Consider the following 72,089-nt stretch of genomic DNA (forward strand, 5'->3'; position numbering starts at 1 on the left):
ATTTAAAAGAACAGTGCCATGTTAGTGATAACATAAACAGAACTCCAAAATCAGACCAGGCAGTAGCATTTGGAATGCTTCACACCTGTGGATATCTTATTTCCAGTGATGATATTCTGACTTGGCTACTTATAAAAGAAAGATAAGTCAGTTTTTAAAAGCTGTCTTAAAGCACACTCCATGTATCTCCACCATATAATACTGGAAAAAAAAAACTAACTGAAATCTGTAAAATATATCTTTTTACTGTGAGACAGTTTATACATGTTCTAGATTAATGCTCTGCAGTGAAACGGAAAGCACATGTAAAGGGAACTACAATTTGTTTCTTATAACAAGGAATTAGGAGCAAGGAATAATCTTTCTGTTTCCTTGCCTGATGGCAACAGGCTATAAACCAAGATATTCAGAAAACGGGACAAAAATAAATCTGAGCACCAGGATGTAGAACTCATAGCAATGAACACTGCTGATGCTGTGAAAGGCAGCAGTTTGGACATGTGTTTGGTTTGCTTTATTTTTCTAAATGATCTTGTCTTTTGAAGGTGGTTCCAAAGGAGCTGATCACAGTTCATGTCCCTTGCTGTTTAGCAGCAATACAAATTCACAGCCTAAGCAAAACTCCCTGCTAACTTTTAAAGCTAGATGTACAGTAAGCTGTTCTTGTAAGTGAAAATGACGCACTATATTACTAGACTACTAGGTATCAAGCTTCTCCTATTAATTTATTCTCACTCAAAAGAAGAATTCTTTTCTGGTTGAGTTGAGCTGATATATCTCCAGTTAAAATGCACATAATTTGCAAAGTAAGTATCCTTTGCATTCAGCATATATTGATAGTTTTGAGACCAGAACAGCCTGTGGTGCTGTCTACGTTTGCACAGTATCATTGTGGTTAGCAGAACCACTCTATAAATAAGCTTTGGGTTCTATGTTCTCAGCTTTTTCAGCCCCAGGAGGCTGAAAATTAAAGCCTGCAAATCACAGGGAAGTGCACTAGTCAGCCAGCATGGGGAAGAAGTAGGATATTGTGGTTTTTACTGGCACACAATACAATACTCTAACTGTTCCCACCTCACTGAAAAATTTAAAAAGACCTGTTTTTATCAAAAGTATATAAAACCAAAAAATGGCTCAGCCAAAAAAAAAAAGTACCCAGAGTATTCATTGAATCAACACCCAAGAAGCCTATGAGTACAGCACTTTATCACACCTCACATAAACCAAACTTCAGGTGCGGACAGCGTCACACAACCACATGAAAAAAATTACAAACATTTTTACATTCCACAAAATGAAACTGCAACCCCACCACTAACAATAAGGGTTCCCTTTACACAGTGCAGAGGAACCAGAAACCACGACAGCCACCCCTAAGGCTGACACTTTGTTCTCCTGGCAGGGGCTGAGCCTTTCTGTTAAGTCCCTGGAGTTAACAATGATTAATAACCATGCTGCAGGTCAGTACTTGGCCAGTCCCATGAAACAAGATTTACTTCTCTCTTATCTGGTCATACCCAAAACAATTACCTGCATGTCATAAAAGCGTGTGGTTCATTGCTAGAGGCATAAAAGAGCTTCTATTATGTTTTTAAGTTTGTGCTGGTAGATGGAGTTGGTAGACAGAGAGGCTGCCTCTCCTGAATGAATGGACTGAGTCCTCAATCTGTAATTCTGATCTGGTGAATAGAATGAAAATGCTTAACCAACCACCCAGACAGATGTGAGCATAGTTGTTATCAAACCTGGCCTGCTCCCAGAGCTCTTCAAAAAAACACCAGTATCCCTTAGTGGTGAGAACTGTGACTACCAAGGGAATTACACTTTGATAGATCACTAATTTCAAAGTTCATCGGCCAGACTATTAACATCAGTGAGCACGCTCAAGCACATTTTAATGCAAAAACACCTAATATTATTTTTCCTTTCTTTTACTATCCAAAATCAGAATTCAGGGATTGGTGTTTCTCTTGGAACACCAGACCCCACTGCTGCCTTATGCCCAGCAAGCAACAGGGCTCCAGTTTCTGCCTTAGTTACCATACATGTGCCCCCGGTTCTCCTCGGTTCAGACTGCAGAGGTGCTGTGCAGGAACAGTGATGCTAACTGATGCGCTGGCAGAGCTGACACCCTGCACTGAAAGTTATTGTGAATATATGAAACTTTATGCAATTATTTTAACAGCTTATTTTCACTATCAACTCTTTAACCATCAATAGAGAAAAAAATACTGTTTCAGTAGTTAACCTCAATTACTGCATTATACAACCAATAAACCTCAAACTTCTTCTTTCATGGGGTGTTTTTACCTTACAGATTTCTACTTCAGTACCTTTCAAATCCCTCTCACAGAGAAATCAGACCAAATAAGTCTGACTCACATAGCAAAACATAGGGGTAGGTGCTCTCAGGATTTTCAACTTCTCCATTCTTCAAAAGACAGAACCACCCTGATTTCCACCTGCAAAAGGGCAGCCCCAGAATGTAAACAATTTGTGTGTGCTAAATCTCTTACTGCTTTCCCTGAACTTGAGTTGACATGAAGTATTTGGCCAAGCAGACTCCAAAGGCCAAGCCCCCTTCTCTCTGCCAGGCATGCTGAGATAAAAACTCAGATAACATTCGTTGTTCCTGTAACTTCTGCACCTGGGAAACATAAAACCTGTGCAGCACTCAGATTCTTTTGGACCCTCTGAGTAAAAGCCATCAGACCCAGAGCACATGAGAAGTAAAATTCTTCTCCATCCAGACTGTGTTCTATAAATTCATGCTACAGAGGTTATTACTGGAGATCTGTATAATGTCCAAAGGGAAAAGACAATACTGCTTTAATACAAGGCTTTTTGCCCTCCCTACCTTTCATTTTTACCTATTCTCTACCACTTCAGCTTGAGTTGTGCTTCTTACATGCTTTTGTCACTGCATCTGCTTTATTGCAGCTGTCAGGACATGGATGCCCAAAGCACAAACACTGCCAGGGCAGATAAGAGAGAGCAAGTTTATCAGTGGGAAGGGTGGCGTAGCCATTACTGTACCCTTCTGATTCTTCATTTGTTAGTCATAGTTTGCAGATATTACAGGAAAAATAACCTTGCAACATCTTCAAACATTGCACACAGCTGAGGCATGTGGCACTTCTCTGCAAATGCAGGAATGTTTGGCCAGTTTTCCCCACTCCCCAACTGACTTGTACAGAGCACTTAACTAGCAGCAAAAGATTCCAGCTGTTGAGAATACACTAATCACAAAACCATGCTTCTGTTCATCAGGTCCTGTTCTTGAATTTTCTATAGATTTTTGCTCTCTGCCTAATCCTTGGTAAACTCTGGGTAAATGCTCACATTGCCTATTGCTGATCTTCCTTGCTTACATGATGATAGCTGGGGTTTGATCAGTGCCTGAACAAAACCAACTTTTCTGGATGGGTCATGAGATAGGGTGGAATTTATGAGGCATCTCTCTCCAGATTATATTGCCTTCAGCTATGTTCTGCCAGAGACACCCTGTAATACTCATGCCCTTTCATGTCCCTGGATAGAACAAAACAGAAAGAAAAGACATTTTCTCACAGGCCTGTCTTAAAATGGTATCTTTAAAAATATCAGAATAATCTGTATCTTACGTGCGACAGGCAAAGGTGAGACTTTTGTTCTCCTGACACCTATTAGAGGGATAGTTAGACTACACAGCCTTTGTGTTGCGACTGCATTCTCTTTTCTTTTGAAAGATCCTTGCCAGACAGCCTGTCACAGGAGGCCTTCCCAGGCAGATCGAGCACTTGCAGTAAAATACATCCTGGCCAATCTGCAGAATGCCTGTCCCTAAAGGTTGCACTGCTATTTCTACTCATAACAGTTCTTGTCAGGCTTGTGCTTCAGCCTATGCACTCACTGTGGGTAGCAATGGACTCTTCTGTACCTCTTTACACCTCAGCTGTCCCCCCCAGTATTAAAAAAGATCATCACAGGCAACAATACAATGGTGAAACCAGTCATCTGCTTCCTAACAATGGAATGTGCAGGCTGTGAGCTAGGAAAAGAGTGGTGGTTTTTATGATCCTACCCATACCACTCACCTGATCTATGGCAAATCAAGGACTGGGAAAAATACATCTCCACTGAAGAAAGAGAAGAAACAGTAAACAAGCTGATATTTTGTTCTTTCATCAGATATTGTGTTTATCCTAGGGTTGAGTCCTTACCTGTGTTTTCCACCCCACCATAAAGATACAGCCTGCATCCATCTTATCATACACAACAGGCAGAGTCTATTTAAAAGAGTTTTCACATTCCTAATAGCTTTCCCTACCAAACATGCCGAACAGTACTTTTCCTTAGTACAAATTAGTCCAAGAAGCAAAGGCTATACCTTTGGTAATTAGATGACTAAAAAGATTTAACACACTGTTTCTGAGAACTTGGGTACTCATACAATGTTACCAGGATGTGGGCTATAAAGTTAATATGAGAGAAAAGGAGAGCTTGCCAGAAAGTTTTGATTTTGCATGATACAGCTGGGAGTTACGTATACAGCATTGTGCAGCACACACTAACAGGTTTTTAATGACACACTGGTCACGTATAAAGACAAATGTGTTCCCTGATATGCTTCACAGTATTAATAAACATGAGCCTGACAAAAATGCATTTGATTCCCACACAATGAAATGGTAATGAGTCACACAGATAAAGACAATGTAACAAAAAAAAAGCACAGATGTTTTGCCAGACATTATATATAGAGTAAAACAAACCCCTGGTTTGTCTGCTCTCAGTGTTCAGATGATCATACTGGTACTTTCATATTCATGTCAGAAGGTCCTCAAGCTGACTTCTCCTGTTTTTGCTTCTCTTTCACTAACAACTTTGAAGTAAACTAGAAAGCCTACAATGAAATGGGTTAAACAAACCTAAAGTACTTGGTTAAGGCACCAAAATAAATCTGGGGCTGTTGAAATGGAAAACAGAATGAGTCATAATCCAAGAAATGCCTTAGGCTTGCCACTCTCTCAGTATAATATATAAATATTATCTGTTAAACCTGATATTCAGAGGTTCAGAGTGCCCAGCATATGTCTTAATCACCAACATGAAAACAAAGTGTAGATACATATGCCCTTTTACTTTGGGGATAGAGAGATGCTTTCTGGGTACTTCCTTAGAAGGCCCCCAGGAATCTTCACAGAACGTCACCCAGCCCAGAATAAGCAGGATTTTTAAGGAACCAGAGCTCAGGTCGAGGGAAAACTGCCTCAAAGGGCAAGACAGGGCTAAGTCTCAGGAATGGCCCAGAATTCAGAGTACTGACTGGGTTGTTTTACCATATATAGCCTGGATACAGCCATTGAGTACTTTGATATTCATATGTCTGATTCTGCCCTTATTCCCAAAGGTTCAGCTCAAAAAGTTAGAGCTCTGACTTATGTCAGCTGTAGGACTAACTGGTTTCTTGATGGACAATGGAGGTCTTTACATAGAATTCTTTGTCAAAGAGGAAAAGAAGAAAGCCATAGAAGAAAAAAGTGATAAATAGCACAAATGAAGGAACATGTTCATACACACACACATTAAAAAAATAAAGAGAACTCAGCTACAAATTGAAGCAGCCTATAGAAAACAAAAGGGGCAGACCTTCAGTTGGTATAAACAGAAGCAGTGGTGGCCAAGCATTTATTCTGATTAATCTTAAAGCTATAACACCTGAAAGAGCCCATATAAAAAAAAACTAAATGCACTGTTTGCAGTACAAGGGAAAAAAAAAAAAGGAAAAAAAGGAAATTTTAGGCTGTTTTCACAAATACATGACAAAAAGAAGGGAAGTGAAAATCTATCTGTAAATTACCTTACTCACTGTGTGCCTGCCAGGAATTTTATATGCAATTATAGACATCTAACTATCAGAAAGACTGAGGGAGAAAATGGAAAGAGTCCAGAAAACAGCAAAAATGATCAGAGAGCTGGAGAGACTGGTACGTAGTGAATGACTAAAATAGAACTGGATTTTTATGACCTTGGCTCTATGACAATTAAAGAGATACAGCAATCTACAGTTTGAAAGGCATGAGTAAAAAAAAAAAAACGGGGGGGGGACTTTTACAGCAAAAGAGGAAGGGCAACTAAATGAAAAAAGACAAATGGATTCTGGATTTCAAAAATACACTGAGTAGTCTCCCAAGCATGGAATGTGTAAAAGATCTGCTAGCCTGGGACTAACAATGTTTTTTTCTCCTAGACCTGTCTACAGATGGCCTCTTAAAAATTTCAAAGTCCTGTTCTTATTAGCTCATCTTTGCAATTCAACATTCCTTGTACTAAGATAGCACAGCTAGCATTTTATTCAAGGATCATCTACTTCTGGTCAAAACAGTTGTGGAGAACAAACTGATCCCCAACCTTATCACTGGTCTCTGCCATATCTCCTACCACCACTGCCCCACAAGCACGAACACTGAAGGAAATTTTAAGATGCAAGCATCACACACCTATAATTTCTTTCTTCATTTGTTGAACTCTCTGGGTGCTGCTGACTCATTTAGGCAAGAGCTTCCTTATACCATCTGGATTTAACAGAAAGCTATGTGACATACAGAAAGAGCACACAGCCTTGGGAAAAAGAAGGCTGGAAGGAAAAAACCCAAGAAGTAGCCAAGAGAAGGTTAAACACAGCTTGCTAGACTTTGACTGTGGATTTTGTACATCCTGGCTGGAAAGTAAGTTTGCATTCTATCTGCTCCTATCTCCTTTACTTGAATAAGCTGGATAGAGCGGAACACTGTAATAGATATACATTTGTACATATAATGTACATATATGTATATCTATTATATACACGTGTGTCATAATACATGGACTAGTTGCATGGTCACCGCAGGGGCAGGTCAACTCATACTAGAGGAATGTTACATGAAGGAGTAATGTAATCCAAGTGCACCTTCAAGAGTGGGAACAACTACAGTTATTTACCTCAAAATAGCTAGCAAAAAATATTAATTGCTCACATGGGCATTTGTCTTCCATTCTCTCCTCAAATCTCTTCTCAGTGGGGTTTTCAAAGTACATATTTTTAAACGGTATGCCCTTTGAAAAAGTATTCTCCAAACTCTGCTTTTTGCAAAGCAGCATCCATTTTCATAAAGGAATGTTTTTACTGAAAAATTACTTAATATGTTTGGAGAAGCCAAAATTCAACCAAGTTATCAGACTATAATAAAATAAATAAAGTATAATAAAAAGAAAAAACCCAAACAATAGTGTTTGTGAAGCTCTCCTTACACAAGTAAAAGTCAGAGCTTTGTGAACCCTAAGTGTAGAAATAGGCAACGCCTTGGAAAGGAAAACTTATCACTCTGTACTCAGCTGACCTATGTATATTTCTGGCTTTCCAATAAGCCACTCTAAAACTATACGATAAACAAGAACTGAAAATATTGTTTTTATATTTTAGCAAAAAAAAAAAATTTGTTGTTTCTCCATGGTTTGAGTAATTTATTGTTGAGAATGTCCTAAATTCCTTGGAGAATTTCTGGCTCATCAACATATTGCAAACAGTCCAAAAATGCAGTGCACTCTTAGGATAAGTAGTTTATCAGATCTTAAGAATTTCTGTAAAAGAACTGCACAACAGAATGACCTAATTTAAGCATAGCATGCTCAGTCTTCCCCTTCCATATCTAAAGCATGAAAAGTGTCAAAACCTGGGAGAAGATCAAAGAGATTTCAACACAGAAAGCTGTTACATAGCAAATTGCAGAAATCATCTGGAAAGCTTAGTGGTAGTAAACCCCTGAAGTGTGGTTTTGAAATGCAAACTAAACCACGCTATTCTAAATCAAATGACTGTCACATTTAAAATCAAGATTCCAGATGGATGGCTTTTATAAACAGATCTGAGATCTATTTGGTCCAGCTGCTGAATGGATAGGAATGTGCACCTTCAGAAAAAATTACCAGGGTTTTTTTATAAATTGTGGCAGCTTGTGGCAGCTACTGAAGAGTTCAAGGCTTTGATTTTCGTTGTTCTTTTAGTCATTTACCAATGACAGCACTCTGCTTCATACCGCCATTCGTCACCTGCTTCCCACTGGACATTAGCACCCTGTGAAGCAACACTCCATCAATTGAAGTATGAAACACCATTAGCAGAATCCTAATGAAACCAGAGAATTTATCAATCTCCAGAGAATATGGTGTGATCCAAGATAAAGAGCAGGACCCTCCACCACTGACAGCTATGTCAATCAGAGAATGTTTGCAACAGAGAGTGGCCAAGCACAGTTACTGTTTTTATAATGATTTTCCACAAGAATCTGGTTTAACCATTGGATGTTTATGGAGAAATCATCTGGTCCCTCCTGCAGATCCCACCAGCATCACAGCTATTTTCATATCTCCTCCACTATTTCCCTTTTCCTTTTCCATGCCAGTGGGTGAACAGCGTAAGATCTGAAACTCTGATCCACATTCAGGTTCTGCTTTCACACTACACCAAACTTTAATGCCTTACTTTGCTCTGCTTATATAAATCATAGAATCATAGAATGATTAGGATAACCTAGTTCCACCCCCTCTGCCATGGGCAGGGATGCCTCACACTAGATCATGTTGCCCAAGGCTCTGTCCAACCTGCCCTTGAACACTGACAGGGATATAGAGCATTTATTACTTTGGGCAACCTGCTACCAGTGCCTCACCACCCTCACAGTAAAGAACTTCCTAATATCTCACCCAAACTTCCCCTGTTTAAGTCATAAACACTTGGGTTACCACATTTTAACAAGCTACCAGTCAACTCAACAGTAGCAGCTGGCTGATTGACCACTGTGCTCCAAGATCAAAGCAGATGATTTTCCTCTCTCCACAGCTCTGGAAGGCCCAGAGCACAAACAGGCTCCTGAGTTGCCACCCGGTGCTGAGCAGCATTCTCTACCCTAAATCCCTTTCCCAACCTTCCCCAATGTGCAGCTGGCCCACTTAGCAGGAACCTGTCTTAAATACTTTCTCAAGTCTCATTACAGTTCTTTATAATCTTTAACAACCTCTAACATCACAGAAAGCATTGATTATAACAGTCCCTGTGCTGCTGTAAACATTGAAGTACTTATCACATGTGCCCCCACGTCCTACCCTGGGACCTTTTTCACTCAATCATTACTTACTTCAGCATTCAAATCCAAGTCCAACTGAGTCATTGTGAGTTTTACCCTCTAACATACACTGACATATTAATAAAAGCTCTGTTGATACATCCCATAAACTGCAGTGAGAAGCAAAAACTGAAAAAAAATGGAACCAGACAAGAATGAATTATGAAAACACACTGAGGACATTTTCAGACTTCTACTGATGAGAGAACAGAAAAAAAGAAATATCTAAAAATGTCTGAGCCCAGCCCCTTTGCTATTCCCCATGCTTTCCATCTGCTCACAAGGAATTGTATTCCCATTGCTAGTATTAAACAGCAAATTCTCTCACTCCCTCACTGGAGACCATTGGAGCACTAACTGGTAAATCATCAAAACAGTAACTCAGGAGTCCTCATGGGAGGACTTTCTTTCCTCCTTCCTCACATTAGAAATCAGAGACTATGCTGAAAGCTATTATAAATACCTCTATCACCACTAACCTGGCTTAGCTAAAAGAGATACAGACTATTTTTGCAACAAGTTTTTGATAGAATCATAGAATAGTTAGGGTTGGAAAGGACCTTAAGATCATCTAGTCACATTTATCATGTTATCTCTACTCTGACTCTCAAAGCAGCCTTCACCCTGACACATACGACACATACAAAACCAGTTTCCTAGAAGCTTTTGGCTTAAGCTCAGCAGTTGGATACAACTGGGCAAAATAAATATAAATGTTCAGCTACGGCTTACATTTATTTACATTGACTGATCACTGAAAACTGTGAATTTTACACTCCACAGGGCAGAAAAACAACTACAAGAAAAGCAACTGAGAGCAAGGGAGTTTCCCTACACAGAGACAGGATCTAATCATCCTGCTGCATAGAACAAGAGTCACTGCATCAGTGGTGATAAACTAGGACACATATGGTATGATGCGCCCACTTTTTCCAAAAGCTTCCCATCAGGTTTTCTTATCCACACTTTTCAAACAAGTAATTTTTTTTTTTCTTGTACAGATACGGCTACATAAGGAGAACATGTTGGAGTTTGCACTTTATACCTTTCTATATGTGTCAAATCTGAATATTCGACCTGCCACTGTGAAAACAAGAAAAATCAGAATTCTAAACCATATCTTTAATCTGCAAGATCGTTCAGGTTTTCACAGAATCATTATGGTTGGAAAGGACCTGGAGTTCATCTAATCCAACCCCCCTTCCAAGGCAGGGCCACCTAGAGCAGGTTACACAGGAACACATCCTGGTGGGTTTTGAATGTTGTCAGAGAGGGAGACTCTACAACCCCCTGGGCTGCCTGTTCCAGTGTTCTGCCACCCTCAATGTAAAGAGGTTCTTCATTGTGTCGAGGTGAAACTTTTACTTCATTTTAACTCATCCTGCATATCCCCAACCTCAGTTCATTACATCTGCTTCCTTCATATGGACTTACATGCATTTATCAGGAGGAAAATTGGGAAAAGGGGTTGTAACCTCTCCACTAACGCTGCCTGGGTCACTTCTTGAGATCTCAGCTGCAGAGCTGCCTCTTACTTCCACCCTCCCCTGCGTGCCCAGGTGAAGTCTGCAGCCACCATTTTTACACCTCACTCCTAATGTACACAAATACTTAAAGCCCACCTGATCTTCTGGTATCCCACAGTCTACCTGTGAAATGGTAGGAACAAAAATTCCCCAGATATGTCATAGAGATATAAGGATAAAATAAAATTCTGTGACTTCATTAAGATTTTCAATACTGATCTTGAAAAGAAAATAACATTTGAAGTACAGATCTGTTAAAACTCCAATGAAATTAGCAGAGAAATGAATAGGATTCCTTGTCCTTTACATCTTTGAAAATGTAAAGTGCTATTTATATGATAATCATTAAATGATACTTTCAGATAAAGTTGCAATTATTTTTTAAAAGGGAAAGGGGGGGGAGAAGGGAGAGAGAGCTGAATTCATCCCAGGTGAAGTAAGATAGATAAGGCCCAACTGGCAATTATCTATGGCCTTGTTGCAAAGACTAGGGAGCTTTCTCAAATGGAAAGTATAGTTGTGAAAGCTTTTGCCAAAAGAATATAGCTGAGATCCCTGCCTTAGTTGTGAAAGACAGTTTCTACCTGCATTTAAAGCACTCCAACATGTTCAAAGATTAAACAGGAACATCCTTACATCCTTATAAAACAAATTTTGAATTGGCTCCACATTACTTAATAAACGTGCACATTGTTTAGAGTCTAAATGCAACACATTTAACCCATTATTCACCATGGACAAATGAAAACTTCTTTTGCTGAGAACTTCCCTCTCCAAAAATCTGTGTGTTTCCTGGGATATCTCATCTATTTGTCCACCTCTATCATTCATCCCTGGGCCTACATTTTTGATTACATGGTTTTTGAGAGACTACTTGTTCAGTGTTTGTACACTCTGTACCACATTAAGTTTTGAGAGACTATTTTAATGCAAGCAAGTTGTGATAATAAACAATTCACCCTTCCACTTACTAAAATACAGCAGCAACATGTTTAATGCTTAGAAAATGAAGATAGATTATAGCTCTTCAATAGCTGATGGTACTTTCAAGCACAAGTTTAGCACCATAAAGAACTACACCTGAGTCAAAGTGTGGAAACATGCGTGCATTTCATGTCACATGATGTAAGTCTTTGGCTGTTACCTATACAGAGATTTAAGAAAAATAAATAAATAAAATCTGTCCTAGAATCCTAGAATGGTTTGGATCGGAAGCAACCTTAAAGACCATCCAGTTCCAACCCCTCTGCCATGGGCAGGGACACCTTCCGATAGACCAGGCTGCTCAAAGCCCCATCCAACCTGGCCTTAAACACTGCCAGGACTGGAGCAGCAACAGATTCTCTGGGCAACCTGTTCCAGTGTCTCAAACGGATGTTACAGAACATGATATAAGATTGGAGAATATTTCCACGCTATTTGTTATCATTGCTTTCTACTCTCACTTCTGTCCTTCAAACTGTTCTGTCCAGCCATGCTGGCAGAAAGCTGAGCCTTGCAGTCTTGGGCAGGGAAACTGGAAAAATCCCACTTACTCAATATTGTATATGCCCACTTGCTTTCTGTACAGTTGCCAGAAAATTAAGGGATAAGAGCTTGACACTGCTCAGGCTTTGCCATCAACCTCATTTAATAATTCATACATAAATAATTTCCAAAATAACTACCAGAATTATTGAAAACAGAATATTTTGGGGGGTTCTTAATAAATAACATCCCAAGTCATACACAGCCTTGAGCTTTTATTGCTTTGAAGCAGGCTTTTCATTAAAAATATTATTTTTTCAGGACCAATTGCAGCACCACTTTATTTCAAATCCTCAGAGATTACAAAGGAAAACTTAATTCTCCATGGTGCTGCCTTGATAGGCATTGACATTTATCAGCTATTGCAATAGTGGATTTCAAAAGACAGATGGACATGAACAAAAAAAGTGCTGTTTCTGACACTGTCAGGCCACTCTCCAGTGGCAGACAGTGATTTGGGTGATCTTGCAAGAAGAACCACCCATTAGCTTCTAGCAAAGCTGGAGCTGAGCAAGTGGAGCTGTGACTTGCTGCTCCAGCTGTTTGGTAGACTAAGATGCAGCAGGAGTGGTTGGGAAATCATAGAATACCAGGTTGGAAGGGACCTCAAGGATAACGTGGTCCAATCCTTCTGAGCAAAACATGACCTAGACTGGATGTCCCAGCACCCTGTCCAGCCAGATTATAAGTGTCCAGTGTTGGGAAAGAGCTTTTCAAAAGCAGCTCCCTGGTTGTACACATGCACCCTGATCCATGCCTCTAGTGAGGGGGAAGGTAGAAAGCAGTTGATATAAACCAGCATGGTCAGAGTTCAGTAGCCAAGGGGCTAGTTTGGGATTCTCTGCTGGTTGTTCCTACCTTGCTTTTCAGCAGAACCAAACCCAAATTTCTGTGTCTGACTCAAGTAACTACCAGAAGTTGTCTGATTGCCTTTAGGCTTCACTCAGCTCCCCATATGGATAGACTGAAAAACAAGAGTTGCTGAACAGAAGCACCCTGAAAGCTGAGTCGGGACCTCAGGTCTGTCAATGGGCCTTTTTATTCCTCCCACTCATGGGACAAAGAGGAATTGGTGGGGGGGAAGGTGGAAGGGAGAGCAGAAATGCAGCTCGTTAAGTATGCCTTGAGTCATCAAGCTGTTTCTTTGCTTGCATTTGAACCTATTGTAAACTTGTATTTGCAGCCTTTTAATGAGCCACAGCTACAGTGCTGGATCCAAACCATTTACGTGACACCAGTACCACTAAACTCATCAGCATGGGAGAAAAAGGCATCAACACGAGTTACACATAGATGAAAAGCTTTTTTGCAGAAGTTATCCGGTCAAGAACAATGCAGTGCGGTCCAGAGCATTGTATTAAGTGATTTCCTACGCAAACCTTGTGTACTTATTTTTATATCACTTTCCTGTGAGCTTCTCAAAGTTTAAAGCTATCCTTAATTTAATGCAGTGATGAAAACGAAAGTTATCAGTAGTAGCTTCCTTCAAATTAAACAATGGATCATTGATTAGTAATACCACTTCTCTGAGTGACAGATGATCATGGCATTGAATGCGGCATGAATTTACTCCTGACAGCTCATGAGCTCATGGTGTATATCGATATTATCAAATACTTTCAGCAGTCACTACAGCAATTTGCTCACTTTTATATAGATCACTCTTAGGTTTAAGACACGTTCTTAAATGAAAAAAGGAAATAATTTGAAGCTAAAACCCAAGGAGGGCATGACAATACCTTGTAATGACGGATGCAATGTTTTATCACGGCAGCGATTAAGCAGCTTAGGGAGGGAGCATGGTACAAGTAATGTTGGAGGGTACAGGCTGGTAGGGCTGGATGTGGTAACTTTGATGGGCAGCGGCAGCACACCTTTCCTCCCCCTTTTTTTTCATTTATCCCTTACAACTGCAGAGAAGGCAGCAGACATGACCCCATACGGCCTAATGCACATTCGCCTCTACTTTTTTCCCTATCTGCCTGTAGTCGCAACGCCACAAACGCTTGCTCCTACAAATTTCAGTCATGCGTGAGGCCGCGGCGAGGGCAGCGCAGGGCCTGCTGGCCGCGGCGAGGGCAGCGCAGGGCCTGCTGGCCGCGGATCTGAGCTGAACGGGGAAGCCGAGCAGGTCTGGCGGCTCCCAACGGGCGGAGGTGCCGATCCATAGAGCGGCCACCGAGCCGAGGGGCGGCTGTGCTGCAGGCCGGCGCTGCGGGCGGAGGACCCCTCACTGCCCGCTCCTGGGGATCTTCTCCTTCTTGCTCCCGGCCCCGGCACGGCCCGTCACGCGGGGCGTGTCCCGGGCAGCCCCGCTCCGCCCCAGCCCGGCGGAGCGGCGGGTGCCGCGGCAACGGCCGGGGCAGGGCAGGGCCGGGCCGGGAGCCACGGAGCGGCGGGCAGCGCCATGGGGCTGGAGACGGAGAAGGTGGACACCCGCATCTTCATGGACGACGACAACTTCCCGCGAAGCGGCGGCCCCGCGCTGTCGGAGGCGGAGAAGGGCGCGGAGGACGAGCTGGACCGCGACCCCCATGGGATGAACTCCCACCTCCAGGTGTGCGGGCGCGGGGACCCAGCCCGGGGCGGCGGGGCGGGACGGGCCGCGACGCGACGGGCCGGGGCGGTGGGCGGAGTGCCCCCAGTCTCCCCTAGCCCCAGCTCCGCGTAACGGCCTGGCTGCTGTCGTTCCAGCTGGGCTTCGAGGACGTGATCGCGGAGCCAGAGCTAACGCACTCCTTCGACAAAGTCTGGATCTGCAGCCACGCTCTCTTTGAGCTCAGCAAGTACGTGATCTACAAGCTCCTGACCCTGGTCCTTGCCATACCCCTGGCCCTGGTTGTGGGGATCGTCTTTGCGGCGCTCAGCTGCCTGCACATCTGGTAAGTGCGTTCTGTTGCTCGTGGTGGGTGGGCTCTGCAGACGGCCCAGCAGCATTACTCCTAGCTGTTGATCACCGCCTTTACAGCCAGTAGTCAGATCTGCTTACGTTGTCTGCTTTGGTTTTAAAGGGAGAGAAATGACAACAGTGTTTTCACTGTGATTCAGTTCCCTGCTGTGCTTTTGGTCTGTCATGTCTGTGGAAGCTCCTTCGAGCAGAGAGCCTTCTTTACTTCGAATAGCATCTACACAATGCATTCCAGACTCAGCTGGCTTCTGGACTAGTAATAGCGATTGCTTGTTCTTTTCAAACTGGAGTACAGAAGTTGTTAAAACGTGTTTATTTGAAATGAAAGTCTTGGGCAGAAGCGTTACTGCCACCTTCTCAGTATGGTTACCTCTTCCATTTTTTCCTCACAGACTAAAGTAAGCTTTTGAGAGCCCAACTCACTCTTTCTTCGCTATTACCACAAAATCTACTGTCACTGCCTTGCATCTAATACATGGCCATCTCTAGGTGCAGTGCCCCAAAGCACTTCCACATAAGCAAAGCCCTGCTAAGCACAGGAAAGCGGCCATGGCCCAGCTTCATAGGCAAATATACTGGTACTCCAAGTCACAAAAAACCTTATATGTTTGAAACAGAATATACTGGCAAAATATTAGGGAAGAATACCTGGAGACAAGAAAGGCAGATGATCATGGAAAAGGAAGAAAGGCAGGGAAAATAATGATGTTAAGGAAAGAACTGCAAATCCAGCAGGCTGCAGAGGAAGGGATGAATGCATATTATCAAAGCCATTCCTGCAAACCAGGATTTTCCATATACATGGGTTTTGGCCAAAGTCTCATTTGACTTGGAATCATCAAGAAGTTTTTAAGGAAAACAAAATACAATCCAGGAACTAGGAAAAAAATCTCAAGTCAATAGGAATACATTGGTTATCTGAGCTGTTGGTTGCAATCTCAAAGGTGCAGATTTCTGTTTTCAAAAGTGGAATGGAAGTTCGGGTTGATGACATTGCCATGAGCCACTTCAAAACCCAATTAACTCAAATTTAGAAACATTGAGTAGGCATCTCACCCAGAAGAGTTGCAATGAAGTTTAGAGCTGCTTACATGCTACTTCTCTGGTCCCTAAATTATGAACACTGTATAGCATGCCTAGACTTTCAAGTCTGGAGCTGTCACTGCGCTGTGAGTACTGTGTGACTGCAAAAAGGTACGATGACCATATCGACTTCCAGTAGTGAGATATCTGTGGAAGAATTAATCAATGCCAGATTTATTAAGACTGTAATAAGTTTTTGTGCTTCGGTATGATCTGGTATATGGATTTTACAGTGTGGATGTGTGGACATGAGTTTCACTGAGCCAGGACTCTGGGGTCAGTTTCTATTTATGCAAGTTGTCCCTAGTGACTCTCTCAAGAACAGTGGGTTCTCAGTATATCTGAAATAGGACTGTCCGCATGTGGCACTTCATTTGAAAAGTTTCCTTTGACTTTCTGTGAACACACTTGCTTCCCCAGCAACTACTTTTCTTTCCCTATGTTCGCTGTCGCTACAGATCTTTCATTTTGATCTTCCTTATGCCTGGGATGAGTGTGAAAGCATCACATAAATTGGTAGCATTACCTGCCCCCCTTGGAGCTCATCCAGGGCTACCATCCAGAGCCAGCACTGCCTCATTTTCCCACAGCCACAAATCAGATTTGTTCCAACACAAAGGTGGAAAACACTGAGACTAAGTCATCTTCTCTGCAGCTTTCCATGTTCCAGACTTCTTGGTGTAAGGAGTTCAAAGTTTCTGCATTTGAGAGGGTAGCATATGAGCAGTGCAGGTGTAGAGACCCAAAACACATGGTACTGACTCCCATGTAGCCCCACTGGGTCTGAAAAAAATAGTAACTCCTTGTTTTGTGGGTGAGAGGAAGGGATTTCCATTATAACTCTTGTCTTCAGCTGTTGAAATGTCATGGGAAAACCCTGGGCACACCCTCCCACATGGTTGCCTGTAGGAGGTCTCATCAGAGTCACCGTGCCTCATTTTCAGCATCCAAACCAATGAGATGATGATATCTATCTTCGTTAGGGGAGCCTTTCCTGAGGCTAAATTCAAACATGTTGCAGCAACTTTTGGAACTGCTCAGGCACAAAGCCCTGTTGATTGTCACACATGTCATTGTGGTTTTGTCAGGATGCTAAAAATCCATTCCTCATGCATCAAGGGCACCTCATGAATTGCCCCTCTCAGACCTGATAGTAAGTGTTGCCTTCCACCAGCAAAAAGGTGGCTGAAGAAGGAAGCAAATGTGTGAGACTTTACGGAAAGCAGAAAGAAAGCTGAGTGAGAAATATGTAATAATTCACTTTAACTTACATTTTTATCTATAAAGATGGGACATATCCTTTTCCTGTTCTCAAACTGTCTGCTTGAGACAGAATCGAGCATTGTACTAGCTGATAAAAGATAATAATGGGCTGAAACTGTGCCAGCTAGCAAGTTGGTGACCTATATACAAGCCTGTTCAAGGAAGGGTACTTCTCCACATTTCTTCTCCTTTACTGATGACTGTCATTCTCACCACAGACTATAAATGGCAGAATTTGTCACACTGAGTTTTAACATCTTTCTGTGAATATTAGCAAGCTTTTAAAGATTTCCTTAGGTTGAGGCTGTTACTGATTTTTGATCATGAGCAGAACACTAGTGGTTTTCCAGGCAACACATGCAAACTCATTATATTTATTATAGATCAGAGACTTATCCTTGATGTTCCAAGCCACATGTTTGCCACCTCTTGGAAATTAACACTTGAATATCATATATGCTTTTTTGTAGTCCTGTCTGAATAGTCTTCTGGTATGTTGCATATGTGTGCTAAGAATGGTTCATTTGTGGATCCTTAACTCAAGTCTTGGATCTGAGATGGGGTCTAAAGCACAAGGAGTCGAGCAGGATTATGCTCTTGTCATCAGCTGGAGCAGCAGGTGCTCGGAGCTCCTGTTGGCTTGAGCTTCCATTCCCAGCGCTCAGATGCAGCCAGGGACTTACATGCAAAGTAAATATGGACTTGTATCATCCCTCACTTCTTTCTCCACAACTCTGTTTATATAACTTATTGTTATCATACTCAACCCCAAAACCATCTCCCTGATGGCTGTCTGAAATCAAAAGAAATGACAATATAGCTATGCCATGAAGACCCACCCTATGATCTGGTGTTGCCTTGAAGCCTCTTCTTTCATGTCCGGTATATATCCCTTGGAGATTAGCAGCAAAAAAGTAATGTGAGCAAAAGTGAAAAAGGTTGATGGGTATAATTTTGTAGATGTCATGTCTTGAGCAGAAAGAAAATAGGATAGATGGAAAAACTGGGGTAATTTGCACTTTTCAGTTCAACAGTTCCCAAAAGAAGGGATTCCTTCTACTCAGTGAAAGGATGTGTATTTTATGATATTTATACATAGCAAGATTCAATGAGAGGTCATATAGCTAGTTGAAATATCTTGTCTGTGCTTCAGCTTAGATGCCATATTCAACAGAGCTTTAATTTTCTTCCCAATGCTGCATTGTGTGATGACATTACTAGTGTAAATATTGCAGTCAGTGTTGATATCCTTGGGATATGCCAACTTCCACTGTTAGACATCACTTAAGCAAGCTGTTAGTATCTCTGTGAATACAAGTGCAGATTGGGGTAAACTCACAGCATTCTGCGTAAAGAATGTATATGTTAATGTTTACTTGACAGGTCACAAAAACAATACATAGCTTTTAGTGGTCCTTGGTTATTTGTGTTTCTAAGTGTGCCTGGTCATTCCACAGAAGGCACATCGTACCCTGATGATGTGGAAATGCAGAACGAGCAGGATGCATACATATACACATGTAGATACCTATATAGCCACACTCACATGTTTTAAAAGTTAGAAAATACCTTTTACTGCTCTCTATGTGTAAAGGGTTTCCTTCTCTGAGGAAAGGTGTTTGAGTAATTGTTATTTAGTTAGACTGACTTTAAAGTTGAAAGTTGTTTACATTAATTAGCTTTGTTTGCTAGCATATCTCACATGTCCTCCTACCGAACTAGTGTACATTGGTTTTCATATGCATTTGCCATAAAATTGGCAATGTTTATAAAACATTACCAAAACATTTAATATTTATTGTATTTAACATTATCAAAAGATACTGAGTTCTGGTACTGTCTGAGTGATCTCTACAGCAGTTGCGGGTGATATGATCACTGCTTTTCCAGCCCTTCCTAATGGCATCCTGGTGATTCACTGCATCTTTCTGTGAAACTTCTGCATACTGCGGTATTTGTTTAGTTTGTATTTCGTGTGATCCTGTCAACATAAGGTCCACCAGAAATGTCAGCTTTTCTGCTCCTCTCCAGATCAGTTGGATTTAAAAAAAATGAAAGCCAAATTTATTTTAGATGGCAGGAAAGGAGCAGTGACATAGCCTTTCTAAACTAACCAAAATGGAAAAGGGATGAAGTCAACACAAGCTGAGTAGTCATTTCTGGTGTTTTCCCTGTGTTGCTTGGAGAAATATCTTTTTTTATTCTAACAGCTGAAGCCCTACTTTTATTCTCTAGAAATTATCTATTCTATATGCAGTGATACTATAGGTAGGTTGTAAAGTGCATAATTTACAGGGGTCAGTTTAAAACTAGGGACACATTATTCCAGCAGCACTCACAGTTCTATATAGTGTGTCTTTTACTAGCTGTTTCAGCAGAGACAAAAGAACAGAAGGTTTTAGAAAAACTATTCTTGTTTAAATCTGTCTGGGCTAGTTTAGAGTGCAACATAGACACACTAGTATATGGCTTGCATTGTATGATAAAAGCTGAGAATCTGGTTAAATAAACACTGAAAATAAATAATTTATTTTAACTTTTACATTTCTAAGCTCCAACTTTTTAAAAATGTGTCAGTTTGGCTTTGGTTTATTGTTTGTTTGTTGGTTTTTTACTTTGTTATTCTGAGCAGTACTCATTATAAATACACAATACCTGTATATTTTTTCCATACCTATGATGAAATAGTAAATTAAGTATTTCTTGTCATCCAACCAAAGTCAGTGAGAGTTCTACAATGGGCTTATGTGGATGCAAGACTTGAATCTTAAATTTGGAATGCAACAGCAAACTAGAACAGAGTTTATTCTTTATCAAGAGAATCTATAGGTTCTTCTACCTAATTTAGGAAATAAATGTGTTATATATGGCACAGATTTTTCTTTTTTTAAACCTTGCTCTAGTACCACTTCAGTATTACATAAGTTATTTACGCATTTAATGTATCTGCACCTAAGTAAGAACATCCAGCTTAGTAAAATGACACAAGGTTTTGGCCAGTAAATGATTAAGAAAGGAGAGTAACTTAAAATAGCATCATAAGTTATCGTGTATCCATAAGTTACCATGTATTCACTGGCCCTTCTCAGCAGCCCATATGTGCACTTCTGCCTTGCCTCTGTTGTTGGTATGCCTGGCTTAAGCTACCACTGATGACTTTACTTTGGAATTGGGACATATGGAGAGCATCCCCAGATGCTTACCAGTGTTAGGAGGTGAAGGCACAATACTTTCAAATATGCACCCTGAGCAAATAAAAAGGTCTTTCCCTGGCCAGGAGTTTTGACCTCACTCTAGGTTAGTTTCTTACCCACAAATGAAAATCTTTACAGGATCCTCAAGGATTCCATTTTTCTGAGGTTTGGCATATCTCTGTGCTACAGCAGTCCAATGTAACCAGATACTGCTTTGCTGTTCCTGTTTTATTGTAGCAAGTTGTTAACAGCCAAGTTAGGCTGTAGGAATGAGATGAGAATGGTGATGTGCCTATACATTTGGGTGGGTGAAAGAGGTGAATACAAGAAACACCAGAAGAGAGAGCAGAGCAAGAACAGATTGTAAAGAGCACTGTTCCCAGTCAATCAAACTGGAGAGAACATGGTGTTTCTGTCAAGCCCAACGACCCACATTCAGGGGGCAAATGAATCCCTAGGGGATGACTCTGCTCTTCAGACACAGCAGGATGGCAGCAAGGTTGCCACATATCACATACACCAGCCCTTCCAGCATCAGGGAGAGGATAGCAAAAGTTCACCTCAGTAACAGGCATGTCCACAAATTAGCTTAGCATTGCCAATTAGGAAGCAGAGACATGATGACAAGAAAGCTGACTTCTCCTGTCCCTTGGGTTGCACACAAGTGATCCTGCCTAGAGGACCGCCTGCATCACGGTGCTTCTGCATGTGCAGGTGTAAGGCTGTGAGTAAGCGAAATTGATGGAGAATGAGTGCAAGAGTGTAAAACCAACTTGTTTAGAGATTTAGAGTTAGAAAATCACTTCTTCCATGTGTTCTCATACTTGTGCTTGGTTATTCTGATTTCTCCATGCTGTAACAGAAACAATCATTAAATCTTCCATTTTCTCTTTTACAGGATTGTGGTGCCTTTCGTGAAAACGTGTCTCATGCTCTTGCCTTCAATGCAAACCATATGGAAGAGCCTGACAGATGTTTTCATCAGACCATTCTTTCAAAGCTTAGGCCGATGCTTTGCCATGGTTAATATACGCCTGGACCAAGAGTAAACATGAGGGGTGCAACAGTGCTGTAATTGTAGCTGGTTTTATACCTCTTTGCTAACCTAACATACAAGCACTTACCATTCATTCCAAACTGATAAATTATAATGGCTGGTTTAAGCGGGAACATGCTATTTTTCCTAAAACTCATTTATTATCAGGGAGATCAGTTTAAGAATAAGTAGGCAGTTTTCATAACTCACTATTTTAACAACAGAGCAATCATGGAGTATGTTGGCAACACTTTATTTTAATGGTACGTTAGTTGCTAGATGACAGGAGGATTCTTGTGAAGGTTTAACAGCCACCACAGTGATAGTGATTTGCATTATTACTATAAAAATTTCATTGAGTAGGCTGTGGTACCTTAAGCAAAAGTAATCTCTAAGGGTTCACACTGACTTCAGTGCAGTTCTACCACTCACTATGCAGAATGATAAACCCAGTCCTTTATTGTCAGCAGTTAAAATGATCATGATTCATTGCATAAACATACAGGAAGAGGAACTGTTGTATAATTCTCCTGTACCAGAGGGAAAAGCTCCCTAGAAGTTTATCCTTTAAAATAAGGTGTTAGCTAATGATTTGGGGCATCAGCTAATCTGTATATTTATTTTGTGAGAAGTTAACTTGCTGTATATTTTGTACCTTTGTAAATGGCACTTGATAGTTTTCTTTAAAGCACTATTTCTATAGTATTTTAATTCTAACCAACTTATTAGGAAGCAGGAGTGAGACACTGCAAAAAATTACTTTAGATAACTAAAATTTCTGTTTCTAAATTATGTAGATTTTTAAGTGCTGCCGTGCAATTCTAGTGTAATTATTATATATGATTGTGTGTAAAAGCAAAGATTATAAGTGTTTTCATACAAGACCTTGCAAAAGAGTTGGAAATATCTGTTTATGAGAAATGTTTTTTTATTAAAAATGGGGTGTAGTAAATGCAACCCTGCCTATTTCTGTGTATTATCTGTGTGAACATTGTGATATTTAAAATTAAAGACACTATGCTAGCACTTTAACTAAGTAGCAAGCTCTTGTAGAAGGCAAGTGAGTGTAATTGGTATCCTTGTCTAATTCTCCTCACCTATTGACTTGATTCCGCATGTTACTTATTTACTCCTTCAAAGCCTAACCGCTAAAAAAAGCCCTTCTTCCTTCTGCACTTAATATGACTTTGTAAACCAGAATAACAGAATGTATGCAGAGGTACATGAAAATTACATTAGCCTTCTGATGGGCTTAGGCTGCTGTTTTCTTTAAATACAGATGGTAAGTTGCAATTGTAAAATATTTGTATGATTCAGAATGTTATTTCCTAAAATGATGTCACAGATTTCATATCAAAAAAGAACTATATAATAAAATAATAAAAAGTCAGCTTTTTCCCATTTTAAACTTCATCTTTTTTCATATTTCTCAGCTTTTTAAAAAGCTGTTTAGATAAATAGTGAACAGCATGGAATACTATGCGGTTCTTCCAAAATATGGAAAAGGGTAAAGGATGAGCATCAATAGCGTTCCATTGTTATCAACTACATTTAACATATTTATAGTAGAAAATGATGTATCTCTGTTATTAAGCCCATACAGAACGGTTGCTTTCTCTAAAACAGGTGTCTCTGCAGAATTTTGGCTACATTAAAAAAAATGCTTAATTCTTTTTATGGGCACAAGCTTCCTTTACAGGTGAGCTGCAGAACTTTCCTTTTCTTGTTTGTTGGCCTACAGAAGCTAGCTGACCCTGTGTATTCTTTGTACACTAGGAACATCTGTTAACATATGTGAAAAATATTTTTGCCATTCGTGTCATTTAGAGAGGGATTCATATGGCTTTTGAAAATGGATCTTAATGATTACTGCCCATGGAAACTTGTCTGGAATTTTTTTATTCTACAAGAAGTTAGCTTGTTGTTCAGATGTGTTCTGCAAGATACCTTTCTTATGTTAAAAATGGAAATATCTCTTTTGAAAATAAAAATTGGTCAGGCTAGGCTTGAACTCTTTTGAGAGTTATTTTCTTTTACAAAGTCCAAGAATTTTTACAAAGATATTTTGCATGGTAAACAATATCCCTGTGGTAAATTCATTTAAAAAAAAAAAAAAAAAAAGGAAAATAATCAGTACTAGTTCCTGTGTCTAAAAGGAGCCCTATAAAAGCTTTGAGGGAACTCAAGTCTGGGTCCGAACTTTGAGAATGAGGCCATTCCCTAGAGAAAAATGTATCGGTTAGGTCATGGACTCCTGGATATATGCATCCTTAAGTAGCTTACTGAAATCATCTGGCTATACCACAGACAAATCTTGGTCTTATTGTGATTTAGGCATGTCATTAATTAGTTCTTTTCACCATTTCTCTAGCTGTTACAGGACTTGAGCAAGCTTGTAATTAAGTAATTAAACCTGTTATTTTCTTACATGATTTATAGCAGTATCTTTCTCTGGATAAGTGCTAATTCTAAGTGCTCTTACTGTAAGAGTTACCAAATGTACTGTTAGGCTTATAGTAAAATATAAGATGCTTGGCAAATACACTTCATCCATGAAAGGAGTTAAAGAAAGCATGAATATATACAGACTCTCCAGTGCTTCGATGTGAATCTGCCTCAGGCAGCCTTGGCTGGCCAGTATGCTCTGGATTTTATGGATTTGACAGTTCTGACAGACATCCCAAAGCTCTGCCACAGCTGATACTGTCAATAGCTTACAGCATTGTTGGACAACAGGGACTGAATGGGCACTGGCACTGAACTGTAATATTCAATGTAGTGTAGGTTCCTGGAGTTCTTCTGCAGTGCATTTGTTATGTAGACAAATTATCCCAGCTGATCCCTTAACAGCAACTTGCACATGAGGATTTAGCCAAGAAGGGAATACAGAAACTTAGTCTCTTTGTCTGCAACAAATATAGAAAAATTTACACCTGATTCAGGTCATGTACTTTGATACATCTTCTCTGTGGAATGGGGAAAATGTTTTGGCTCTTAACAACGGTAGACTTTCCATCATCATGGTAGAGTTAATGAGGATAAAAGCCTGGCTGATCTCCCAGATAACAAGCAATAAGACAAGAGGTAACAGCCTCAAACTGTGCCATGGGAGGTTTAGACTGGATACTAGGAAAAATTTCTTCAACAGGAGGGTGATGAGGCATTGGGAATCACCATCCCTGGCCGTGTTCAAAAACCTTGTAGATGAGGCCCTCATAGGCATAGTTTAATGGATTTAATCTTAAAGATCTTTTCCTAGATGGTTCTATGATCCTATGATCATACATAAGCCTCAAGGAGTGGGTATTTAAGTCCCATTAATAAGACTAGTTCTCACACTCTGATATTTCTATAAGATGTATGAAGAGCTAATAATGTGCTAGAACTGGCAGAATGGTTCAGAAAAGTGTTGACATGGACCAGTGTTCATGCCCCCCCTCAGTATTTATCAGGGAATTTGATCCTATGATCATACATAAGCCTCAAGGAGTGGGTATTTAAGTCCCATTAATAAGACTAGTTCTCACACTCTGATATTTCTATAAGATGTATGAAGAGCTAATAATACTGAAAAGAGTTGAGAAAATGTGTCTTGATTTGCACAATGTCTGGCAGGATTAAAGCTTTCAATCTATTTACCACTCCAGCCAAGGCAATTACTAGCTATCTTGAACAAGACCTACAGGGACTAGCTCTAATAAATGATGTACACACCTAGCAAAGGACTGGGAGTCAGGCATTGACATCCAAAATTGTAAACCCTGCCCAGCTGCCACCCAAACAGGAACATGCCTAAACTGAGAAGGTACCTCCCTTTCACATAACATTCCCTCAGTACCTACACTTTTATTTCAGTCATGCCCAGAACTACCCTTATTTGGGCAACTTGGCATCTTACTTGCATCTAAGCCCAGACAGAAACCCAGACTGGGCTAAGATGCAAGCAGAGAGAATGCCTTGGACCCCTTAAAGTACACCTACTGCACATCAGCAGAATAAGGTGCTTCCCAAAATAAGCTTTCCCAGGAGTAAGACAAATATGTTAACACACCTCAGAAAGGGAAAAATTTATTTTGGGTCTATCAGGTGTTGGATTACTTCTAGCCCTCAAGGCTATTGTGAAATGTTTTATGGTAGCAGTGCTTCCATGTAAAAGGAAATCACTCCTAGCTAGAGGTTGTGAGGAGGAAGGAATGTGAAGGGATCTCACCATTTCTCCTGTTATAACTCCTTTGATACAGGGAACAAACAGGCCAAATAACAAATGCATACATAAAAGTGCAGCCCTATACATAGTGGTAGTGAGGGGCACCCACCTCAGCAGAAAAGTCCTGATCCAGTGACTTATAATTTAAAATACAGAAATCTTCCAGAGACTGGAGACAGGATGGCCACTGTCTGCAAACAATGGAATGAGCAAAACAGTGGCCTGCATGTTAAACCTGTCCCAATGCTTGTTACCATGAAGCAGGTGATGACAGCAGCATTGCTGATAACAGCTCACTATCAGCAGTTCTGGCAGCTCAGGCTTTCATCCAGCAAAACATCCAAAAATGCACATAAAACAAGGCAGTTAAGCAGTTGAACAGAAGCCACTAAAAAAAATGCAACGATCTTCCTCTTCTAAGAGGTTCTTAAATGCTCTACATAAGGCAGGCTGCTTGCTGACAGTGTCTTGTGTCTTGACACCCTCGCTGCTGTTGAAACCATACATAAAGAATACAGTTTCCCAGGACTGATTCTGATCTCGCTGACATTGGAATATATCAGAAGTATTGCTAATACCATAATAGGAATAATTACACAAGCTTGGAAAAAAAGTGGGGAGGAGGAGTAAGGAGTGGAAGGAGAGGGAGTGTTTGATACCACACAAAGACACTCAGTGAGCAGTCACGCACATTCAGTTCAGTTTCATGACTCATTTTCTGACAGTTTTTTGAAGAACTTTGTCCAATCAGGGTTTTTTTTTCTTTCTTTTTTTTTTTTCCCCTTGCACTGTTTCCTACCCTTACCAAAACCTTTCCTCTGCTCAGAATGGAAAGAACAGCTCATAATTTGCACACACTTTGCTCCATGTTTAGAGCAAGTTCTCAATTAAGGTAATCCAGAAGTTTGAAAGTTCAGTTAAAGCAAGACATTGGAGCTATAAGAACTTGTTAAAATTAGGCGTGACATGCCTAAGGCTGGTGTGATGGAGGAAGAAAGGCAGTGAGGTGGCCAGCCAAGGTAGTAGGTAGTCCTGTTCAACAGCTGACCTGGGCTTCAAAAGACACAGCAAAGCTCAATGAGGCGACAGTTTGGGTGGCATTTTCAAGGCCCGCCTGTGTGTCTATAACCCCTGTCAATTTTAGGCCACCCCTGGATAATGCGTCCACAATAGCTAAGAAGAGGATCAGAACCTTTGCACTTTCAGAAGATTCCTGCAAGCCTTTACCAGGTTCTTTCCTGCTGAGCTACACTCTTCTTCTGTACGCAATGGGAGCTCCTTGCAGAACTCCTGCACACATCCATGCTGAGCTCCTGGCTGTTAAATTTGATTGCATATCACATACAGCAGTGCTGGAGGCAATGGGCCACAGTTCTATCCCTGTCCATCTCTGCAGAAGTCACTTCCTCAACCTTACAACTTAGTAGTATCCATGGCATTTTCTCTGTAGGCTGTTGTCATGGTATTCAAGCTGAGGTGAGCACTGCTAAGGTTCACTAGATGTGATGGCTCATTTTAGTTCGTATGCAGCCTATTCCGGAATTCACCTCACAAAGTTTATAAATTCCACCAGCTTCCAATATTCTTCTAGCCACAGCGGTGTTGTGTGATTCAGAAATTGCTTTTAAAGGGGACTGTGGTTCTGCAGAAACCACATTTCAGGGCCAAATCAGCATTTCAAATTAACAAATATACCTCTTTCTTTTTTGTAGTCACATTAAGAAAAGCAGTAATACTGATGGATCAAAATCTTCTGATTCATGTGCAGGGTACTGGCTAATTGCAAAACTTTCCTAAGTATAGAAACAAACAACTGTCTTGTGGGTTTTTTTCAGATGGGTTGAAAAATTGCAGAGACTAAATCTTTCAATATACCCATTTGACTGCGTACACACTCAAATGTACAGACAGATGAAGATACTTTAATGATGGCCTTAGTGAATTATTGCAACAATGAAAAAAAAGTATTTTTAAAAATTACAACTAACTTGGAAAATTGGAAAACATCCACCCAAAGCGTTTGTTCTAAAGTTTATCAGCAATATAAACTCTTCAAGAAAGTTCATTGCTAACTCATGACCAAATCAGTAACACATACCCATGTGGACTGCATTTTCAGCAGGTGCAGTTATTTACATCTGTGGAGCCTACATCCATCTTAGTCACTGACTTTTTCGAGGTCATTTCTCTGTTGAATTGCCAAAGCCAAATACACCGCAGTTAAGAATTTTTTACTTCTGTTGCTGCAATTCTTTGCTCAGTGGCATAACACTAAGGTCACTATTTTTCTTTTAATGTTATAAATCTTTCACCATCGTCCCATTTCCTAACAGAAAAATGATGGTTGCAAACACCAAAAAAAGAAAAATAGGGCAAAATATAATTCATAGTTTATAGATGTATAGTGCCAACATGAACCATCTTGAATACAATGATGAATCCTTATAGCTTTTACACCAACATATGCCCCTTAGTTTCCAAAGGAATTTGAGAACAGCGTGTAGCAAAACGTCAGTGTCCCACCACTCCTCTTTAAATCTTAATCCCAGGGGTTAATACTCATGGCAGATATGCATGGGTCAGTCTCCTCCCGGTAAAAAATATAACACAGCTAAAGTGCAGAACTGTTAAATATTTGCATAGTTTTGAAATGAACCAGTTGGGAAAAATCGCTTTTTCTTCATCCCAAGGATGTCCAAGTTTCCACAATTGTTCCTGGGGCAGCGATGACTGTATGTAAACTACTGTCAATGCCGGGAGGGGGGCGGGGGGAGCCCTACAAACTCCTTGCTCGCTCTGGCCGTGAAATACCACTGAAGTTTTCCATCCCCTCATTGCTCCCTCGTCTCCATCTCGTCTTTGTCCCCCCCCCCCGGTCCTGTCCATGTTGGTGTCCGTGCCCGCGTCCGTGTCTTGTCCCTGTGCCCGCGCGACGTGGCCCAAGCATCCGGGACGGGTCCGTCAACTCCCAGGTTGCCGGGGCAGGGCTGCTTTCCCCTCCCAGCCCCGGCGGCTCCAAGCCGCCTTGCGATATGCCGGGCCCTACCGCGGCTTGTCATCCACCCCAGGCAGAGGCAGGGAGCAGCCCCTGGCAGGTGGCCAGCCGTCTCCCTGGCAGCTACCTCCCCCTGGCCGGCAGCTCCGCAGAGCGGGATCCTCCTGCCTCCGGTCCTACACGTTATAGCGCAGAGAAACCCGCGGCAGAGCAGCCAGCCAGCCCGGGACAGCATGTCCGGTACCAAATACGTAGACTCGGAGGTAGGACGACCGAGGGGCGACGGATCCGCGACACTGCCCGCTCCTCGCCAGCTGCCCTGCTGCCCGCCGCGGGGTACCTGCAGCGTCTCGGACCCCCTGAGCTCCACGTACGCTGCAGCTCCCGCAGAGGGGCGCGGGAACCCCGCTGCCGGTGCCCAGCGGGGAGGGCGGACAACCGGGCACCTGCGGGCAGGGACAGCGGGCAGGGGGACCCGAGGGGCTCGCCCACGCGGCCGGCCGAGGGGACCGTGGCAGCTGCCGTACGGTGAGGGAGATGTTTGAGAGGCGATAAGGCGAGGGCGCCGGGTTGAAGAGGGAGCGGTGATGGCCGTGCTGGCAGGGCAGTATAGTGAGGGCAGTATAGTGAGGACAGTACGGTGAGGGCGCCGGGGTGGAGGTGGGATGATAAGGGCACCGCGCTCTGGTCCTCGCTACTAGGGCAGCGTGGGGAGGGCAGCGTGGGGACGGTCCTTTGCGGGGACCCCGGCCGCTCCTGGCACTGCCCGTTGATGGCAGCGGCTGCTCCGTCCCCGCTCAGTGCCGGCCGCGCTCCGCGCTGGGGCGGCTCCGCGCGGAGCGGAGCGGGGCAGGGCGCGGGCGGTGCGGGGCCGGGGCCGCCTGGCGGCGGGAGCGGGAGGCAGCGCCGCGCTGGTGTGGCGGAGGTGTGCTGCGCACCCCGCGGCCGCGGTTATATAGCCGGGAGAGAGCCGCCCCGCAGCGATGATCCCGCCGCTCCCGCGCCCCGCGGCACCCAGGGCCACCTCCCGCAGCCCGCCCTCCGGCGTGGCCCTGCCCTGCCCTGCCCGGCCCGGCCCGGCCCGGCCCTGCCCTCCTGGGCTCTTCTCGGCTGTCCCCTCCCTCCCGCTCTCCCTCTCCGCAGGGTTTTCTATACACGGCGCCCGTCAGGGAGCAGGGCAACATCTACAAGCCCAACAACAAGATGATGGCAGATGAGCTGAGCGAAAAGGCAGTGCACGACGTGCACACCAAAGAGATCGACCTGGTCAACCGAGACCCCAAGCACCTCAACGACGACGTGGTCAAGGTGAGGGGGTCGAGGGGGGAACGGGGCGAGGGGCGATGCGGGACACAGTACGCGGGCACAGACGGGGCGACAGCAGTCCGCGAACCGCTTCCCTTCACCTGCTGCGTGCGGGGAAGCCGGGGAGGGTGTGTGTGTGGGGGGGTGTCGTATGTTTTTTCTGTAAAGTAAAGGATAGCGCGCAGGAGGAGGCGGGCAGCGGGCCAGGGCAGCCCGCTGGAGCTGCTTGCAGCGCGGCAGGGTCGCATCCTCTCGCGGGCTGCCCCCGGGAAGCAGTCTCCGGGAGCTGCGTGCCCGCAGGTCGGCTCTGCAGCCGGGATGTCCCGCCCGGGACCGGCGGAAAATAAGTTGTGACCTTATGGAGCAGCAGTAAAGAGATTTTCCTTCCCCTGCGGGCATTTATAGAGGCAGGGAGGTGGCACCAGCCCAGTGCAGCCGGAGCTGCTGCGCTGCTGGGCACGGCCTGCGGGACAGATCACACTCCCTGAGCCAAGGGGGTGCAAGATCGGTGGTCGTTCGGAATGTGTCCTTGGTTTGTTTTGGTTTTTTGGTGTTTTTCTTTCCCTCAAGAAATGAGAAATGGAAGCAAGCTAAGCAAAATCTGACGGTGCCCTTGTCTAAGACATTTTTGTGTCTTAAATCAGAGTTTGAGTTCTTAAATCAGAGTTCCCCTGTTTTGAGAAATCAGGGTTGATGGAGGTTTTAGCTTGAATTCACTTTGGTCAGAAAAAACAGATAGGTGTATTTTCCCTTAGCAGAGAGATGTCATGCTATGCATGTGAAAACTGTGGATGCTGTCATCTGAGTTTGTCAGACCTAGAAAAAAACAGGAGCTGCCCAGTCACAGTGGGTGACTAACTGGCTTAGTGTCCAGCAGTCAGTGGGGGCAGTTCATGACGCTTGTTAACCAGGAAGACCTATTACTGAAAGAGAGAAATATTGCATTGTTTCCAGAGAATCAAAAGGTTGTATTCTAGTTCCTGAACATATGTCAGTAAAATGATTCATGCTATGTACAGACAATATAGCAAGGTCCTGAGAAACCTCAAATTCCATGAACTTCAACACAATTTCAAGGTGCTGAATATGACTAACTATCGTGCTGGATCAGTACTAAGAATTATCCCTCAGAGCAGGGTATACCTTTAAGGAGCTGTTGTCAGCTTTGTGATTGAGACAGAAAAGGCATAAAGTTTTTATTTGTTTAGAAAAAAAAAAAAACAGCTGTGTACCAGTGGTCCAAAACTTCCATTAAAATGGTTGATTTTAGAAAGGAGCAAGCCATTCTTCTGTCTTCTACCCGTGGAGTAGCAGCTGAGGAGAAAGGGAATGCAAGAGCTGAAGAATGAGACTGCATTATGGCTTATTGCGTACAGCAACAGAAGAAGTCCCCAAAGCAACCAAACCTTCTGAGGATGAGTCATAGCCCCCAAGCAAGTCAGAATCCTGGTGTCCACAAACTTAACTAGGGAAAGAAAGTTCCTGCTGGGAAAAGAGGGAGACCACTGAAGGAAAAAACTCCTAATGGACTTAAAAGAAGCTGAAATGTACAAAGCCCATCCTGCCCTCTCTGCCTCCCACAGGGGCAATGATTAAGAAAGTTTGTGATGGCCAATCATCTAAAAGAAAGTTGAAAAACAGGAATTACAAGAATGGAAAAACCAAGCTTTTCAGTTTGTTATTTTGAAATAATCATAGACCAGCATATTAATTGGAAAACATCTAGAATATCAGTACTGCCTCAGAGTCAGCAAGTGAGCTCCTGCTAGTGCACATACTCCCATCAAGACACAATAATATACCAAAATGAATTTGATGTTAACCAGACAGGATCCATTTTGCATCATAAAACCAGCAGTGTTTGTAAAAAATGTGGGCGTTGTAAAACAACACCTTTCTGTATTGCTGCAAGGATAAATAAGAATTGGTTTTATTTTTATAAGTGTTTCATAGTCCAACGTGAAAAGCAGAGAGGAATTTTGGCACAAATTGAGTTTATTTGGACAACACTTTCAAGTTCAGCCTATTAGGCATAGCAATAAAGTTCAGACCCAGTGCCTGGGGGACATGCTCTGACTGGAGTGAAGATACACAGATTCAGCTCCTGCCTCAGACATCAGTATGTGGTCCCCTTTTGTCACACATCTGCCTTTCTTACTTCAGCTGCAAATCATCCAGGCAGAGTGCAAAAAATGCACTTGTGTAACAGGAGTCCCCAGTCTGAGTTGACTACTGAAAGTCAGAGGAAAAAAAAACTGTTAAGGAGTGCTGTAAAGCCAGAAATATTGTTCAGGCTTAGCTCAGTTTTATTTAGAGCTGTTGCATTTTTCTAGATTCAGAACCTTCTGCTTTTTGCCCAGCGTTTAATGCATTTCTTGCCACTTGACTATGAGGCACAATAGAATGGAAACTGGGGACAAGCCAGTCAGCCATGAAATAGAAATGATGAGACAGAGAACGAGGAATCTGCTCCGTAAGCAGCTCTCTAAAAGGCCTCAGTGTTGTCTGCATTCAAATACTTCCCATAGCACATTTTAAAAATAACCCTTGCTTGTGAGAAGCAGGAGACATGTTGCCTTGATGTGCAACACAAAGCATCTGCATAGCTTCCTCGCAGCAGATACACAGTATGGGCAGCAATAGGGTGGGGATCCAGGCAAGAACTAAACACATGGAGCAGCTTTATACCAAAGTTATTAGTGACCTTGACTTTGCTTTCAGCTTATCTTCCAATTAGCTACCAAGTGGAAGCTAAGTGATGGGAGGTTTATGGAAAAGTGGGTAAAACTGCAGGATTTCTGTTCAGAGAGAGATGGAAGTGAGGCCTTACTGAGCCTGAGGTCCGCAGGCAGTGGAGTAGGCAGCTCTGTGCTGGAGGAAGCACAATCTAGTAAAATCACCAGAATTTCCTTCCTGTTCCAATTCCTTCAATGGGGAGCAGAAAGGAAGGAGTTTCTTCCTCATACAACTGCCCTCGTGCATCACCTTGTCAGGGAGAACGTGCAACAGTGCTCCCATTCCTTGAGGTGCATGCTTGTGAAGATGGCTGGTCATACAGGAGGCAAAGAGGGAATCTAGTGAGGGAGAAACAGCCTCTGTGCACTTGGGACCTCTCCAGAAATCATGCTGGTGATTATACAGCTATTCTGCCTCACAGTTGTTTCTATTTCATATGTCCTTCACTGGACAATTCTACTTTTGTACCTGTGTACCACAGTTTTCGTATCTGTGTGATGGGGCGCAACAAACAGGGTAGAAAGCTGATATTTTTTGTGTTTTTTTCACTCATTCATTCATTCCCCAATGACCAAGGACTCATATGAAGGTGCTTGATGCTCCTGTTTCCCAGCACAATATTTGTGTTTTCCAGAGTACAGCTAAATTACAGCCTTCCAACTCTTTGGAGTTCAAAATTTCTCAAAGTGTCTGTGGTCAAGTCTGCACTAAGTTCACTGAATTTGGAAGCAGCAGAGGAAGGAGTTAGTTCTCCTGCAGCTTGCACTTCTCAGTACTTCCTCACCTCTTGCTCAGAATGGGGATGGACTTTTGCAGCACACCCTGCAAAGTCTACTCCTTTAGGACAAGTGAAGACCAAATGAAGTCACATCTGCAGCCAAGGGAAGATGTTTTCCTGGGATGCCGTGCCAGGAGGAAAGGCCTGTGCCTGGTCTACCATTCCAAACATAATTATTGTTTTGTTTTAAAGTGGTGTCTCTCTGCTGTTTGTTGCATAGGAGTCCTTTTCTCTCTGGAAAAAGAAAAAATAAAAATCCAGTCCTTGGCTACAAATATAAGGATGCAGAGCTTTTGTACCAAGCTTTAAACAGTGATGTATTTGTGCCTTTTACTTAAAGCCAATGGAGTTAAGGACAATTCAACTCACTGTAAGCAAAAGTCTGGAATTTTTGTCAGATGTTGACAAATACCACAACACCCTTATGTAGGCATTAGGGAGGAAAGTATTACTCAGAAATTTTAAGGCCATTTATAGTTTCTGCCACTTTTAAATGAAAAAAAAAAAAAAGAGGCTTTTTAAAAATTAGTTTGCCATTTTCCTTAATCCTTCATAATTATGGTCCATCCCTGTTGCTCTGAGCATGGTGGAAGACACACAGAGAGAGGACTAGGCTAACACCTCCTGCCTCCACACCTCCTGGAAGGAAGGGCAGCACTGTGCCCTGCTTTTTACGAATGGGAAGACTGTCACTCTGATGTGACAACAGATGTCAACCTGGAGGAAGAGAGTTCTGCTCTTCAACATGGTAAAATAAGAGAAAAGCAGAGCTCAGTCTAGTGCTTTTTCTAAAACAAGGAATTATGTGAAATTTAATGCAGACCCCTTTTCTTTGTTTTCAGGTATTGTTAAAAGTCATGAGAAAATAGGTGAATGTGTGAATTTAAATACATCAATATAAATATATAAATAATATTAAATATCTTGACACATGCACATATATATGTATATATATGCATATATATGTATATAAATGTACAGTTTTAAAAACATATAATGTATAAATATAAACATACGTTCCAATCCAAGCTTGTAATCTTGTCTCTAGCTGTTGGCAGTGATGGAAGCTAGATGCCTCTGGAGGCAGATTCCTGTCACAGAGTTTAGACCTAGCCATAGGACAGGATGAGGGGTCCTCTCCAGGGGCATGTTTCTCTCCATTGACAATACATGTAGCTATGTAGCTCAGACATGGCACCTTACTTTTGCATAACTACAGATAAATGAAATTATTCTGAAACTTTGCATGGGGTTTAGATTTAAAAGGCAAGAATATCTGAATGTTTGACTTTGCTATCCACATGATACAACTCTGTTTCAAATATTTCTTCCAAGGCTAGTCTCGGAGTGAGAGATTGAAAACTCAAATCATTATGAATGCGAGTTTATATGAGGACCGAGCAAGGTTTTAGAGCTCTGTAAAACAGTTTTCCTGCACGTTAATTAGGAGTTTCCAGACACGGAACTTCTGAATGTCCATAAGATTACAGAGAATAATGGCATCTGCTCTAACAAAAGCTTCTTTCTCAAAAAAAAAAATTTGCATTTAAGGTCATAGTATTATTAAAGCCTTATGTGTTGCCTTCTTGCTTAGCATGATGAACATGACTCATAACTCCATAGGAAAATGTTGATTTGATGGCTGTAGGGACAGAGCCAACAATTCAGCATGGATGTTCCTTTTGTTAGACTTTATTGGGCACTATCTCAGATTCACAGGAGACAAATAGTTTTTGTTTCAAATAAATTCAACAGAATTTAAAACTCAGTTTGAATTCATTTTAGAATTTTTAGCCTACTATATGGATAGAAATCGCCATCTTCTATTGCAGAGAGTATGGATGTCTGAAACAAACAAGCAAACAAAAATTGAAATCCAAAATTCTCAAGGGGAAGGAGTGCTAAATGTGTGTAGTAGAGAGGTCTGCCATGGGGTCCCCTATAAGAATGTGATCTTTGTTGTGTTTTAGGCAACAGAGAGAGAAAATACAAATGAACTTGGCTGATTCTGTAAAACTTGTGATCTCTGAAAAGCTGAAGAGACATATAGTTCTAAACCAAGATGAGTTTGTATTTATTTCCCACAGCTCTCAAATACCTTTGTGATAAACAGACATTGGGATGAAATCTACATCAGTAAATGATTTTTTTTTAGCTTTTAGATCCAGAACTACCATCTGTCTATTCCAGGCAAATGATAGTAATAAAAACCATCTTGGACTAAAAAGGACTTGTTATTGTGAAGATGAAAGAGAAGTTATGCCATTTAATTTTGATTGATTTTTTTTTGGGGGGGGAAGGTTTAGCTCTGTTAGTTTCTTTATATTTTACTTGCAGATGTCTTATGAAAATGTCTTTCAATAATTTCAAAACAAACTTTGAATTTTAGGCAGTATCATCCTTGTCAGAAATGTCATTGGGTTAGTATTCTAAAGGACAAATAGTTTCAGTACCGTTATCCCCACTCTAATGTCCATATTAATTGATAAACCTTGTGCCTGATTTTATTCAAGATAGTCAAGGAGCTGTGCTAGAGGTGTTAGTGGGGCTGTACAACAATGGGGTTTGTCTTCTGTTTATCAGGCCCGTATACTTTATTTTCAAAGAAATGGGAACTGAGAAATTCAGCTTCGTAGATAAGAAGCAAGAAGATGCTCTCAGAGCTGAAGGTGAAAGCGCCACATTCCCTCTCCAAATTCCTGCTGTGCTGAATTTGTACTCAGAGTCCCAAAGAAATCTAAGGGAGTCTCATAGACAGATTGCAACACTTCCTCTATCAAGTTTGAAATCCCTTCTAGAATTCAAACAAATGCTACAAAAAAAAAAAAACAACAACAAAAAAACAACAAAAAAAAAAAAAAAAAAAAAAAAAAAAAAAACCAAAAAATGCAAACAAACAACAGTTTTCCTTCAAGATCAGGTTAACATCTCCTATTGACCTCAGCCATAAAGTCTCCTGGTGTTTTATGAAGTCCAAGTTCATATGTCTCTGTTCTAGTGCGGTTTATGACAAGACCAGATATATAGACTAATGATATCTTGATTTTTATGAAATACTTAAGAAACAATCACCAGTTAACTGGTAACAGTTTCTGTTAGGAAACAGTTACTTAAACACTATTTAAGGATTATTAACTTGAGATCTCCCCTAACAAAGACAACCTTCTAAAAAGAGAAATGCAGAGGCAAATGTTTTTTTAAAGGAACAGAGAGGCAGCTGGGCATCACTGCATACTCACTGTCAGCAATAAGTGTATTCAGGTAGAAATGAGGAAAGAGGTGAGAGCAAGATACAGAGATTTACTAAAAAGAATTGTAGCGGTGCAGATGGATGTGTTTATATACCTAGTTAAGAGTCTGCTCTCCTTAGACTGCCTTAAAAATGATAAAAAGAAGAAAGCATCTAAAGCGTCCTCCAAAGGTGCCTGTCTTTCACACTATTAAAGAATCTAAGATCACTAAATTTCTATTTCCTGTTAGTGCCTAAATTTAGGAGGCATGAAGCTAGGGCAAATTTTAATGAGTTCTACTTAGTAGCAGTTTATTACCTTAACAGCAGGTCCGTAAACCTGCACTGACAGCAATATAATATAAAATACTGCATTTACATATAAAATACATATAAAATAAAATACTGAAATATAAGCTGAAATCTCTAAATTTAGAGGGTATCTTCACTTTTATTAATGTTTGTGGACTCTGGCTTACGCCAGACACCACTGGAATCAATAAAAAATTTCCCATTATCTTTAGTGTAGTCAAAACTTCACCCTGGTGTTCATGTTGATGAATATACATCTTTGAACATAACAGATGGACAGAAGTGTATGGATGTACATGCACACAGACATACCGTAGTTCTTTGCTAAAATAGTTGTATCAAACAAGGAACTGCAGAACATAAATAGTAAAGCAAAGAAAGCTGCTGAAGAGTTTCTCATTGGGAAAGCTGCAATAACCTCCCATCAGGCCAGTGTCCAGGGAGGAAAATAACCACTTTATTTTCTGACAGCTTACTCCAACGACATCAGTGTATTTTCCAAGGAACTGGCTGACACGATATCCCCACCTGCACAGGAAGTTTTGCTGTGTTTCAGAGGAGTGCAGATCTCCTTGAAGCTGCTAGTCTTTCCTTCTGCTGGGCTATATTGAGACAGGACAGACATGCTTCAGGAAGAGATCTCTGCAGAATGGCTGGTTGCTACAATGCTGAACCATTAGCATCAGTTGCATTTTTCTCTTGAGTACTTCTGCAGATTTTGATGATCCTGCCCCTCTGATTAAACAAAGCCCATCCTCAGGTCTTTTCTGATATACAATCAGTAGCTCAGCATGGGCAGGGAGCAGCAGGTTGTTCTGTCAGTAATTAGCAGCAAAGTGTTTTTTGGCTATTTTCATTGCTTTTCAGTTTGTGAAATGGTGATCTGCAGTCACAACTTTCTTTAAGTCATGTAATTCAAAATTTTTTGTAGTCCGTTTGAATATTTGTTATGTGTGCACTAAGGATCACGTTTGACAGGACTGGTTTTCTTCTCTGGCTAGAAGAGTGTAGTCCTTCAAGTCTACTCTCCAACATGAATATCATTGTTTCACCTCTCCTATGAAGACATGTTGGGAGAGTTGGGCTTGTTCAGCCTGGAGAAGAGAAAGCTCAGGGAAGACCTTAAAGGAGCTTCCAGTGCCTAAAGGGGCCCTACGAGAAAGCTGGAGAGGGACTTTTTACAAGAGCATGTAGTGACAGGACAAGGGGGAGTGGCTGTAAACTAGAAGAGGTTAGATTTAGATTAGATTTAGGAAGAAGTTCTTCCCTGTGAGGGTGATGAGGCCCTGGCACAGGTTGCCCAGAGAAGCTGGAAGAAGAAGGATGGGAAGAACACTTCCCATCCCTGGAAGTGTTCAAGGCCAGGTTGAATGGAACTTTGAGAAACCTGGTCTAGTGGAAGGTGTCCCTGCCCATGTCAGGGGGTTCCATGACTCTATGAAGTCATGATGCCTCCTGTGCACTTTCACTCAGGTTTAGTAGAAACAACATTATACACTTTTCCATCATTTTCTGATAAACTGTGGCAGAATTCAAGAAGACACCATCAGTGAATGTGGAAACATATTTCAAAGGGTCAAAGAAACATTTAGATGTTTAGCTCTTGTCACTGATTTAACAGAATGGATGTGAGCTTATTGCCTAAGGTCTTTTATGCTGCTGTGATGCTTTTGTTCTCCAAGCACTGTAACTGGCAATTTTTAAGTTCCAAATGGTACATAGAAGTGCAGAAACTAATAGTGATCTCATACAATGCATTTTCTTATTTTTAATAACACACACCATGGCCTTCTCCAAAGCTACTAGTGCTGAACCTGTCCTGAACGCCACCCTGCAAATGTGACTCATGCCTTTGAATGGCTTGTCAGTTTGTGATCTTGTATACGTTTTCTTCTGTTGAATGTTTCTTTAAAGGACATTGAAGGCATCAGGAAATTTTACAAATTGCATTTATCACAGCATAAAAAAAAGAAAAAAAGTCTGCTTTTTTTTTCCATGTATCTGTTTCAAGTCTCATAAGGACACTGTATGATATGGCGAAAAGTATTATGCTTACAGTCAGGGAACAAACTGATTAAAAACAGCATGAGGTACACAGGACTGACATTTTCCATACTCTGTGCTAAAAATGTAGAGAAAACTAGGTTGGGACACTTTTTTACATACATATACATTAATACTTGACTATAGCTCTGGTCTGACAGAGCAGACTGACATCAGTAAGAGAGTTCACATTTTTCAGGTTGGGTGCATATTTAAGTGGTTTGCCTGACTGGAGGTGTTAGCAGTCAATCAAGAGAGATACAGTCAGGACTTGAGCATCCTTTCACTGACTCCTATGATGGCAGATACTGAAGATACTGATGGCACTAAAAGATACTGATGGCACTAAAAAATGCTGGCATCCTCAACACTTGTTTGGGTTCCTCCTCAGTGGAGTAGCGGTGGTACCTGTCTATGCAAATTGCATGCTGTGAGCACAGTAGCAACATACAGCTACCACATGCAGATTTTAATAATGGTAGTTACAATCACAGAAATCTACAGGAGGTCAAAGCTCCCAAAAATTGCTGATGGCGTTAATAATATTTTTCTGGTAGCCCCAGCACAGTATTTTTTCTATGTAATAGATATTACATACCCCAGCTAGGCTGAGTGCACAGCTAGGCAATTTGAGCTTGGCATTTAGTACACCTTCCCAGCCTGCCAGGTTTTGATACACAGGGACTAAAGTGGCAAGGTCAACTCTTTTCATATATAAGGCATATATTCTTGAGTCAGCTGGGTTTGTTGGGTTCTTTTTACACAAAAACAGTAACTTCACGCTGCTAATTTTTTAATTAATATTTTTTTCTTTAAACAGACTTTGAAAAAAAGGAAAACAAATTCCCCATACCATTTCCCTTTCTTGTAAATAAATCTCTGAGAATCAAAGCAGGCTCCTTAATTTCCTGATAAGAGTTTAATAAACATATGCAGAGCAAAAGAAGCTGCGGTAATTCTCATAGCACAATCAGACAAAGGCTTCAAGCAATGTAAAAACTGGCTTTACTGAACTGAATAGTAGGAAACAAAGAATAGCTGAAGTCAGGAAGTGTATTGTAGGCATGGAACAGGAGTTGATAGTGTTTAATAGTGTTTGGCTGAAACAGAAGGTTGTAGTGAGTTATTAGCATCCTTTAGAGAGTCAAAACAAATTTTCTTTACTTCTCTCCTTGTTGCAAGTGACCTTTCCTGTATTTTCATTAGCTTGGCAAATAACTCGGCATGATTTCACAGCAGAACTTTGGAGGAACAAACTGAATGCTGAACATGCAGTCTACTGAACTAGACCTGTGTCTAACCTGAGTATGCCTTTGTGTAAATTAAACAGAGCTCTTCACAGATCTACATGCACGTGATGCTTTGGTAAAAGTGGCCTCAAGAGCAATAGCCTAAAAAAGGTACCTTATCCTTGCAAGCCAGTTAGATTAATTTCCAGAAATTAGAGTGTCCTTATTCCCTAGGATCAGATTTCTGGCCACTTCTCTTTCTCCTGTAAGTCCTATTTTTACTTCACTTAGTTCAGTTGGACTCCCATTATCAGTCTGACGACATTCACCATCACTGGGTGCTGCTGAACTAAAAACCAGAGGAAAGTAATAGGAGGGAGCGAGGAGTGAGTAATCTGACTGATATAAATGTAATCCATAGCAAGGCAAAATGCATCCAGTCACCTATTGCTCCTGCTGCCTGTGGAGGACTGATCCCCAGGAGTTAAAAACAGGATCTTTCATGGGAGTGGTTCAGTTCAGGAAGAACCTGGGTGATATCTCAGTTCCTGCAGTATAAGGACTTATCTGTACAGCCTGAACAGTGAAAAAAAAATAGTGTTTCCCAGCCAGTGAATCTGTACGTGATCTGTTAGCAGCTGAGAAGAAAAACCCAAATTACCTCAGTTCCTTGCCTATCTTTATTTAGACTGTACACTGCTGCAGCTAACTCTGAGTTTGGACAGCAGAAGTTTGCCTTCCAGTTGTACCTGGACTCTCTTGACATCTATATAATTTCATTACATTCTTATGGCTTTCAGGGAGAAAACAGCTTCATTTTAACTCAGCTGAGAGTTTTTAGAGTTGCCAGGCTGTTTTTCTGTCTTTACACTTCCAAGTTCGGTTTGGCATCACCTCCCTTATTCAAACTGGAGCAATGTGTGGAACATGGGATTTGAGGAATAATGAAATGGGAGAGATTATGGTAGTGAGACATCAGATATGGTTCCTACAGGACCATGTATTCAGCTTCTGTGCATTGGTAGAAACATTCTGAGAGCTGTTGAAATTGCTCCAAGAAAGTAACCTCTTGACAATTATTGGTGGCATGAACACAACGCTATTATCATCTCACAGAGAGACTAATTCTTGAATATTTTTAGGACAACTGTGTATGACCTGAGCTGGGAAATCCTGGCCAAAGATATATCATAAATGTTCTAATATTAGCATCATCTCCTGGAATGAGGACAGGGCTGTCCATCTGGAAATGCTATATGGCATTATTCTTCTGTCAGCTCCCCAGGATTAACTCCATGGACATTTTGGAGCACACAACAAGCTAAAACATTAGTTACTGAGAATCACAATTGCAGAAAGTTTACTATTTGATTTGAAAACCAATGAGTTTATTGGCTTCCATTTTTCAATAAAACATTCATTACAATGAATTATTTTGAAATGAATCAAATTATGTGCCAGTTCTAATAAACCGACATAACCTATGGCTTCTTTTTGCATGCCAAAAATATGCTTTGCTGATAAAAAGAAGTCCCACTTAGCTAGATTAAAGATGAAAGGGCTGATGGAGCTCAGGGCTAACTTGCCTTCCTGCTGAGATTCAGTGTTTCCCTTGTCAGACAGGTGAAACAATACAAGATGGACTACACAACTGATCTAAATAAAATCACTTTAATCTTGGCCTTGAATAATCCTCGATGTACTGAACTGCTGTGTGATGGCTGTGTGCATGAACTGGATCTGCCACACATCACATCAACTGATGGGAAGCATGCAATAAATTGCTAGAAGTTTTAGCATAAGAGGGCTGAACCATGTAGTCTTCATGTAGTAGCATTTTTTTGAGAAGCAACTTTTTTTTGCTGTTATCATCTTGGGGTTTGCCATCATCTGCATATTTTTGTTACTTGATTTCAAGACAAGCATTGACGATAAGCCAAGAACACACATTCACTTCGAAAATGAGCTAACATGGGATATGGGCTACAGTGAAAAGTTTGCTTTTGAATAGCTGCAGAAACAGGTACTATAAGCATGCTTGATTGTGTATTTTAGAACAAAAATATATTTGCTCCATAAACTCAGGCATATGTTTTGCAACATGTACGCTCAGTAGAACAAGACTGATCTCAGTGAGCAATATATAGACCTTGAAATCATCTTTTTGTCAGAGCAGGAACATGTACCAGATAATTAGCTGCCATCATCAGTAGATATTATTGACTTCTTCATGTATACATCTACAACCTTTTCTTCTTTCTTTCATGATGCAGTCCTAAAATTCTGTGATTGACACAAGGTTATCTGATTGTTTCATTTGGAAAAAAGATCACAATGCATCCAGGAAAGCTCCTTGCTCTGTCTTACCAGACTGCATCTAACTTTTAAGGACTGATTCATGTAACTATTTTATGGCCAATGTACTTTATAAAGCTAATATTTTGTCAGTTGTTTAGTCCCCAAACATAAACTTTTATCTCTAATGACCCCACAATGAAAATGGAGCCTATTGTTGCCTGTGGTGCCTTCCCCAGAATTAGTTATTTCCACCAGAGTTTCAGTCTCACTTGCACTGAAATTGCAGACCCCAAATAATCTCAGATTTCCTGTCTTCACTGAGCAATGAATGTACTGTACATTTTATACTGTCTTTAGGCACTGATTTAAAGGAAACTGCTTTCTAAGTTTTGTACCAAGAATTCATGTGCATGACCTACAGAAGTAGAGGTTATTACATACATGCAGAACTATTGCAGACGAAAATGGTGATTCAAACTCTCTTTTCTCATTTTGTAATTATCATTTAAAATTATGCTGTTCAGTTTCAGAAAGTCCAGACAGACCGCTGGCTCTGCACGCCTTCACAGACAAGTGCGCAGTGATGAGGTGTGTTCCTTGGGTACTCTGCCAATGCAGTCTGCCATTGGTTTCTGTGGAGATAGAATTCCAATCCAAAAGCTACCGTGTGTGATGGTGATGATGATGATGAATTCCCAACCCAAAGGATCATAGATCACTTTCAGATCACTAGAGCCTAGTTCAGACTAGCAGATAAAAACGAGGTTTGTAGTTTGTGTTATATGATGTCTAGGGAGAAGCACTGGCAGAGAGTGATGTTTAGGCCATGAATTGAGCCAGCTTGATGTTAGGCATTCAAGACATTTCATACAACAGCTGATTTGGAAATTTCCTCCCACTGACTTCCAAGCCCTTCAAGTAAATTGAGCCTAGACTGTGCAGTTTTGCTTTGGAATTTTATGTTTAAGAAACTGGGAAGTCCAGTGGCTTTATAGTATTTTTCACTTTGTCGGTAACTTTTGTTGGAGGTGATTAATGTTTCAACAGGAGAGAGGAAGGAATTCTTTCCAATTATTATGTATACTTCAGATCAAAAGAAGTGATTGTGAGCCTTTTCCCACATATATGCAATGCTTAATCTGAGCATATATATGTTCACCTCCTTCCAGCATGCTGAGGTACTTCTGCTTGATTTTCTGAGACTACTAGCCAGTATCACGCTTATCTAGCTTCTGTAAATCTTCACTTACAGCAGCATTATCCTATAACTTTGGGATCCAGTCCAAGGAATGTAGTTTCTTTTTTTTCTTTCACCTGATTTAGACAGTCATTTAGTTTCTTGCAGAGGAATAGTATTGTGATATTCTCTTTCCTGCTGAATGCAGTACCTATACAATTAGTTATGCTAGCTATATTAAATATCCTGTATTGTGGGTTATATCAAACACGTTTGTGTGACATGGAGCTGAACTATAGTCACAATTCTGTTAATTTTCTAATAGAAATGTTACGACAATTAAGTTCCGTGAATTTCAGCAGAGAGCATTAAAATAAGCCTGTTGGAATGCAGTGTTTCCTTAAGTGACATTTTGAACTATTTATGGTTAGTCAAAACTATGAAATATGTGGAAAAGTGTGTTCCTTATAAATATTAATATGTTAGCCTGGCCATGTCTTTCATGAGCAGGGTGTTATGACATAAACGGGGTAGGTTAGAAAAAAAACCCAGCTATAATGTGAAGAGCCTTCTTATGTTCAGGAAGATGAAAGAGCTCCTTAACCCTTTCAGACTAAGGAACACCTCCACCTGATGCAGTTCTAAATCCAGCATTTTATTTTTCAGTCTACTAAGAACTTTCTATACCTGTTTTAATGTATATATTTAAAATAGCTAGCCTCACCATTTACTCACTGTCAAAATTCAGCAATTGCTATACAAAGAAGGATGGGAAAATTTAGACAAACGAAACATGTTTTATTGATACATGCTTGAGGTGTATAAAAGGTCAAAGAAGTAGTGACTGCATTTACTCCATTCGTAAAGATGAGAAACAGTTAGGTTAGGCATACGAAAGCACAATGATTCTGTTCACCTGATTTGTCCCACTGCACACCCTTAGGACTGTAGGAGATGAGGAAAATATATGCAGTTTTGTGGACATCTCCACCTAGAAGTTAGATGTCTAATCACTAAGGCTCCCTGGTAATCTCCAGCAAAAGATAGTTATTCGAAGATTCATGGCTTAAATTGATGTGTAAAGACGGTTTGAATCATGTTGGAATGTAGGAAGTACATGCTTCAGTATTTTGTTGCATGGGACCATTGTTCTCCAGGAAAGGTGCTTCTGGAATCCATCCTTGATACAAACATCTGACTGACATGACTTTGTGTTCTTTGCTGCAGATTGATTTTGAAGATGTCATTGCTGAGCCAGAGGGAACACACAGCTTTGATGGGATTTGGAAGGCCAGTTTTACCACCTTCACTGTAACGAAATACTGGTTTTATCGTTTACTGTCAGCGATCTTTGGCATTCCTATGGCTCTCGTCTGGGGCATCTACTTTGCCATTTTGTCATTCCTGCACATCTGGGCAGTGGTGCCGTGCATAAGGAGCTACCTGATTGAAATCCAGTGCATTAGCCGCGTCTACTCGATCTGCATCCACACGTTCTGCGACCCAATGTTTGAGGCCATAGGCAAAATGTTCAGCAGCATCCGAGCCACAGTACGGAAAGAGATTTGAGGGACATTTCAAGGAGAGCCATCAGCCTAGGAAGAGGGCGGGGGTTTTGTGTTGTTTGTAGTGTTTTGATGCCAGTTTCGTGTTTCCCAAAGCAACATACAGCAACTGGTGGTGGATATACTGGCCCAAAACAAAGAATCACTTGCTCAGTTTCTTTTTCTACTGTTTATTCTTACTGGACTACTTCTTGCTGCTTTTTTTTTTTTTTCTCCCTTCAGTCTGCATTTCAAACTAACCTTAAATGGCTATTCTTCCATACCAGCTGTATATCATTTTGCTGGCTGTTCAATTCAGAGACTGAAGTGTTGTTGGATGCCTTTCTATCTCACGCTTCATTCCTTGTGAGATAAATCCACAGTGATACTAAAGAACGACAAAAATGCTTTCCAACACTATAAAGCCATTCATTTTATTGTGGCCAAAGAGTGCAGAGCTATTGCAGCAGAATGAACGTGACCAGCTGGCAGGTTTTAGCAGAATGTTCTTTTTCAATTGGATTGTCAGTTGACTGCAGCTATTTACAGTCATGGTCAGATATGGTGCACTATGAATTTACTAGTTAAGTAAACAAATACTGAACTAATATATTTCTCAAAACCCTAATGATTTGTCAGGTTGGACATAGTGACACATGAAAGCTTTTCACATGCTTGAAAAGCTTCAGACAGTGCCTTTCTGTCTCATCACTTTGCAACCAGTCATTTCTCAACCTTTGTTAGGATTGCAGAAACAAACTGCAGCTGAGAACTAAAACTGGTCATTATGGAAACATTTTCGTGACTGTGACTTATGACACATCCTTTAGCAAGCATTTAGGTGCTTATGTCGTAGGCTTCTGCGGGTTTTTGCAAAGTATTCATACAAATACATATCGCAGATTTGCCAGAGATAACTCCAAGTTACAAGAAAAATGAAGGTGTGCCAAACACAAGCCACATGAAGCCAAGGAGGAGCTTCCCATGAGAGAAACTTCTCTATCAGCTGTCAAAACTTCCCTGTCAGCAGAAGGCAGCAGGCCACTAGCACACAGATAGTTTTCAGGATGCTTTGCTGAATCTAAACTAATCCATCACAAGAGATGGTTTAGAAACTTCACATTTGAGGGTTGGTTTGTTCATTTTTAGCTGAGCTGCAAAATCAGGAAGTCTTAAACAGAGGGTGTTGTGTGAAACTACCGTGTTGCAAAGTACAAGGCCCAGAAAGCAAAGCCTTTGCAACATGTTCTGATGCTGTGACCTGCAAGAGCTTTTTGCCCTCGCGGTAGTACTGTGTTCAGAGATGCTCTCTGCATCCTCATAAGGTTTGCGTGAAGCATTTGCAGAAATCTTTGTGAGGCTAATCAGCTTTATTGTAAACCAAGCTGGAGCCTGAGCCTGCTCCACTTGGAATCTCCAGCAAACCAGTTCTTGACCTTGGAGAGTGCATGCCCTTGGGATGAGCATGGAGCTGTCTGGTACACCTACAGCTTTTATATTTAGTGCTGATAGTTCACGTATTGCTTTACCTAACACAGGAGTGCCTTCAGTTCAATTTCTTTAGGAAATGCTGCATTTTTTAAGGGGGGAGGGAGGGAACAGGGGAGAGGGTGCACAAAAAGAATTACAAAGCTATTAGCTACTATTGTTTGCATTTAAAACAGACACTGGTATGGATATAGTTTTATGTTTTTCTATGTACATAATGAAGAGTGTACTATTACAGATTTTTTCACAATTAAAAACAAGCGAGATTGTAAACAAGGAATATTTTATCTTTTTATGAGGAAAATCACTCTGAAGAAAACCTTTTTGATTTACCATATAAACTGTATATCCTGCAAGGTGTCTGTTCACTTAGAGTTATTAGTCCCTAACCCAAATACATTGCTGATCCAAAACATTTATATTGTTAAACGCTTACAGATATAACTGACACTTTTTTAAATTCTGCATGTACATTAAAGACTACAATAAAAAGATGTTTAATGGTAGCTCCTGTCTGACTTCTTTTTCCTAGAAAGTCATGTGGACAATCTCATATTATTAGGAAGAAAAGCCCAGTATTTCTTGATAAAGAAGCAGAAAGTAATGTGGTTTGTTTCTCAAGAAAGAATGCACAAAATCATCTCGATCTGTGGTTCAGGATCTGACTCAGAAAAGTTCTTCCCAGAAAAAAAATGACTTTTTTTTTCCCCAAGTAAATATTTTCTGCTGCTAAATTAGTAGGCAGTAGGACTAGTGAATACAGTGTTGAACAAGGAGCCTAAGCTTGTTTAAATGCTTGGTGTTCCTCAGTTTTCCTACATTTTAAATTAGGATAATGATGCTTACTTGTAGACAATTTTAATATCCAATAACCAGAATATCACAATATAATGAGTTGTTTCTATTTCATTTTATGTTAAAGGCTTTGGCCACCCAAAATTCATTCCTGGATTGTCCTGATAATAGGCTCCTCAGTTAAAATTGTTTAAAGCTTTCTTTTTCAGTCCAGTGGAAACAGGATTGTTCTTAATAAAAGCTCATGAGGCAAAGCATTTAATGTATGGAAATATGGGAATGACAGCTTTTATCCTGCTGTGTGTAGACTAACTTGTGACAGGTCAGTTTTCTATGGGGCTATTGCACAATACTTGTCACTATTGAACTACTACACGAAAGTATTACATTTTGGCCTACAAATCTATTACTTGTATTTAAATGTCTAAATAGTAGACATCGGCTTAAGGTAGTCTGACATACGTCTTCCAGTGGAAGAATGGTGTATTTAATGGCAATTAATAGTCCAGTGGTAGCAAGTAGTACTTTGAATTGGACTATGTGAGAAAATTAAAAATATTTTAAAAGGTAAAAGAGAGGCTAAAATGTGAAAATAAAGCAAATGAACCTTCCGGTATTCAAAACCAGTTTGCTTTTGCAAAAAATCTTTGGTAGATTCAGAAAAGACATCTATTAATCTTAACCATTTAGAATGTCACTTCTCCAAGACTCTTCTACAGAAGAGATGTGCAGATTCACCCTACAATTGCACCGTCACTGGTGATTCACTGGGCAGCGATCACAGGGCTGTTCAGTGGGTGAATCTCACCACCCCATAGCAAGATCCAGGTTTGTCTACTAGAGGGCTAGACATAGCTGTTAGTGGCATCAGGGAATCTCCTGTCATGGGTACTGTGGTGTAGACAGTCTTACATTGCTCAGTATGAAAGTCGGGGTCGTAAGTGGCCTCAGGACCTGTGGATTCAGGTAGCCTCAACACCACTTCTTCCTCCTCCCAGAAAACTTTCATAGCTGTCATTGGTCACCTTTCTCATCCACTGGGTCACCAGTTCTTAAATCGCGCCATGTAGTTTTAGCTATTTTCCTTTGAATACCCTGAGACAATATATGGTGTAGCTGGACATGGCAATTAAAAGCAGCTGGAGCATCCAAGCTGTGGGAAATGAGAGTGTGAACTGCTTGGTTGTGTGGTTGATCCTTCTGAATTTGATTGTTTAATCATAGAATAGAATCATAAAATCAACTAGTTTGGAAAAGACCCTTAAGAACATCAAGTCCAACCTTTAACCCAGGACTGCCAAGTCCACCACTAAACCATGTCACCTTATCTACACAGTTTTTGAACACTCCCATGGACAGTGATTCCACCATTTTCCTGAGAAGCCTGTTCCAATGCCTGATCAGCCTTTTTCCTGATGTAAGAACTAACTAAATACAGATATTATTTTTTAAATATATATATTTATTGGAATGCAGTTGCAATAACGTTATCTGACAGTGGGAAACATGATACAGGTTATGCTATGTCTATCTTACTTTCTTCTGCAGAATGCTTAATTAAATTTTCAGTTGTATAGTACAACTAGAACATCCTGTTTTCAAGGTTCTTTTCTCTATTATAGCCTTCTGAAGGAACAGTGATAGAATGTTGCACAACTATGGCAATATATAAATGTACAGTATTCCCACTAAATTTGTAACTGATTTTACTAAGGATAGCAAAAGTGGGAAGAGACCTATTAGAGTCAATACAAGCTTGTGTCCTCTCTCATAGTCAAGGTGTATTTCAGTGTTAATTCTATCCACAAAAGGCCCTAGGCTCAACGCCAGTAGGTAATTTGCTTTTGTTCTGAGAACCTATATTTACATAACCCTGCCGATACCTGAATTTTCATAGCACATAATTGCCAGTAAAACTCACCGCAAGGGTGCCAGGTCACACCTACACAGTGCTGGGAGGTACAAATAAGAGGTTCTTCTGGCTTCCACCGTCTCCTGCAGGAACTGGAGATGATAGCTATTCCCAGAGACCACTAACAAGAGCTGGGAAATGATGCCTTTCTGAGGCTTCTAGTCTACCATCTCATTTCTTGAGATAGAGGAGACTTAAACCCCTCACCCTGAACTCCTAGGTGTAAACTTACGCCTCACACCACTCAGTATGCTGACAACTATGTCAGTGCAAAGGGAAATAAAGGTGTTACAGACTCCAGCTGTAGCACTTCTAGAGGTGATTCTGTTTTCCAGCTTGAAACACTAGGAACCTAGCTTGAAGCTTGCTCTGTTTTCTTCAAACTGACAGCATCTACCAAGGGTTATTTTAGCACCCAGGGATTAACTTAAATCTAGCTGTCATAACTGCTGCCTTCTCAGTTGATTGCATCTCTGAACCTCTATCTAGGATATGGAGTACACCTACAGCGCATGTAGGCACTGACAGTCTTTTCCTGGCTAGTTATTCTGAGCTACTAAATGCATTACACCAGAGGATCAGCTCAGAGGAAACTTTAAGGACCAAGGGATCTGTAGTTGTGTAACTTTTTGGCAGCTATCAGAATACAGGCATTCATCTGTGACTATTACTCATCAAAACACTCAGCCTGCAGATCTCCCGCAACCAGAGCTCCAGATGTAGCTTGCCAGATGTACACATTGCCAGAAATCATACCAGCAGAAAATCCCAAGTGAAAAATGTGACATGGAAACTGACTAGTTGGTGCTAAGAGAAAAAACAAAATGAAGAACATCATCAGAAGGAGCAGGTATATTCTACAGAGAGAGCAAGGGGATAAGGGAATCTCAGGGGTCTGCTTTCATACTCGAGGAATGAGAAGTTGTCCACAGCAGATGTGTTTCCATCTGGAAGTGACAGAAGGAGATTTTTGAAAGGAAAAAAGGAGAGGGGGAACTTTTCATACCTCTCTTCAGTTCCTACCTGTAATGTTTTGCAGGTAAATTCTGAACCAAAAGAGACTCATGGGGAAGAGCAAATATGAACAGTGCATTGACAGGTACCAGTAGAGCACAGCAATAACCAAGGCATTAATGTATCCTCAAGATGTGCAAATTCCTACTGAAGTGTGACTTGCCTTGAAGTGGAATGACTGTAGATACAGTCACATAGAGCTGGCTTTAAATGTACACTGAGAAGCAGGCTGGGGAATAACTCCATGCTGCCAGCATCAGCCTGACCCATGCATGAAAACTCTCTGCCTGCAGTCCCAAAGCCCAGCCCCAGTGTGCTGGTGGGCAATACTTAGCCTGTGTTCCCTGCAGTAAGTGTATGCTGCCTTTCCAGGCTGCGCATTTTATAAATATGCTCTATCTCACTGACAGGAATTCTCTGTTGTAGTCTAGATTCCTCATAGGACAGTAAATATCCCAATAATAGGAACTGACAACTGAATAGAGCATGGGTTCTTTTAGGTTTAGAAGAGTGCCTTTGACATTTATTCATAGTTTCTCATCTCCTGACTTGTAATCTTCTGGCTTGTACAGTATTTTATCTTTGCATTTCCTGATGTGTAGACTCTGATTCAACTGTTACAGACATCTGTCAATTCATCTGCCTTCTCCTAAGAAGAGCAGGTGTTATTAGTCCCTATTGGACAATGATTCAACTACATTCAGAAGCAGCTAAAATCCTGCCTGTTTCATCTGTGTTCAATTTCTGAAACAGTCCAAAGAAGCCTGGGAACAAAGTTGCTTAGAGACAAAAATCTGGAGCTGTTTTTGTCAGATTTTAGCAGGATTGGATCTTTCAGTCTGAATTTGAGTGTCTTTGGAGCATCAGTTATATAGTTAAAAAAAGATTTCTTTGTGTATCTCTAACAAGCATCCTTTGAGGAAGGCCGCTGAAAACACAGATTTACTCCTCTAGGCTGTAGATTTGTCTGACCAAATACCAGTATTCAGTACAGAGAGGTTAAAGCCAGCACTGCTCTTTAGGTTTTGTTGCAGAGTTCTTAAAAATCTTGGACCTCTCCATGTATCAGTTTACTTCTTCCTGGCTGAGAGACTAAAAATTCTACAGTTTAAACTATTGTGTTGGTGGATAGTAATTCAAAATAAGAAAAACAAAATAAAAACAAAAACAAACAAACAAACAAAAAAAAAACCAACAAACTGATTTGTCAATGACCTGTTGAATTGTGAATTGCTGAGACTGAAACACAAAGCCACCCTGTGGTAATGGAAACAAGAACTGGGCTTTAATGCAGAGGGGTTCTTCATAGCACTAGGAAAAGCCTCCAGTTTGACCCCTCACCTTGAATACTGGGGACATTGAACCCTGACTCTCTTGACAAGCAATATTTTTCATTCAGAAGTTTAAGCCTGTAGAGAGACAAGGGAAAGTAAAATAAACCTGGGAAGAATTAACAATGCAGAATAGATCAGTTGTATTAGCAACGATTAAAGGTGCATGCTGTACTTCTTTGCACTAAACCTTTTACTCAGTTTCACTGCCACAAACATGATACTTGTTTCAGCTATAGCCTTGTGTGGTCATTACTGTCATTTTCAGCTAGCCCTTCTTCCCTACCTTACCATCACTGGTCACATCACCATGATATCCAGGAATCCCTGCATTTACACAGACATGTTGCTAGCTCATAGGGATGCTCAACAGCTTCAGCTCAAGGCATTTCTTTCCCTCCAAAGCCACCTCTGAATTAGCTAATTATAATGTCTACAGAACTTTGGGGGTCTTAAAGCGAGTCCGTGCTCTGTTTCTGTCCTGATCTCTGTTCCTCTCTGCTTCCATTTCAGCATGAGCTTCCAGCAGTTATGTAGATGATCTTGGATAGAAAGCTTATGGAAATAAAGTCACTCCCTAGCTGCTCCTCTCCCTGTTTAATAATATTTCATTACCTTCTCCTAGGTGGATCTTGTGGGATTTTTTTTTTTGTCTCTGTTTACAAACAACAGCTAGAAACAAAAAGCCTTTATTCCTTTTAAGAAAAACACATTTGAAGTGGCAAAAAACTACAAGCTAACCATTTTATTGCTCTCTGTTGAGTCCTAGTATGATGTTTCCAAATGCCCATCAGATAATGACCGATGTCATCAGATAATGACCAATGTATTAGATCCAGTTCTTCCAGTTCATGATGCTATTTGCTGTGGCCCCATGAACACCAAGTATGTCAAATGCAATTTTAAAATTGCTCCCCAAAAGTAAGCTGGGTTACCAAACGCTGCTACTGATGAAAGTCTGTTAAGAAATGTCATTTCCATCTTAAGAAATAACAGTTTATCTGTCAACCAAGGATTTGTGGATAGCTGCAGTCCAGATGAGCAGCCATGCTGATCCCTTTTCATGGCACATACTATCAGATTTCAGTATGTATAAACACCAACTGACTTTTCTGAGGCAGAGCGTAAGTCCCTTAGGAGCTTTACAGTCAATGACTTAATTTTGCATAAAGAATGTAACAGGTGCAAATAGTTGGCATAAGGAATGTCTGAATATTTGTAAAGGTAGTTCAATAGTCTTGGAAAAGGGCATGAAATGAAATGAAATAGTTCTTACAAAACAAGCTGTCTGTATCCAGAATAAATATTGGTACACACAACAGAAATAAAAGCACTTTCATGTTGCCCTCCAGAAATGTCTACCCCATGTCTCTTCAAAGGGCTGGTTCTCATGGTAAAGAAATAAACTGAAGGATTCCTTAGTTCCTACTTCTTCCTACACTGACACCATTTTTCTGATAACTTCTGTGTTGTGTGGGCCTAGGATTGAAACTGGATCCGTTCCTGCCATGCAAACCCTGCCATCGTCAGAGAGTACCAGTGCAATCATGGTGAAAGATACTTCTAGTTCAAGGCTGCTAATCCATGTAGGCACCACAGCTATTGCATAAAAAACCTTGGGCTTGCGTTCTAACAGAAATATTAGACCGAGCCATCAAGTCACACAGAGGTTGTACAGGGCAAAAGCAAATTATCAGCTATAAAATATCTCCCAATCAAAATGGTAATCCAGCCTGACCATAAGTTGGTCTAAGTCAAGTATGGTCTCACATAAATTACTGGGAGAACTCATGCGTTTGACAATATGTAAAAGCCTCTCTGAAAATGGGCCTGATTCATAGAAATCTTTGGTCATGGTGCCCTTACCATTCTGTAATGAATTCTGCATGGAGGTTGAAGGTGGAAACTGAGACCAGAGCACGTGTCAGCTGTCCACTGGAGGATGTCTCTAAGTTTGTGCCTCCAGGCAGCATGGCATAGCTTTTAGACAAATGGAAAACACAGAGCTCTTTAAGAAGTCAAATCCAAGCTCAAAGGATGAGATCAGGCCCCTTGCTACTCCCACACAGCTCTACGAAGTGCCTGAAGGGGGATGAGGGCTCCCCAGGAGGGCGGATGGAAAGCAAGCCGGAGCCTTGCTGAGAGCTGTGTCACTGTGTCAGAGCTGTGCCTACTTGATAGACCCCAGTAATTCCTGGTTGCCACTGCTCTTCCAGAGCCACAAGGGTTGATCAGTCCCGAGCAGGGGTTGAACACCTTCTTGATTGAAAATGCTGCTGCTGCACTGATTAACCTCCATGGCGAAATGCAGTATAATGTAGGATGTAATTTTCTGGCTCCCATGACATCAGAACCCTTCTGCTGCTGTATATAATTATAAAAATGTCCCTCTGACTTCTTGTTGCTGAAAATACACAGGCTGTTTTGTTTTTAAAAAAACATGTTCTCTCTCTCTTGTTTTTCTATTTTTGGCAGGTTCTACCATGAAAACTGGCAATTACTACAGCTGAAAGCTCCAGTAAGACTTAAGATTACCCCTTTTATCATGGAGCTTTATTAAAGTATCTAGGCTTTAGTTTCCCTCCCAGGATTAATACTGGGTCTCTTTTATTTATGTACTTCTCCTAAGCAGAAGACGAAGCACACTAGTTGTTTGTAACTGGTGCTGTCTAAGATCTTACTAGCCTTAACCACAGAGTAAACTACTGCTGCAGAGGGAGATGCACAGCAGCAGAGAGGGAGTAGGCACTGAAATACACCATGCAGGAGCTTGAGTAATGGGCAAAAAATGGGAGTGTAACCCTATGACCATATTTAGTTTCCACATGTGAATCTTGGCGGGCTGAAGCCTACCCCGTATGCCAGTGAAGCCTGAGAAGCTGGAAATCTTTTGCTCTGCGCACACAAGCAGAGTCATGACTCACACAGAAGAGAAACAGTTTTCTTTTGTGAGAGGAACATTTTTCCTTATTGACCAGGGAGACACCCGAAAATAGCTTTGCTTTCTGAGTGATTCTGTCAATTCACAGCAGTGCTGCGGAGGTATAAAAACCAAGGAAGTGTTTACAACTCCAGGAATTTGCTCATATGAAGTAGCTATCTCTATTTAAAGACAGCCAGCCAAATTCACTATATATAGGTCAACTCCTTGAAGACAATGAATTAAACTGAGGGTAACTCAGACTGTCCAGTAAACTTCAAATGTCAGACAAAGGAATTAAATGGAGGACCAAATAATATTAATGTAAGATATATAAAATGCCATGCGATTTAATCTCTTCGAGTTGGAAGCTCAGTGTATAACCTCATTTGCACTGGGCTTAATTTCTGATGCCGTACATTTTCAGCATGAAAAGTGAAGAATCATTAAACTTCTGTGAAAGATAGAACTATCTCGATTGCGGAAGAATGATGTATCTTGGAAAGGAAGAACACTTCCGAGAATCCCAGATTATTAGAGTTTTTTTCCACCAAAGCTGTTGGAATTTTCCAAGTTACTTCAATGGAAACTGAAGTAAGCCAAGGAAAATCCCACCCCATAACGAAGGAGAACATTGTTAGGAGGTGTCTGTAATCTGAACAAGGCAAACTGGACTTATTTCAATGCTTGCTCTATTTTCTTTCCTGATTTGCTCCAGTGACCCTCTTCTTCTAACATTTTTGACTGACAGTGACCTAAATCACCTGAAAATTAGACCCTTGTCAACCAAAAGGAGCTCACTAAGTCACCCATGGTGTTCACCTTGCTGCCATCTCCCTTTCCCTCTGGTGCAACATTCACACATGACAGCAGCAGCCAGAGCAGCGGTTCAGAGGCAAGGCAAAACCTTTCCCTGAGAATACCCCTTTGTTTTACTTTAAATCCATGACAACACACGATAAGCAATACTTTATTTTTATGCTGAAGGAGGGGGAATTTCCACTTGGAAAACGCCCTAAGAAAAGAGAGCCGCATTACAATGCCGAGGCTGCCACCTCCTGGCTGCACCTTCTGCTCATGCTGGTGCTGAATTGGAGCTCAGAGGAAATTGATCCTGCTTAGACTCATCGTTTATCAAAACAAGCCTATGTACATCTAGCAGCAGGGCTCTACTGTACTCCCTCGGACTTCCAGGGAGGGTTAACAATGCATTTAAAATTAGGCATCAGCCTATGAGATGTCTGCGATAAAAATGCTTCAGTGGGTAGAAGCAATATTCTAAGACGAGAACTCAATTCTAAATATGAGAAACCAAAATAAACAGGCAGTAACATACCAGTTCCAGGAACCAGCTTTGTAAAATCATGCCAGTGAAGTTACTTCCACTCACATTTCACCTGGTAAAACTGTCGTCCAGTGGAAACGTGCCCCTTGTGCTCATACTCATAGAACAGTTTCAAAAAGTTACCTGTGTGGAAGGGAAAGTGATCGACTTAAAAAAACCCTTGAGGATACCAAAAATGGATCCAGCCATGCAACCCATTGTTTGACTGAAATCAGTACCAGGCTTTTCACACCAGAAAAGTGCAGTCAGAAAGTGAACAGGGAAGGCAGAAGATCAGACAAGCAGACTTCTCACCTGCTAATCACTGACAGGAGAGGGATCAAGCCAGAGCGAGCTTGAAAAGAGATTTTTTTTCTCTTCCTGCCTGTTTTCCCTGGAAATTTTGTCTGGGATTGAGCTGAGCCAGAGGCTCCAGAGACGGCAGGTAGTGCTGTAGTAATGGCAATGCACCAGGTGAACTTGCTTTATTCCTGTGCTGTGCTTACCAACGCAGCACAAAGCAGCTGCCCTCATGAATCCCATGGGGTAGATAAAATTCATTCCCTAAGGGAGATCATAATTTTACCTATAACTGCTATTTTTTTTCTTTTGTAAGAATGTGTGACTCTGCAAGGGAGTAAGAGTGTTCAGTGAAGGCCAGTCCTGTGCGTCAGAAGCAGCAGCACTGCCAGCCAGCAAGCTTAGGCACTCCAATGTTTGCTTGGGTTTTAGAGGAGTAACAGGAAGGATAACACTGAGCTTGAGCTGTTGCTGGCTAACATCTGGCTGTTTCATGCTTCTTCCAATATCACGAGGCAGCCCTAGGCCTCAACTTGCCGTCTGGGTTAAAGCAAGCCAGCAGATCCTCTGTTTTCAGAGCCTCACTAGGCATCAGGAGCAGATTGGTGACTCTGGCACAATATCTATTAATAAATAAAAGCATCAGGCTTTGCATTTGAATAGGCCTTTTTCTTTGGCAGATCTCAAAGTAATTTCTAAAGAAGGACAAACATTATCTCCATTACGGGGGTAGGTTATATGACAAGCTCACGATTGAGGACTGGGTGAGATCTTGGCTTTACAATAAGCAACAGCTGCTCTCCTTGGTTAAATGCCACACACCAGCAGTCCCAAAGTTGTCAGGTCCTGGCCAAGCACACAAAGCCCCTTGGCCAGATGGGCAAAAACAAGCACTGGAAAGCTGGTCCCATTACTCAGTCAGTTCTTGAGGCAACTAAAACTTCACAGAAAACTTGGCCAGAATGGCAAGCAAGCAGTGATAGTTTTTAACACAATCTGCCTTTTATTTAGTTTCTCTTGCTTCCCCATACTCAGCTTTGAAGTAGCCCTCACTTTTCCTCAGGCAGGGATCTGCATGGACCTGCTACAGGGGAGATATATTCTTTTTTATTTGAAAATGTCCTGTTAGAGAAAGTTCTGAACATGTTCAATTTTATAGGTTTGCTACAGGCTTTCAGATACTTCTACAGCTCTTGAAAACGTGATGTCCTTGCAGAAAGACTACCTTCAGGGAGCCTGCATCACATGCATGTTTCGTATCCAAGCACCATATATAAACATCATAGCTGATCTTTTAGGTATTGGGTCACACTATATGTTAAATGAAGGACTTGTTGCAGTCATTTCTGACTCTTAGTCAAGATAGCAAGCCAGCATCTCTCCCAGCTCCCTTTTCAAAACATAAATAAAATGTATTTCTAGTTAATAGTTAATTACTTTAACAGATACACATTAACTTGGCGTTTCAGCTAGTGAGCCAGAGCAATGCAAACTATGGTTTGCAAACCATGGCACTGGGTAATATTCACCCTTACATGAGCCGTCCTGTACATTCGTTAGCAAAAACAAGAAAACCGCTTCCCAGCGCAGGGATGGTTCGGAAGTTGCACACGCACGACACACAACGTATGGACACACAACGAAAACAGGCTCCTGCCGTTGGATACTGGCATTCATTGCCATCTGACAGCTGCTCGGAACCAGATGGGAAACAGCCATTCCAGTTCTGCTTTAAGCCACATCCCAACACCAGCATCACTGCAGACTCTTGGGCTGGCATCTCAACTGACAGGCAAGTGGCCAAAGGAGCCAAATCCGCCCTCCTGCCACTCCGCCACTGATGCCATCCCTCCAGGAGAGGACTGAGGCATATTTGGTGTGGAGAGAAGCAGGGAGCAATGGGCTTTTAGATGCTGCTCTTGGACAACTATGACCACATTCACTCTGTATACAGGGAACTTCTGGGACCAGTGTTGACAATCTGGCAGTGACTGAAAGTTGTCGAGTTAGCTCAGACATGATAAACAGAAAGGGAAAAAAAAAGTAACAAGTCAACACCAAAAGCAGTACTTCCCAACCCATGAGTCAAGCCTTCTTAGTGAGCCATGACAGCATTGCAGATAAGATGATACAGAAGAGAGAGCAGAGGTACTCCTGAGAACAGAAGAGAGAGAATTCTTAAGTTTATTATGTTTCTTCACTCTTTTTTCACTCCCAAGTTTAAATCTCAGAGAAAAAAAAAACAACCAACATGCTGCTTGGTGGTGAGGAAAACAGTGCTATAGATCTTGAAGGCAGGGACATTGAGGTGTCACAGATCATGAGATGATGGAGGAGTGGAGGAAAACAGTGTATAATGAAAAACCACAGCTATGAGGCATGCCTAAAACAGAGTGGGCGCTACTGCCCTGAAGGTAAAAAAAAAAACAAACCAAAAAGTATTAATTTGAATAATTTCCAAATTTAGAATAGTAGGATCAGCCAAATGCAGAATATTCTTATCAAAGAATAAGAATGGATTCTGTTCCACCCAAAGCCCAGGGAAATCCTCAGAGGAAAAAAAAAAAAGAAAAAAAAAGAAAAGAAGAGAAAGAAAAAATATTCTCAGCCCTTAAAAGTAAGCACTGTCAGTTTTTTCCGTATTTCCCTCAAATTTTGCCATTCTGGCACTCTGAACAGAGACAAACTGTAAGTTGATCATGTATAAAAATTCCCACTTAAACAGAGAGGTTTAAGAGAGAGAAACATAGGAAAAGTCCACTTCTATATTTTTTAAATGCATACCAGCAACTTGGTATTCATCAAAACCCTTGCTGTTCTATAAATAAGTGCGCTTCTCCTGATCCATCAAGTTACTGATTGTCTCAAGCATAACAAAGACAAAAAAGTAAAAGCTCTTCTCTTTCTCTTTTGTTCAAATTTGAATAGCCTATTGACCCTTTTGGTGTTCCAATTCCACTAGGTAATAAACACCTTCTAGATTTGCTTAGTCAAAATTTGTCTGTTTTATGTCTTAATAGCTACAAAAAAGTAGCTGCAGCACTGATGTCCTGTTTGCCCAGCAGTTCCAGTGCAATACAAATATTAGCCATTAGCCTTGCCCTGTACTAAAAATCAGATGATTTCATCATTTTCAGCATAATCATCATTCACCTGTAGGACCAGATGTAAGCCCATAAATTTAAGGGGGTTGTATTTCATTGGCTTTAGGGCTAGTCTTCTGTCCACAGTTCCTCTGTTGAAGTTTCCCTCCAGGATCTATGCTATTAAATGCCTGTGCTGTTTACAGTTCACGTATTCTACTCCACTCCCTTTAATGCTTTTCATCCAGTGTGAGCCATGCCCAGACTTGAAAAACCTGCTTGCAAGGAAAATTGTGGTCATGAAACATATAAAGAGAAAAGCTGCTAGGTTCAGTTCAGCTATTTTTGCTTCTCTGGAGTCCCAGGACTCACCTCATCAGATAAAGATGCAAGTAAAGCTCCTACGTTAGCAAAGCAAAAGTCAGCAAGCTTCAATGCCTAACTACAAACACCTGTCCCTACATAGCTGTCCTCCCAACTGCTTTAAGCATCTATCGTAGGATGGAATGTCTACAGAAGGAGTCTCTAGACCTGTATTTTTTTTACTGACTACAAAAAAAAGTCAAGATGATGAATTTGGACTAGTTCGACTTTACAATGGCCAGCAATAGGTGAGATGGAGCCCAACCACTGCATCCAGAGATGTTCTTCAGTGGTGCTCTTCAGTGCATTGGGAGCATATCTTCTAGTCTGAGTAAATAGTTCAGTCAGGTGAAACACCCTTTTTTTCTTTCTTTCATGATTGTGGACAATCATCTCGAATTCATTTCTGAAAATGGAAACCTAAGACAAATGTTCTCACCTGGGAAGCAGTGCTGCCTTCCTTACTTAACCTATGATTCAAACATTAGGCTGCTGGGAAGTGTTAACATGCACATAAAGACATACTGCATGCAGAAGAACAAAACACAGCATTAGTTCATCTTTGTGCAACATAGACAGGAACACGCTGTACATATATGAAGAGATGAATACGTTAACTTGCTTGCATGCACACAGACACACACAACTTGTTTATACAAAGATGAATGACATTTCCCTCAACATGCAACAAATGCAAATTTAACATGCAGTGCAAACAGGAACAAGCAATTAATATAAATATCCCGAAGGCATACTCCTATCTGCAGAAGACACAAAGATAAATAATAATCTCTAATCCTTTCAAATGCTAATAAGTAAAAAAACTGTACTCAGACACAGAAAATAGCCAGTGAAATTGTCTGTGCCCCACTGACCGATGTGGAGACAGTTTGGGTCCCAGCAGGTGGAATTAGAAAGTAGAAATCGACAAATGGCACTTGAGGAAGGTATCACTTTGATGTGTATTAGGCAAAATGAGACATGACAGCCATGCACTGACCGAAAACCTTGGGAGGCTTCTTCTGCCTCAGAAGAAGTAAGAACAAGAATGGTGCTGGAATTGCAGCCCTGGCAGGGTGGAGGCACTGAGCAAGCTTCCTTGGGCCACCACTGGGTCACAGGAGGAGCGGCAGGTATGGAAAAGACTGCTTGGAGCGCTAGAACTGTCAGATCCAGGACTAGAGAAATCGGGTACCAGGCACAAAAACAAAACTGAAAAATCACTTGCTGTGATACTGCACCCACAACTTCTGGAGCAGGTGCAGGTTCTGGGTTCCCTGCTGCTGGGGAGAGCTCAGCTCTCACAGCCCTGGCAGAGCAGGGGCAGGGGTGATAAAGTCAGGGATGATACAATCAGAAAGCAAAGCTGTGCACAAAACACTCTGCTGCCAATACTTTTCTCTGGAAAATGTGTACATACTGGGAAGGGCAGGCAGCGGAGCTGCTGCACTCTCTTGAGTAATGCTTGCCTTGGAGCAGTACTGCTGCAGGGAACCCAAAGCTGCAGGAAAAGACCATGTTGCTCTGAGGAGTGACCACATGAAGCTGTATTTGTGCAAAGTGATTGTATTCAAAAGTTAGATGTGGACAAAATGCTGCTAACCAGTGTTACTTCAAGTATTTGAGGGCAGTGAAACACTGGCACAGGTTTCTCAGAGAGATGGTAGATGCCCCATCCCTGGAAATGTTCAAGGTCAGGTTGAACTGGACTCTGAGCAGCCTGGTCTGGTTGAAGATGTCCCTGCTTATTGCAGTAGGGACCAGATGACCTTTAAAGGTCCCTTCCAACTCAAACTATTCTACAATTCTATATAGAACACCACCTGGATCCCACAAAATAACCATGGATGGGATCTCTAAGTGCAGAACAAGGAAGACTTAAGGGGATTTATCCAGGAAAAGTGACAGATGCTTGTGGACTGAAAAGCAATGGAGAAGTAATATTTTCCACATCAATAATAAAGAACTTTTACTCCATGCTTTTACCTGAGTGGATCAATAAAGGTTACAAATGTTCAGGATAAAGCAATATATTCTAGCCTAAGTTCACTGTTCAAAATGCCAAGAGTTTAGGCAGAGAGCCAGGTTTAATAAAAATGAAATAGAAGCAATGGTTTCACTAAATCATTCTTTTGGATTTCTAGACAACATTATAAAGTGTTAGTGGCTACAGTAAAGAGCACTTCAAGGGCATGATTCATGGCTGTTTTACTCTAGTTGTACACTGACTGAACATCCCTGGACTAAATAAACACCACAGTGAACCAGACATGAAAGCTGTCAAGAGAAAGGAAATACGAAATGCAATGATCTTTATCACTGATCTGATTATTATCATAGTACACAGATGCAGAAGTTGCAATGAAGGATCTTTGTGTCAGGCACATTGCTACCAGTCATGAGCTTTGATTGCTATTTTTGTTTTCCTTGTCATTGTTCCTTAAGCTCCAAAGTCCTCATGTCATAAGTTTAAATAAAAACTGGTGGCTTGTTTTGATTTTATTTTTTAAAAGGGACTCTCTTCCCTTATAGGGTTGCTGGAAAACCCTGAATAATAAAGTCCAAAACTTTAAGAAACAAATAAAAAGAAACCACAGTTTTACTGTCACGGTTTTCAAATGCCTCTGATTTTAAACTATGGTAATCCTGGAAGGCCTTGATACGTCATTTTGTGGAGCCTGGAGCACCCACTGATCCAGCACGTATGTGATCGAGATTTAGTATTTTGGAGTTAGGTATCACTTCTTAGACTCCAAAAGAGTCAAAGTTAAGGGAGCATGACCCAAATAAAGGTAATGGAGGTCAACGTGGAAAATAACAAGACAAACCAGTAGTGCAGATCTACCTTGATGATTTCAAATCTCACTTTGCTGGATTTATTGCTGAGGCCAATAATGGCTATGCCCAACTAAAAAAAGTAATGAGACCATTAAGAGGAAAACTAAGACAGAGACAACTTTACTTCTTTGGTAACTTACTGCTTGTAAATAGATTGTTAAATTGTTAGCATTGGCATTTAGTACATATTTACTGGATTTAGGTAACCTCAATGCCTGGAGTTTGAAGCTTTTAGTACAAGTTAACGGAGGGATCTCCTGGTTAACACAGCAGAGAGCTCAGACTGCTGGGGAGAAGACCCCTATTCTCTTGATAAGAGTCACACCAAAGACCATGATGCCCATGTAGAAAGAAATTATAGAAAACATTTGGCTAATTAAATTGAGATCTGTGAGCTACAAAGAGACAGTTTTGAAAGTTGCTTATTTTTAAGTGTAAAACACATTTCACAGTTGTCATCAACATTGATTTGTGCCGCAGTCTGCAGTTTGTAACCAGCCCTTTTGCTCATATCATCCTTAGCTTCCCAAGGTATAAGTTGTTCTGAAATATTCTGAAGCACTTCAGTGCCAATTGTAATTTCAGGATGTGTTCATGCTTAAAGAATTTCCATTGCTGTTGCCTGTAAGAGGTCTGCTTGGGGCACCAGCAGCACAGGGCCCTGAAGGCACTTTAAGAACCTTAAAAGACTTGAGCATAAAAAGATTTGCAAAATGGGTGCCACAGAGGGTAAACACTTTTTATTTTATTAATTTAATTCAGTTACAGAAACAGAGATCTGTTCAGTGCAAACACTGTACACTCAGCTCACACATTTCTAGATGCATGTAAATCAGCATCAGTATTCGCACCTGAGGCTAGATATCAGTTTTAATGTCTTCTCATGTATTTTTCAGAGGAATCTTAAAGCCAATCTTCAGTCCAAAGCTATGCGTGTTCACTTCAAATGAGATTTATTTTGGACTTGCTGGCAGCAAAAAACAACAGTAAGTAGCTCTGCACTGGGTTTTCTCTTGTTAACAAAAGGTAACAAGTTAGTGAGGTTTGGAAGTGTGTAGCTTCCAAATCAGCAAGCGTGTAACTACTCTTTTGAACTAAGCAAAAATGGAGGCTTGTGCTGCAAAGGTATAATCATCACAGAGGAACTTAACACAAAAACACAGATGCTGAAGAGGGGAGGAGGAGGCCTGGTAAGCCTTCTCCAGCACATCCAGGTGCACATGCTTGTCCAGAACATGCAGTTTAGATGGCTGCTCACCAGTGCAGCCAGCAGTGCATGATGCCAGTGGGTGATGCTGAAAGCTGCACAGTTCTGTGTTCCTCCACACAGCTAAATCCATCAGTGTTATTACTGTTAAGGGAGTAGAAGGTGTCTAATTAAAACAAAATCTTGCCTGTAGAATTTTAACCCCATACGGAACAGGCCTGTTCCCTTGGCAATATGGCTCTGATCTTGGTGGCAGGACTAGCCAGCAAAACTTCCTCCATAAGCTCATGGACTGTCAACACGAAAGCTATTAAAACATGAATAATATCATTTGGTGGCTTTCCATTTTTGTGAACAAAGAACCCTGCCCTTTTTGAGTATATCAGTAGAAAAGATGTAGCATCTCCTAGCAGTGAATGCATTAATCAGATATATTCACACTACGGCTCCGTTTTTTTGAAGAAGTCCCGAATTCTTGTCTTAATGGCATAAAGGCATTGTTTGTGTCCTCTATGGCATGCAGGGAGAATAGCAATGTAATGGCCAGGCCCTGTCAGACACTGGATTTCCCCTACAGTGAGCTTTTTACTTTTGGTCCTTGATCTGCAGAGAAGATAGAAGGTGACAGGAGCAGATGTCACTTTTGGCTGACAGTGCTTTGCCAGGTCAGTGGCTTCCAGCTCACAGGGGAGCTCTCAGACCCTACAAGCGCCGTGGGCAAAGTTGAGGCCCTTCACTGTCTCATTCCATCTCTTCAGTAGGGCAGGGTTCAGCTGCTCTGGTGGAGGTTTTGCTGCATCTGGATCACCATTCGCATAGTTTTAAGGGTACTTCTGCCTCCAGGCGTCAGTGGGAACTGTAGACCTCCTGTAGCCAAACGGAGTATGTTTCATCGCAATTGTGCCACAGCTGTGTTACAAGGGTCAACAATGTCATAGTTTCTGGGACATGCACACCATATTTTTAACTTCTGCTGAAGACAGTTCAGTGTTGCTTTGCTGTTGATACAGTTGGCAGACCTTCAAGAAGTGTTGTGCAAAATGGAAAGCTTGCAAGCAAGAAAAGTTTCTTTCCATGGTCGGGAGGTTTGCAAAGGAGCAACTTGTGTCTGTGTTCCATTAAAAGTCAAAAGTCCAGAAAGCCATGCAGATAGCTGGGAAAAGCCTTATGTACTTTAGAGACAACAACAAGAGTTTAGAAAGAAAAGGCCACTCTGCGAGTTGCTTGACAGCTGTATCTGCATAGCTCACTGGGGAGAAATGGGCCATTTGATCTTTAATGCTCCACAGTTAGAATCATAGACTCATAGAATAGTTAGGGTTGGAAAGGAACTTGAGGTCATCCAGTTCCAACTTCCTGCCATGGGCAGGGGCACCTCACACTAAACCATGTCACCCAAGGCTCTGTCCAACCCGGCCTTGAACACCGCCAGTGATGGAGCATTCACAACTTCCCTGGCCAACCCATTCCAGTGCCTCATCACCCTCACAGTAAAGAACTTCTTCCTTATATCCGATCTAAACTTCCCCTGTTTAAGTTTGAACCCGTTACTCCTTGTCCTGTCACTACAGTCCCTAATGAAGAGTCCCTCCCCAGCATCCTTATAGGCCCCCTTCAGATACTGAGCTGCTATGAGTTTTCCATGCAGCCTTCTTTCTCCAGGCTGAACAGCCCCAACCTTCGCAGCCTATCTTCACATGGGAGGTGCTCCAGCCCCCTGATCATCCTCAGGGCCGTCCTCTGGACTTATTCCAGCAGTTCCATGTTCTTACGTTGAGGACACCAGAACTGCACACAATACTCTATGTGAGGTCTCACAAGAGCAGAGTAGAGGGGCAGGATCACCTCCTTCAACCAGCTGGTCACGCTCCTTTTGATGCAGGATACGGTTGGCTTTCTGGGCTGCAAGCGCACACTGCCAGCCCATGTTCATTTTCTCATTGACCAACACCCCCAAGTCCTTCTCCACAGGGCTGCTCTGAATCTCTTCTCTGCCCAACCTGTAGCTGTGCCTGGGATTGCTCCAACCCAGGTGTAGGACATTGCACTTGGCATGGTTAAACTTCGTAAGGGTGGCATCAGCCCATCTCACAAGCGTGTCAAGGTCCCTCTGGATGGCATTCCTTCCCTCCAGCGTATCAACCGAACCACACAGCTTGGTGTCATCGGCAAACTTGCTGAGGGTGCACTCAATCCCACTGTCCATGTCAGCAATGAAGATGCTAAACGAGACCAGTCCCAACACCGATCCCTGAGGGCCACCACTCATTACTGGTCTCCAGCTGGACATTGAGCCATTGACAACAACTCTTTGAGTGCGGCCATCCAGCCAGTTCTTTATCCCCTGAGTGGTCCACCTACCAAGCTGATGTCTCTCCAATTTAGAGACAAGGATGTCATGCAGGACAGTGTCGAATGCTTTGCACAAGTCCAGGTACATGACATCAACTGCTCTACCCCTGTCCATCAGTTCTGTAGCCCCATCATAGAAGGCCACCAAATTGGTCAGGCAGGATTTCCCTTTAGTGAAGCCATGCTGGCTGTCACCAAGCACCTTGTTGATTTTCATGTGCCTTAGCATGCCATCCAGGAGAATCTGCTCCAAGATTTTGCCAGGCACAGAGGTGAGGCTGACTGGTCTGTAATTCCCCTGGTCATCCATTTTCCCCTTCTTGAAAATGGGGGTTATATTTCCCATTCGTTGGGAACTTCACCTGACTACCATGATTTTTCAAATATGATGAATAGTGGCTCAGCAACTTCATTCGCCAGCTCCTTCGGGACACGTGGATGGATTTCATCAGGTCCCATGACCTTGTGAACGTTCAGGTTTTTACGATGGTCTTGAACCAGATCCTACCCTACAGTGGGCCCGAGGTCTTCATTCTCACGGTCAAGTAGAAAGACAGTTAGTAAAATTGTAGATGTCCCTTATGGTCTGTTACCTTCTTCTGGTCATTGTAGTAGAAATTCACAGCCTTCAATCTCTCCAGAAAAGTGAAAAAAAAAAAAGTATATCTAGGCCAGCTGTAGGCACATTTTTAAATTTCATAGCATTCTGTAGGTCAATAGCAACGCAAGTGGCCTCTTTAGTACCTCAATACTTTTCATAAGGCAGCAACATCAATGTCACCTTCTACCTTCAGAATTCTTGAAAGCTGTTTCGGATTAACAGGTAACTTGTACATTAAGTTAGACTTAATGACTTGTACATTAAGTTAGAAAAACTACAGTGTTTCAGCAGCTCTTCCAATAGGGACACCTGACAAATGTAGTCTTCATTCTGGAGAGTGTAACCTTTTATCAGCTTATTTCCAGTGGATATCAAGTACCTATGTTTAAAACTTCTTTTTGTCTTTCAAGCATGTATACCATGTGGCTTTATGGTAAGCCTGTAAATCTGGGCCTGCTTGACTTCTTAAAGAGATAAGATATTTTTTCCCAAGCAATTAATGAAGGAAACTTCACTGGCAGTCACAATGTTCTTTCTGCCACATAATATCCTCTGCTTCCTTCGTAATATCATCTCCTTCCTACTGCAAAAACTGATTATGTGGAGTTGAGGAAAATCCACAGTGAAGTGTTTTATATACATTCATACAGTAGTCTTGGAGTTATTAAATTAGATGCCTGCATTTACAGGCTCTTTCCTAGGCACCCTGCCTGGGGGAGAAAGGCTCTTGCTGGGGAACAATGCAATGCACCGAAGCTGAATTTCCTTCTGAACTGCTAGGTGCATTGCCTGCACCCAACAAAGCCTCCTATAAAAGGTATTTTTAAGAAAGGTGATTTAGGTCAAATCACCAGCAGGATTCAGTATTGCAATTGCTATTGTATTTTTTCCATTGGAAGCAGAGTTTCAGATAAATCAAAATATTCTGCAGCAACTTTTTAATTTCATTGGAAATGTAAATTAAAAAGCTAGCTGCAAATTGATTTCTGCAGTGTGGAAACAATTCACTGTTATCATTTCAGCTTTTCTGTTTCATGTCACATGCATTCTCAAATGTTTCACTATGATCCGTTAACTAAAAATATAGGAATTCATTCCCTTTTCCATCCTGCTTTATAGCTGTCTTTAAAAATGTGTAGGATAGAGAGGAAATCTTTGCATAGATACCTCTCTTCAGAGGACACTTCTTCCAGGAACCTTGTGTAAACAATGCTAATATCTATTAGGCAGTCCCAGGACAGAAACCAGAGAAAAAAGACCCAGATGACAGTATATAATTATATGGTTTATGTATTTCTGAAATTCTGGTTGCCATAATTCCACGAACTATGGCTGGAGCAGGTTCAAACCTTATCTGAGCATATGCAGTCTGTACCTCATGCCCAGCTCTGGAGAGCTGAGCATCCTCTTGAAGGCACTAAGCATTACCATCAGTGATACTTTTAAAGAAAAGTCAAGGGTATCCCTGAAAAAAACACTTGGAAATGTCTGTAAGAAGCTTCACCTTTGAAAATGCAGATAGTTCTTTGGAAAACCAAAGTAATGTAGCAAATCTTTTAAATCTCCGTGCTTCAGACAAAGATAAGCTCTAGATCCTGTCTGTGTCTGTGCATTAGTAGTTAAGCTGGCTTTTCATTGCACTGTGAGGATGTTATTGGGTATCTCAGCACATCTGCCATGATGCACCCTGACCTCGTACCTTCGCTAGAGGCACACTGCTCTCTGGCGTCCCACACTCTCCTGGTCGCAGCAGAGCCGCCCAGAGATGCTACAGGTCAGCCTGGCTATACAGATGCCTCTGGCCCATTTCAGAAAACACTGGAAATAGGCAATAAGCTTCTGAATTGAGGCTGAAGAGAGGAGAAAATCCAGGCTCTATTGTCAGGAAAGGTTTATATTGTTGAGGGTGGGGAGGGTGGCTTATAAATGAATGGCTGCTCTCTCAGGAATCATTAAATTATCGTGGAAAGCTGTTGGCAGAGATGTGTACTGAGACGGATAAAAATCAGAGGCAGAGCTGGGATGTGTTATAAAGAATTTAATTACAAAATCTCTATCAGTGTCAGAATTTTGATTGGCTTATCAATGGAAAAATTAATGTTATTGCTGTAGAATTAATGCTGGTTTAATTAGATATAACTTTTTAATTACAAATAGTGATGAATTTCTCATTGTAAAGTTGCCAAAATTGTTATACTCCATCAAAATATTCTGTTTGAAAGTGAATAATATTATAATAATACCTGGTTTTTACCTTTTATTAGTAGATCTCATTAGTGTGACCCACTGTGAGTAGGGTGATCTTACAAAAGCATTTGAAAGTGTTTATGAAATATCAGTGAGCTCTGTCCACAAACCTTAGGGAAAGAAATGGGCTTTTATAACAATTTAACAGTTGCATAAACTAAGGCAGGTGGTTTATGCAAATTATTAGAGGTCAACACAGAAAAACAGCAATTCTTGCATCCCAAATGCTCTTGTCCTCAATGAACAGATTCCGCACGCTTTCTGTGTGTATTTGTTTTATTTAATTACAGTTTAAAAGACTCTTCTAAAAGCCTGCTGCCATAGCTGCAGGCAAGGTAGTATCTGGAAAATAAGCAATAATACCCTGATTAAATATTAATTCATTCAAACAGGGAAAATATGAGGCAGGCATCACAATGCTGTAAGAAGTCCATCTTCAGAGCCACTGGAGATGGTACATGGGTTTTAAAGCAGAAAGGTGAATTAGCTGTTGATAAAAAGAAACTTCAGTTCCACGTCCACCTCCTTATTTCATCCCATATACCTCCTTTTGTTGTTTGTAAAAAATAAAAAACACATCAACATATTAATGGAAAAGAATAGTCTGTCACTTGAGCTTAAATGGGAGTGGGTTAGTGATAATGTGCTGCCCAGTCTATTGCATCTGGAATCTGATAATACATCTGAGCCACAGGCAGTTATCCCATTTCACTGCTGTACAGCAATATGTGTAGAAAGACTTTTCAGATTATTTTTTTTTCACTGTATAGGAAGAGGCAGAGTGTGCAGATGCCTATGTATTTATTTAGCTGGAAGAAACCCTTTCCTAGGAGCAGCTCTTCACAGCACTGTCACTCATGGCAGGGACACATAGGGGCTGAGGTGGGGGAATCGCACAGGGTCCTCTTCTGAGAGGCATTGGTGCTCCTCCTCGTTTTCCTGAGAGCAACCCTGTGCCCGGTGACTTGTTTAATGGTTTGTAAAACCATCTTGACTGAAGTCTCTTCTGTTCTGTAAATGAAGTGACAGATTTACAGCCACTATTTTAGCTGAGCTAACAAGCCACATTTCTGTCGGCCAATTTGTAAACGTGTTGAAGAGCCATGTGTCAAGCAGGAGTGATGACATTTCTGAAAGATTGTCCACAACATTAGTTATTTAATACTGTACTGAAGTCAAAGACACTTGCTTGTGAGGGGATGTGTTTCTGTGACAGATCCAGAATACCAAATACTGAGTATTGGCTGGGTTATTAACAGTCAAAAGTAAGAATTCATTTATGATTTGAGCACGAAAGCAGGAGTCTAGAAAGAAACAATTGATGATATTTTGTGACTATTCACTCATAGATGCTAAGCCTCAAACATAACCAGCAAGTGATTAAAAAGATAAATACTGTTCAATTATAGTCTCAGTAGTCATGTTTTCTGGTTATTTTTAAATCTACCTTAGGAGTAAAGATACATGTTGTGATTTTTAAAACACAGTTCAATTACAACCAAACTGATTAATTTTAATCTCCAAGAAGCTTTAGGCAATTATTTTGAAAAGATGAAAGAAACATGTAAAATGCCTAGAGGTTTGCAATCACTGCAGTCCTCTGGGAAGCAAGAATCAACATTCATATCTGTGCTGGACAAAACAGACTAATAAGTGAAAACCACTGAAAAGGTTCATTTGTTCTTCAAACTGTGTCTGCACAGCAACAAATTGTTTTATTCAGAAGGCACCATGGTCCACTTAGTAGATGGATACCTGCTTAGTTTCTGATCACAATATTAATTTTCTACTCTTTACAGTAGTTCTGCAGAACCATTACAGGCTCCTACAGGGACAGCCAGCTGCATCTGCTTCTGGGGATGCAGGAGCTGCAGCACTGTCAGTTACACAGGTTACACAGGCAGATTCCATGCAGCTGACAGGAGTCAGGAAGAAGCAAACCTGACTTGCCCATGCAGATGAATCACCTTTAGGTCTTTAATAAAAGTATCGCCTTTGAATTTGAGATTTGGTCACGTGCCAAAGAATTAGCAAACATGGGAGCTAATGCTGCCATGCAGATGCTTATATTTCAGAGTAGGACTGCCAGTTCAGTTATCTCCCCTCAGCCAGTTCAAGCTCTTTGAATCAGAGGTAGATCTTGCATGATATAGTCATGTATAACAAAGAAAGCCAGACTGACTGCATGATAGGTAAACAGGTTTTCCTATCAGATTAGCAATCAAAATGAATATTGTAGGAGAGCAGCTTCTAGAAATATCCTGAAGGCATTTCTTTTTTTCCTGGGTACATTATAATTACATAATACCTCTGTAAGAAAGACAGTTGTTGTATTAAAATTATCCTGGCAGCTGTAGATTTGCTACAGAGACTTAACTAAGGCAATCAGAAAATAATAGAGCAAGTCACTTTGAAAGCCCACAGCCCAATTCAGCTGTGACTTTCATCCCATTGACATCAAAGGAGTCAGTCAGTGAATCGTGTCTGCTCCATCAGTTTCACAGGAGCAGGAGAAGGGAGAAACAAAAGACATAAGGTATCTTGGAAGACGTGTCCTGGGTTCAGCAGTAGCAGTCATTTTTCTCCTTCTTGGTAGCTGGTGCAGTGCAGTGTTTTGACTTTCGGCTCGGGAACAGAGCTGATAACAATGATGTTTTGGTTTGGCCAAGGACTTTGTGAGCCTCGTGCTCTGCTAGGGAGGTGGGGAAGCCAGGAGGAAGCAGAGACAGGACACCTGACCCAAGCTAGCCAAAGTGGTATTCCATACCACAGCATGTCATG

General features: G+C 41.4%; 2 protein-coding genes across 2 annotated transcripts; both read left to right on the plus strand.

Moving 5' to 3' along the window:
- The first annotated feature begins 14,539 nt into the window (after positions 1-14,539).
- CAV2 (caveolin 2) lies at positions 14,540-23,088 on the plus strand. Its single transcript, XM_062609609.1, has 3 exons — positions 14,540-14,753; positions 14,891-15,078; positions 21,543-23,088. The coding sequence occupies exons 1-3, from the start codon at positions 14,604-14,606 to the stop codon at positions 21,691-21,693; spliced, it is 489 nt and encodes a 162-aa protein (XP_062465593.1). The 5' UTR covers positions 14,540-14,603; the 3' UTR covers positions 21,694-23,088.
- Positions 23,089-28,931: 5,843 nt separating this feature from the next.
- On the plus strand, positions 28,932-47,527 carry CAV1 (caveolin 1). Its single transcript, XM_062609610.1, has 3 exons — positions 28,932-29,145; positions 30,026-30,190; positions 45,217-47,527. Exons 1-3 carry the CDS (start codon positions 29,116-29,118, stop codon positions 45,556-45,558), a joined length of 537 nt encoding a protein of 178 aa, XP_062465594.1. The 5' UTR covers positions 28,932-29,115; the 3' UTR covers positions 45,559-47,527.
- The last annotated feature ends 24,562 nt before the right edge of the window (positions 47,528-72,089 follow it).

The sequence above is a fragment of the Pezoporus occidentalis genome, unplaced genomic scaffold (assembly GCF_034315485.1).
Source record: "Pezoporus occidentalis ecotype Australia unplaced genomic scaffold, CSIRO_AGI_Poc_V1 ctg14, whole genome shotgun sequence".
In the NCBI taxonomy this organism is placed as follows: Eukaryota; Metazoa; Chordata; class Aves; order Psittaciformes; family Psittacidae; genus Pezoporus; species Pezoporus occidentalis.

What these genes read in the sequence shown, in the direction of transcription:
- CAV2 (XM_062609609.1), top strand. Translation starts at nt 14,604, where the DNA reads ATGGGGCTGGAGACGGAGAAGGTGGACACCCGCATCTTCATGGACGAC. An exon ending in GGATGAACTCCCACCTCCAG is followed by an intron (nt 14,754 to 14,890) that starts GTGTGCGGGCGC and finishes CTGTCGTTCCAG; the next exon opens with CTGGGCTTCGAGGACGTGAT. An exon ending in CTCAGCTGCCTGCACATCTG is followed by an intron (nt 15,079 to 21,542) that starts GTAAGTGCGTTC and finishes TCTCTTTTACAG; the next exon opens with GATTGTGGTGCCTTTCGTGA.
- CAV1 (XM_062609610.1), top strand. Translation starts at nt 29,116, where the DNA reads ATGTCCGGTACCAAATACGTAGACTCGGAG. An exon ending in CCAAATACGTAGACTCGGAG is followed by an intron (nt 29,146 to 30,025) that starts GTAGGACGACCG and finishes CCCTCTCCGCAG; the next exon opens with GGTTTTCTATACACGGCGCC. An exon ending in TCAACGACGACGTGGTCAAG is followed by an intron (nt 30,191 to 45,216) that starts GTGAGGGGGTCG and finishes TCTTTGCTGCAG; the next exon opens with ATTGATTTTGAAGATGTCAT.